This window comes from Echiichthys vipera (assembly GCF_963691815.1).
Source record: "Echiichthys vipera genome assembly, chromosome: 13".
Taxonomy (NCBI): domain Eukaryota; kingdom Metazoa; phylum Chordata; class Actinopteri; order Perciformes; family Trachinidae; genus Echiichthys; species Echiichthys vipera.
In genome coordinates, this window is record NC_139838.1 from 24,052,249 (window position 1) to 24,122,213 (window position 69,965).

The window sequence follows — 69,965 nt, forward strand, 5'->3', positions numbered from 1 at the left end:
ATTATGCACACAATACGTGGCAGTGTTTAGAGGGCTCCACTCTTGCCTCCATTATTTTTCCATAAATATTGAGACGACAGCCGACGTGTGTTTGGCAAAGTCAAGCCGTTGCCATGGCAGCGTCTCAGCTAAACACCAACGGCTGTGGTCTGTGGCCACCACATGCATTGGATTGGACTCGGATCATTGTGGCCTATGAGTCATATGCACCGAGGTCTTTCCCGTCTCTATTTCATCCAGACTACATCCTTCTTCAAAAATAGCTCATTCCTGTTTAATTAGACTGCGTAAAGGAAACTGTAGTAGTTCAGTTTCCACTCGGCTCTTAAGTTACAGAGCTGATAGATGTCTGTCCCTATTCTGTTCACGGGTAAACCCTCTATCAATATGAAAAACACATCGCTGAAGATGTAACTTAAAGGGGGAGTTCTGGTTTTTCGAAGTGTGGTTGTGTGAGGTACTTATCCACAGTAGATGACGGCCAGTATGTCCTTAGTTTGGAAAAGCAGACAGGAGGACGGACACAGAAGACACGCAATGTTCATCTGAGGTCGGGGGGCAGCAGCTTAATGTATCTTAGCCACCTAAAAGATCAATATTAGTAAGAATGTACTCTTTATTTAAGTGTACACAGGGGGAGCTGAAGATGTTTTATGCTCTCTTCAAAGCCACCAGACTCCTTTGACAAAGACAGTAATTTAACCTCACAGGACGGGCGTTTAAGGTCTGCTGTTGCCTCCATCAGTTAGTTTGTCTGTTATTTTTGTCAGTTTCTCACCGTTTTAAAACACCAAAGTCACGCGACAACACAAACAGATTAACTGATGGGGCAGCAGTAGACCAGAAACTCCTGTGTTCTGGGAGGTAAAATGACTGACTCTGGAGGCTTTGAGGAGAGCATACAAAGGCTTCAGATCCTCAATGCCGTAAACTTAAACAGGACTCTCTGATGGCGAGGTAAAGCGGGGGAAATACCGTAATTTACTAATACACTGACTATAGATAACAACCTCATACAACCCCACCTCAAAAAACTCGAACTACTTCAAGTTACAAAGCAAAGTTGATGTCTATCCCTATTCTGTTCACTGGGATCCTTTATCAACGCAAAAACACATCCAGGAAGATGAAACTAAACACCTGAGACCCCTTTGTGTCCGTGCAGGAACACCAAAAAGGAGTCAGAGTTGGGTGCAGCGTTGCAGAGGCTCAAAGACCTGGAGGCTCTGCTGAACTCGAAGGACGCGTCCTTGACTACGGCTCTGGGAGAGAAGCGTAACCTCGAGGTGGAAAACAGGGACCTGAAGGCGCAGGTTGCCAAGGTAAACTCAAACCCACGCTCAATTTATAGCTCAGTGGAAACTGGAAACACATCTGGGGTCAATCTTGCTGTAATTCGCCTACAAGCTCACCAACTCTTAGTTTGTCTCTCACATCGTGTGTTTCCCACTTCGTGATCATAAATGTCCGCTTATCAACACTATATTTGTTTAACACTAGCTTTTTATTTCTGAGTGAAGTTTTGAAAGGGCCTCACGAGCCCAAGACTAAGAAAATAAAGTATAATATTCAGTAAATGTACGGCCTGTTTATCTGAATGTTTGTGCACTGCTTTGTACTAATATTCAGTATCTGTCGCACTTTCTCAGCTGGACACCAGTCTGGCAGATGCCAAGAAGCAGCTGCAGGATGAGATGCTGAGGAGGGTGGATGGAGAGAATCGCATCCAGACCCTCAAAGAGGAGCTGGAGTTTTCCAGGAACCTCCACTCTGAGGTCAGACCCCTTAGAAAAGTTCTTACACTGAATAAATCACTTCAAAAAGGAACTTTCTCCACAACATCACTTTAAAGTCCAGCATGTATTTGTAGTTGGGATTGGAAGTGATCTTGATTTTGTAATTCTCCAACAGGAACTGCGGGAGACAAAGCGGCGTCACGAGTCTCGTATGGTTGAGGTGGACAACGGCAACCAGCAGGACTTTGAAAGCAAGCTGGCCGAGGCGCTGATGGACATGCGCAACCAGCACGAGCTGCAGATCAAAATGTACAAAGATGAGATTGAGAAAACCTACAATGCCAAGGTAGACCATCAATGTAATGTTGATATAAGGTAGAAAAATGAACCCAAACTTGTGTTTTTCAGCGGAAAATATCAGAAACACAATAAATCCAAAACATCATAACAGAGGGCATCAAACTGTTTTGTGTTGGACTGAAGCAAAATGAGATTCAGACTGTAGGGTTTTTGTTTTTGGATTTAAGTCATTTTCTACCTTGTTTCTTTCTGCCAGCTGGACAACGCTCGTCAGTCAGCGGACAGGAACAGCCACCTGGTCGGAGCGGCGCACGAGGAGCTCCAGCAGACACGAATCCGCCTGGAGTCCATGTCCGCTCAGCTCAGCCAGCTGCAGAAACAGGTGAGCTGGAATAAGCAGCTCACACACATCACAGTCAGGGTTCTTATCGGGACTTACGCCTTACGCAAGACGCTTGTGTGCGTAATGCATCGATAAGATAAGATAAGATATACTTTATTCTCCACCTTTTTGCTTTGGCAATAGTGCAACACAAAGCTGCAAACAACTTAAATCAATATAGCGATTAAGACAACGCAACAACACACAACATGACACAAAAGATATATTGCACCTGTCACATGAGATAAAATTACAGCTATACAAAGACATTAAACAAACAGTGAATCATTATGAACTCATGCCTTTTAAGATTTACAGCAAAAGGGGCATTATGTTGAATGCTTCTCTAACTTTAAAGCAAAACCAAAACCAAAAGATCTGTTTACACATTTACAGAAATTAAGATTTAAAAAAATGTATATGAAGTATCATTTAAAGGTTCAGGTGTGCTCATGTTTATGGAAGTAAAACTATATAGTTGAAAATATATAAGTTGAATTTTTTACATCGTATTACACGTTTGAATTTAGGATGTTGAATTTTTAAACGTTGAATTTTTGATTCTGAATTTGTGAACTTTAGAAAATAAAAGTGAAAATGAGTCGTTGAAAATTTGAAGTTGAGTTAAATTCAGATACATAATTTCAATGCTTAAATATTCAGCGCTCAGACTTCAATGGCTTTTTAATTTTAAAACCCCTTTGACGCAGATTTACTTCCATACAAATTTAATGTTACATTTTCACATTATAATAACACTTTCCTGTTTGTTTTGCAGAGGCTTGTAGAGCAGCACAGGGACAACTTTATACAATAAAGAAACATTTTTTAAACAAAAAGAAAATATAAGATGTACAAGCTACGACACTGGATAAGATGTAAATGCAAAAACACATTATACACACACAAACACATTATAATTATATCAAAAATGAAATGTCAAGAAAATTAGTGCACTAAAAATAAGCTGTATGATAATTGGAACAGTATGATAATATTAGTGCAACGATTTCAACACACATTAAAATAATGACGTGAGGATGCACATGAAAATGAACACTTCTTACCTCTCTTGGCTGATCTTAACCAAACTTACACTCATTATGTGACCAAAATGTCACTCAGCCCTCATCTTCACCCCAAAATACATCAATTATAACATTAGTTAGTGGTTCCTTATTGTCTTGGAGTGACATCATCTGCCTTGTGAGAGGTTAAATACCTGGATCTCACACCAGTTAGTTGGTCCAGTTACAGCCTAGTCCTGGTACTGGTCCTGGTCCAGTCCCAGTCTGGTCAGATGTGTACATGAACTGATGAAGCCTCTTGGATGAGAGGTGAAACGTCTTCCTAGACAAACAACCAAGTCCAGTTGCTTTTGACTGAAATTGCTTTGAGGGTAACGATGACCTGGACAAATGAGAACATTCACAGGCTTCCTTATTGTCTGTTTTCATATAAACAATGTAAACAATAACGGTGTGGTCCCTGTGTTCTGTTTGATCCAGCTGGCGGCCCGAGAGGCGAAGTTAAGAGACCTGGAGGCCGCCCTGTCTCGGGAGCGCGACACCACCCGTCACCTGCTGGGGGAGAAAGACAGAGAAATGGCCGAGATGAGGCAGCGGATGCAACAGCAGCTGGATGAGTACCAGGAGCTCCTGGACGTCAAGCTCGCTCTGGATATGGAGATATGTGCTTACAGGAAGCTTCTGGAGGGCGAGGAGCAGAGGTGTGTTGGCTCCTCACAATGATTTTATTCAACAAAACAATCGTTTCCTTGCCTCTCGCACTTTTCTCCCCCCCTCCGGTTAATAAATATCATCTTGTCCCTGCAGGCTTCGTCTCTCCCCCAGCCCCCCGCCCGCCAAAATGACAGGAAGTCGTACCTCTACTTCAGGAGTTCACGCTCGATCAGCCCACTACAGCGCTGCTCAGACCTCTCCTGCCAAGAGGCGCCGCCCCAACGACACTGACAGCGAGGCTTCCAGCATCGCAGGTGGAGCTGTGGCCCGCACTCGCATCTCCCAGCAGGCCTCGGCCAGCGGACGGGTCACTGTGGACGAGGTGGACCTGGATGGGAAGTACGTCAGACTCAGCAACAAATCAGATGAGGTGAGTAGATGAGTAGCTTACTGTGTGGTTGGTCAATGCGAAAACATGCTGTCTGCAGTTATTGGAGGCTGAATTTAGGAGGATTTGACATTGTTTTATCCAAACATCAGGATCAGAATTTGGGGAACTGGCAGCTGAAGCGACAGGTGGGATCCGGTGCGCCCATCATCTTCAAGTTCCCGGTCAAATTCACCCTGAAGGCCGGCCAGAGGGTCACGGTAAGAGAGAGCTTTCCTCAGCAGAATCAGCACACAGAGATGAACACAGCGCAGATATCTCAACTGACTTTACCTGCATGTTGACAGATCTGGGCCTCTTCTGCCGGGGGAACCCACAACCCTCCCTCCGACCTGGTGTGGAAGACTCAGGCCTCTTGGGGCACCGGAGACCTGTTCCAGACCACCCTGATCAGTGCCAACGGAGAGGTATTTTAAACCTGCCAGTCAAACATATGACACCTTATTCAAATCTGTACTATGATAACATTAAGTTGTATTATGGCAACAGTGTTAGTGTCAAGTCCTGAGCTTTAAAGTGTCAAAATCGTGCAAAAATAACCACTATAACACTTCTTCCTCCAGGAAATGGCAATGAGGAAAGTCACCCGCACACATCTTGAAGAAGATGATGATGACATGGTGAGAGACTTTGAATTCTGCATCCCTGAAAGATGTTCCTGTTGTCCTTTCAAAATAAAACAACATTCAGAAACTTGTCTCCCAGTGTTGGCCCCTTTAAAGTTATCACCAGAGAATTACAAAAACCAAACACTCAACTAGGGCTGTTACCACAATTATTAGTATTGTTTATTAACCTGCGGATTATTTTCTCAATTAATCAATTAATTGTTTGATCTATAAAATGATAAATGGTGGAAAATGTCGACCAGTGCTTTACAAAGCTCAAGATGACGTCCTCAAATGTCTTGTTGTGTCCACAATTTAAAGAGATTTACAGAGACAGTTTATTGTCACAGAAGAGGAAAGAAACCAGAAAATATTCACATTCAAGAAACTTGAATCAGAGAAATGTTGAATACTTTTCTTAAGAAAATACTCAAATTAATCGATTATGAAAATAGTTGGTGAATAATTTAATTGATTAATCTTTGCAGACATCCAAGTATTTGACATTAACACTGTGTTTGTGTGTGTGTGTGTGTGTGTGTGTCTGTGTCTCAGCAGGTGGCTCACAGCACATGTGGGGACAGTGAGTACAACCTGCGGAGCCGGACGGTGGTCTGCGGCTCCTGCGGACTTCCCTCAGACAAATCAGGCAACTGCTCCATGACCTCCACCTCCCGCTCCTTCCGCAGCGGAGGAATCTCTGAGGGTCTGCTGCCGCACTCCTACGTGTTCAGCGCCAGCACTCCTCGCAAGGTGAGCGATGCAACACATTCTTTTAAACCTTTAAAAGGTAGACACGTAATTCAGCTCCTCTTGGAGTGTTTGGACGTCTTTATTTTGAATCGTGTGGTGTGTTGATGATAACTTTGTCTCTTATCTCTCCTCTCAGACTGGAGCCAGAATGGAGAACTGTCCCATCATGTGAACCCCTGGATCCACGCTGAAACACTTCAACTTTATTGGTTTTCAGTTATTCATCCTTTAGTTATTAGCTTTAGTTATTGGAGTGTAATTCCAGCGCAAAATCATGGTCTTTTTCAGCACTTGCCTACATCAAATAAGCCATCGAGGCAGTTTTTTTCGTGTACCAACTATGAACAGAGAAATCCCAGAGAGTCGCTAACAGCCGGACGTGGCTAACACTGATTAGCTCGGGGCAGTGCGGTGAAGGCATTCAAACATCTTTTTTAACCACTAATACAGCTGAAAATAACAGCAAACCTCTGCAGCAGCATGAGAAAAGTCCCTACACAGAAAACAAAGCACCAACAACGTAGTTAGAGAACCCAGAGTTTATTAAAAGAGTGCTCTTAAGACTTACCTACTGGCCCCTGTACCAGCTCCTCTCATAGTAAAGTCCATTCAAGTGGATTACCAAAGTCAGTCCCAAAGGAAGGAGCCCATGGGTGCTTTGTTATCTGTGTAGGGACTCTTCTCATGCTGCTGCAGAGGTTTGCTGTTATTTTGAGCAGCATTAGTGGTTAAAAAAGACGTTTGAATGCCTTCACCGTACTGCCCCGAGCTAATCACTGTTAGCCACGTCCGTTAATAATTGTTACACGAAATAAAACTGTCTTTATGGCTTATTTGCTGAGTGTAAGTGCCGAAAAAGCCCATGGGATGATTTTGCGCCAGAATTACACTTTAAATTCAGTTACTGTACTTTGGAATAATCTTTTTTTTGTATGCAATAAAACTTTATACGGCTTTTTTTATAATGTACATAGGCATGCTTATGAAATACTTTCTTGAAGTTTAAATCGTGATAAAAGCTTCACTTTTGTTTGTATTGGTGAAATTAAGGGTCGGAAATATCTCCCAGCCTTTAATATGATCAAATCAGATGTTTTAACAACTTGAAACAATTGTTGGGACGAGAAAAAAGGTGTTTCTTGTTGTTAAATACTTTCTCGTGCTGCTCACATCACAGTTAAATCTGATTCTCATTAAACTGAAGCAGCAGGGTTGCAGTAGTTTAATCTGTGTTCACTTCACAAACATACATTTATTTTGAAAAGCATTTGCCTCTGAAGTGAAAGTAAATGGACCCAAACTTTGCTACAGATCTGCAGAATTTTGTGTATTTTTCTTTATAATAAACGATTTTTCAGAATTTGTCTCTTTCAACAATAATGATGTGATTGTGTCGAAGTACTTTTAGTATTTGTCTCTTTGAACTGTGGCGTTAAATCTATTTGACAGACTGTGGCTGAGACAACACAAAGAAAACATTTGAACTCATTTGAAGTGTATATTTAAAACCATTTAATTTCACATTACTGCATCCAAACGTTACCTTCATTCAAAACAAATCAGAGTTGAACATTTTCCATTAAGATAATAGTTTATTTATAACAATACGGTATTTTTATTCATCATTTAACAGTGGTGCAGACTAAAGCACATTACTTCTGTACTCAAGGAACATTTCAGGCACTGGTGCTTTACTTTTATTTCTATTTTACGCAGCTTTTTAGTTTTACTCCACTAACTTGATTTATAAAATCTATTTACAGAATAAGATTTTAGCTCCAACATTAAAATGCTGCTTACATGTTAATTCAACAACAATGATATACAATTATATAATACAATAATAATATAATATAATATATATAATGATATATTATAATATAATATTATAATATAATCAAATAAATTAAAAATATAAAATAAAATTATGGTTGGATGGATGGATTGTTGGATTTATGAATGGATGGATGGATGGTTGGATGGATGGATCGTTGGATGGATGGATGGATGGATAGATCGTTGGATGGATGGATAAATAGATCGTTTGATGGATGATGGATGGATGGATGATAGATGGATTGATTGATGGATGGATAGATAGTTGGATAGATAGATGAATGGATGAAAGGATGGATGAAAGGATGGATGGATGGATGGATGGATGGATAGATACTTGGATGGATAGATGGATGGATGGATGGATAGATGGATGGATGGATGGATGGATGGATGGATAGATACTTGGATGGATGGATAGATACTTGGATGGATGGATGGATGGATAGATAGTTGGATAGATAGATAGATGGATGAAAGGATGGATGGATGGATAGATAGTTGGATGGATGGATGGATGGAAGGATGGATGGTTAATTGATAATGATAAATATCAACATAAGAAGCCCTTTTTAAAGTCGGCTGATCATCAGTGTCTGTGTCAGAAACATAATCTGCGTTGTCGGGGAGACCAGAGATAGAATATAGATTTAGAAATATATTATTATATTTAAATTTGTTCCACAATTTAAATAATTTCTTTTTAGATGTGAATCTAAATTGTGAATACTGTGATCTGCACCCATGGATGTACAACACCGATTCCTATTTTTATAATAAAAGCAAAACTCAATCAATACTCCATGGTACAACAGAACTGTTCAGACTTTTATTTTGAAATTGGAGCAGTGTTTCCTTTTTTAGAAAACAAACCGGAAGTGAGGAAACTACTGAAGCAGGTTTGTTTGTTTCTCGTCTTTCACCTTTTTATCGGTTTATTTTTACCTGTAAGTCGCGTCACTGCCTTTTTAAAACAGTAAAATGTGAAGTTATTTTAAAGAAAAGTTCGCTAACAGTTGCTCAGTGTCGTTAATTAGCAAATGCTAACGCGTTAGCTCGTTTCTGCTAACGTTGCTAGGTGCAGGTGAAGTTCGCGACAGACAAAATAAACATTATTACATTAAATAACATCCGCATGTGTTTTATAGATATGGACTGATATCTGCATCATTTACTGTGTGAAAAGTAAAATAAAGTAAAAATAATTTTCTAACAGTGTTGATTAAGTTTTATCATCGTTGCAGATTTTAATTTGTACTTATTATTATATTAAATTAGACAAAAGTGCTATTTTTTATTTCATTTTCATCTTTATATAAATAATGAAGCTATAAGTACACGAAAAGCTCAGTTAATTGACGAAAATGTTGATAAATTTATATTTAAATATGTAAAAATGCCAAATATTTGCTTCTCCAGCTTCTCAAAAGTGTATTAATGTGCTTTTTTTGGTTTAATATAATTTTAAATGTAATAATTTGGGTTTTGAAATGTCACCTATTATTTTAAAAATGTCAGAAAAAAAGTTTAAAATATTAAACTGTTTCCCAGACCTCAGGTTGATTTTTTTAAAATGTCTTTTTATAGCTGACAAAAAATTTTAATAATATAAAATAAATAAAAGCACCATCTCCTGGGAGTTGGATCCAGTAAATGTTTGGTATTTGTGTTTAATAAAGACACTAATCAACTGATCTTTTCAGCGTTAGTTTCAACTATTTCACTTTATGAATTCAACGATTAATCAATTAATGAAAATGACATCAACAAATGAATAGTTAAGGAGTGTTAAATGTCATGGTATGATAATTTCGGGTCAGTATGATTCTCTTTGAGTGCAGTCTGGTATATTAAAATCCAATTTAGCATTGTTGTGGTAATTTTGGACATTTGTAATTCATAATCACAGTTTTGTCAGGTCAGACGCAGTTCAGTGTCTCCTCTGTTTAACCTCCTTAATGGATAACGCAAATAACTGCCTCATGATGGTATAACGGCATATTTGTGCATCTGCACCCTGTGTCAGAGACCTTGTGATGAGAGAAGTTCAGAGCGTTCAGAATTGGAAAGTCTGAGGCATGTTTTGTTTGGTCTAAAGACGTCACCCAACCGAGGCTTAGCGCGTTCTGTCTCCTCTAAAAGACAGAGCGCCGGGTGGATCGGGGTTGTTCCTGCTAGACTCTGGGCTTCGTGAGGAGGCAGGGGTGAACGTATTTTTGTCTGCAGAGGAAAACACTTTGTCAAAATAAACCACGGAGAAAAAGCTGATCCTGTTTGTTGATCTGTATTGAAGAAACCCATTTCCACAACAGCATCAAAACTCTTCCTGTAAATCGTGTTGAGCAGGACCAGAGCACAGGGACGACTCACGCAAACACCTCCTCAGGGACTGGGAGTTCGCAGCCAGCAGGGGGATGGAGGATGCAGCGTTAGCAGAGCAACAACAACAACAACAACATCAACAACACTCGAGTTGTCTGCAGGCTTCACTGTATATAACAGTTTCTTGTTTTCCTGGCTCTGCAGTGACACTTCTATCAGTTCACTAAGTCCTGGGGTCGATGTGGGGACTGACTTCGGTTCAGTGTTCATCGCTTTGGTTTCTTCTGTTCCAGCAGTTCGGATCCATCTGGATGTTGAGCGTGCGGGCTCTGTTTGGGATCGGCTTCCTGGTGACGTCAAGGGCGACGGCGGTCCTCGCTCAGACCGGGACATGTCCTCTGAACGCTGCAGCTGGTAACCACAGGAAAGACTGTTTGAGCAGCAGAGCAGCGTCCACCATGGCCCACAACATCAAATATCTCGGGTAAGATACTTTTTTTAATACCACCCAAAAAAATCAACTGTGTGTAAGTTTGTGTTCAGTCTTAATAAAATTAGGAAACACTTCTAATTTGTCCAGTATTTAATTCACACGGCAGAACGTGTGCTTGCGTGCTAAGCTAACATGCTAACACGCTAATCGACGCTCCACAGGCAGGAGGAGGCGCAGCACATTGATGAGGAGCTCTTCAGTGAGTACGGCTTCAGCGTGGACCAGCTGATGGAGCTGGCCGGACTCAGCTGCGCCACAGCCATCGCCAGGGTGAGAGGCCAACCCGGGCTTTTATTTTGAAATAAAAATGACTGTTTAATACAGAAGAGAGGAATAATCTGATTACTCGACATCATGAGAAGCGTTTCTCTTGAGTAGCTGCTGTGAAGAACACCCTTGTTTTTTCTGTCTGTTTTGTTCATGCAGGCGTATCCAGTTACTTCCCTGGTCAAAGCCACGCCGTCTCTGTTGGTGATCTGTGGACCAGGTAACAACGGAGGCGATGGCCTGGTCTGTGCCCGACATCTCAAACTCTTTGTGAGTCCCCTCTCGTTGTGTGAACGTTAGGGCGCACTCATACTGTCCGTCCGTACCGTGCCCCGTGCTTTAGGATACTTGTCCCCACCTCGCTCTCCCCCCGCGCCCCAGGCCCATTTGTACTCACACTACCTGGGCCTCGGCGAATGCTTCTTGCTGCCTATACGTCATCACGCCGTAACACGTCACACGTCACGCGTCACGTGTCACGGGTCACACGTCACACGCATTAATCGACGCCATTGCGTCGCTTTGTTTCCAAATCTTTCCGTAGACCTCAGAGTTTTTGTGCGTCTTGTCGACTGTTTTTAAATATTTTCATCGACCAAATCTGCAGTAAACACTCCACCTCCGCATCACACCAATGTGAACCTTTCACCGCCATTGTTTAAAATGTCTGTGCATGGTCCGTCTTTTTTTTTTCTATGTCCCAACAGGCGCACATAAAATGACGTCAGAACTGCCATAGGCCTCGTGCTCGTGCTCGTACACGTGCTCACGCTCGTGCTCGTACATGTGCAAACGTGCTTTACAAAAGTCCACCTTTCCCAAGCGTACCGTTACTAGGCGCTGTACGGTTGCACTCACACTGGTCAAACAAACTACACTTTAGCCGTGAAACGTGCTTGGGCACAGTAAGGATGGACAGTGTGAGTGCGCCCTCTGTGTCAGTTAGTTAAATAGCTTCAACAGAAGACCATGTAAGGGCAGTCTTTGCTAAACAAGTCTCTCAGTTGCAGCTTTGGGCCAGTCCGAATGCATTCTTTACCCATTTTATCAAACCTGTTCTGTGCGGAGTGGAGATTAAAGATTAAATAATGTTTCCCGTGTCCTCTTGCAGGGTTATGAGCCCACCATCTTGTACCCGAAGAGGCCAAACAAACCTCTGTTCCAGGGCCTGACCACACAGTGCCAGAAAATGGAGATCCCCTTCCTGACTGAGATGCCTGAGGTTTGGCGTTAATCAATAATGCAGCAGCCTAGTGGTAAAGATGCGTATTGGTATCATGTGTGTGCATTTGATTACTAGTATTGCATTACACATTGTTGGGCCTTGCTAAATGTGGCTGCAGTTTAGAGTAGATGAAGCCGGAGCTATCCCTGTGGGGGGATTAGGGTCAGGTTTTATTGCACACACAGTCAGTAAAGTACTTTGATTAATGATGGAGTCATTTACTGACACTTCCAAGGTACAGATCAACATTTTCAGGCGTTTTACGTGTGAAATTTATGATCATATGTTGATGCTTGCGAGGCAAAAAGAAAAACCTTTCGTTTCATCTGAAAAAAGCTGTTTTTTTCTCAGGCTAAAGTAATCGACGAGGCGTACAACTTGGTGATAGACGCCATCTTCGGCTTCAGCTTTAAGGGCGCCGTGCGAGAGCCTTTTGGTTCCATCCTGGACGTGCTCAAGAAGACGACGGCGCCTGTGGCCAGCATCGACATCCCCTCAGGTCAGTCCTCAGAGACGAGTACAGAGTTTTACCAAAGAAAAATATACGTCCACGCTGTCGTTGACATTTAATCTTGTTAAAAGTGATGCCTGACAGATTGCTGCACAAAACTGCTGTTCCACTGCGTTGCTTTCTTTAGATACAAGATTATTACTGACCACTAGTTTCGCCTGGGACTTTGGTTGTTGTGGAAACATGAAGTCAGCCTCATAACGATCGGTCGGCTGACAAAAATGAGTGTCATGAGAATTTAAACCTTTCCAATTACCAATGACTTATATTTAAATTAGGCAAAAATGCATAAATTCAAGCTTAAGCCTCGATTAAACTTTCTGCATCTGCTATTGATCGAATCTGCATTAGAATAAGAGTTGTTATAAATGTAATTATTGCACTAGAAAAGGTTTAAACATGTCAAATAATAATAATACAAACTAAATAAAGCGAATTAGCCGTAAAAAGAAAGCGAAAAAAGAAAATCTAGCAAATGGGATCCTCAGAGTCTTAAGTAATACATACATGACTCAAATAATAAAGTTCATGTTCAAAAAGGATAGGAAGATGTTGAAAACTATATATATTAATACTATATCTATAAATATTTATAATTATCAATCATAAAGAAAGTAAACATTCAGTTTGAATCAGTCTGTGTCACAGCAAAACTATAACAAAGAGAAAAACGAGAGATAAGTAAATAAGAAGAGGAAGCCGTGGAGTGTGACATGTTTTGTGTGTTTGCTTTTTTAAAGGTTGGGATGTGGAGCATGGCAGTGCAGATGGACTGCAGCCCGACACGCTCATCTCTCTCACTGCTCCCAAGAAGTCTGCGTCCCTGTTCAGAGGGCGATACCACTTCCTGGGAGGGCGGTTTGTGCCGCCGGGCCTCGAGAGGAAGTACCAGCTCAACCTGCCTCCGTACCCCGGCCTGGACTGTGTGTTGCAACTGTAGGGGAAGCACTGAAGGTTTGATGATCGGATGTTGTTTTTAAAGGAATTGTTCAACATATTTGGAAACAATTCTCATCCTTCCACTCACGGCTGTGCCTTTATTACGGATCCGGGGGTAAAAGTGTAGTTAAGCGTAAAGACCGGGAACAAGGGTAAACAGCCTGGCTCTGTCCGAAAATGGAAAAGATGCGTACCTGCTCTTCACAAAATGACACGCACCCTGTTTGTTTCAACCAAACACAAACACAATTGTAAAAATGATCATTTGTAGTCGTACATGGAGTTACGTGAAGTGATCTCCACATCTCCACATCCTAACTCTTGCTCCGTAGCCTGGGAACAAACCGAAACGGTCAAGCTCATGCTTCATTTGCAGCTCTGTACTTGCAGGGAAACTTGGAAACTTAAAAAGAGAACCAAGACCAGCAGGGCCGAGAGGGCAGATGACCATGGAGTGAGTATTTTCTTGTCACTAAACGTCACTGTAAGCTTTTTTGTGAAGTTGCCTCTTAGCGAATGAATTCAAGCTGGGCTTTTATTGTGAAAGGTAAACGGAAAGTGAAGGTGTAAAGTGCTGCCGTTGATCATGTGGGAAACAATAAAGCGTTGTTGCTGTTATGGTTCAGACTGAAGAGCCTCCATGTTTTTATTTACAAGGGAACTCATTCTGTCAATACAACACACACTGAGGAGTTTACTGCTTCAACTGGCTTCAAATACCATCAACACTGACTGGACCTTCATATTAAAGGTGGTGAATTGTCTCTTTAACACGCAGATATAAGACTGGTATCAATCTTCACAGCTAACCTTTAGAGAAAATCAAATAAATGCATTCCCCTAAATGTTGAACTATTCCTTTAAATTGATACAGAGGCTGTAAAGTGTTATAATAGAGCTTTATTCTCTTTTCTTCATGTGAAAGCACGAAGCTTTAACAAGGTTGTTGCTTCAGAAACATGAAAATAAAAAAGAAACACAAAAAAAGAAGTCTGCGTTGTTTTTAAAGGGTTTCCTACGCAGTGTGGAAAAGTACGGGATTTAATTTGAGTAATTTCCAGGTTTGGATAATTATGGAAAAGGAAAAAGAGTTTGGAAAAATGTTTGTGTTGTTTCCAAACTATAATCTCACTTTCTAAAAAAAAAAAAAAGTTAATATATACAAATATTAAAACTTACTCATTTTAAAACTTACTAACGTAACACAGCCGACCTGTAGATGATATGAAACTAATCAAGCTGGCTGTAGAAGGTTCAAATCCGATCAAATCTGCAGTAAACACTCCACCTCCGCATCAAACCAACGTGAACCTTTCGCTGCCGTTGTTTTAAATGTCTGCGCATGGTCCCTCCTTCTTTTTTCTATGTCCCAACAGGTGCACATAAAATGACGTCAGAACCGCCGTAGGCCTCGTGCTCGTACACGTGCGCACACTCGTGCTCGTACATGTGCAAACGTGCTTGGGCAGGGTACGGATGGACAGTGTGAGTGCGCCCTTACACTCAGAAAAACCCACTGTAGAAAATTGATTTCTCGCAGCTACAATACGTGGGTAAAACGTCTTGTAATTACTTGGCAACATAAAAGAATATAAGTCAGACTTTAACACGTTAAAAGTTGGATTTTAAAACCATTTATTTACATAATAAGCATCGTACAATTGGTGTTCTGATGTTTAATGTTGAATGGAGTCTGGAAAAGTCTAATTTTAAAATGTAAAACGTGTAGGAACCCTGTTTTCTAACAACCGTCCGTATCAGCGCTGAAATAATTATCAGACAAGTCACATTTTTCACTTTTTATTCGTACATCTCAAGATTTCATTGAATTTACAACAAGCAACTGGAAATGAAGTCTATCATAGTCCATCACACTCTATTTTTTATAAATTAACATACGTGTGTATTGCGTTTTTTATACATTAGGTGGTGACGATTGTAGTAAAAAGCTTTCTATCACAATCCGCCCTGTGGAGACCCGTCAGACGCCCAGAGCGCCACTTACATTTCATATAAACGTGTGACTACATATATACTTAAAGGAATACTGTATGTGCAGCTTATGCTTTCAACAATGTGGCTCATCAATGCATAATGGTTTCTCCAATAAGTGCAGGACATGCTGTTGCAGCGCAGAATACTATATACAGTGCTGGTACCATGCTCTCTTTGTTTGTCGTGTCAGTGTGTGACCGAGGGAAAGGTACAATAGAGGCTTCACGTGTCTACATGCAGGTCAGAGGGTGGAAGGATGTTTTCAGTCCACGGAAGAAGCCTGAAGGTAAAAACAACACGTATTAATGGATTTAATGGGTTTCTGATTCAAACCACTGTGTTTTATAGAAAATACAGTTCATTAATAAACACGAGAGCCTCTTAAATAAACTCTAAGTTTCCTTTTTTAGAACTAAAACTGACGCAATAAGTCTAATAAACCGCTTTTTTATTTGAAACTTTTAGAAACTTTCACCCTCATTAATGTTTGTCTGTCTCTGTTCGTCTCTATGTGCCCTGTGATAGACTGGCGTCCTGTCTAGGGTGTACCCCGCCTCACGCCCGATGTCAGCTGGGATCGGCTCCAGCGACCCCATGTGCCCGGGATAAGCGGTTGAAGATGAATGAATGAATGAATGATAATAGTTGAAAACAGTAATAGAAATACTTTAGTGATCCCAAGCTGGGAAACTGCAGTTTTGTTTTGTAGAATAGATAAATTTAAAAAAGACTGAACGCTAAAACTAAGGATCGACCAATATGGATTTTTTAAGGGTTGATGCCAAAACCGATTTATTTATTTATTTATTTCATCAGCTTAAATGACTGACTGAGTTTTCTTGAGACGATATTTGGAGCCGATATATTCTACTTTTTCTTCCTCAATTGACATCATAACAATTACACGATAACAAATGTTACAATTCTCAATTTAAAACAAAAAAAAAGAACATTTATTGTACTAAAAAAGGCGTCTGAAGCAACACGGAGCTGCCTGTGGACGCCTGTCTGAACATAATGTAATGTAAAAAACTATCTGTGAACGCAGCAGCACGCATCGGACGCTATTTACGTTTTTTAGGTGTATTAGCATCGGCCTCTGGGAGACCCAGGGTTTTGGTGGAGGGGTGGATTCAGTTTGTCTGCAGAGACTGGTAGCATGGATGCTCATGTTTGTTAACAGAAAAGTAGACGTGTGTGTGCTTTATACTCGTGGACCAGCTCTCAGAGAACCTTGATATGATCTTACAGGCCAAATATAATTACACTGTGGGCCAGATTTGGCCCACGGGCCTGAGTTTGACACCCCTGATTTAGAGGAATACTGTGATATTTTGGGAGATTCTCATGTCTGGGGCCTGTTAGCTTCACTTAGCATACAGATTAAAAACACAGAAACAGTTTCCCCGGCTCTGTCCAAAAAGTAAAATCCACCTAGCATCACCCCTAAAGCTCAGCTATTAACACATGATAGCTTGTTGTTTAATCTGTACACAACGAAACTTTTATTTGTATCTAACTCTCTGCAACAAAGCCCCCAAAAACTTCTAATAGTTGGCAAAATTATCATTGAAATCAGAAAAGCATGTTGAATCTGAGTGCGTGTAACGTACCTGTGCTATTCTCCGACCTGCACGCCTGCACAGTTATCTTTACTTTCTGAGGCGATCGCTAAATATTCAGCATTTCTAGGAGAGAAAAAGGAGAAAATACAATGTTTTAAAACAATATCAACTGTTTCATTTGAGCAAAGTGAAATGGGTGAAATTTGCAAACTGTTATGGTTGTATGTTGTTTTTGTTTTTTGTTCCTTTTTTGACTTACAGGAGGGAGGTTTTGGTTTTTACTAGGGAGGAGGATGACAGGATGAGACGGACAAGACGCAAACATGAGAAGTAGACGGAGGGAACGTTGAGACAAAGAGACACAAGTGAAAACACACAAACACGATGGAAACATTGATAATCTTAAAATTAAGTAGGCAAGAAGACGGATAAAGTGGAGGAGAGGAAAAGGAACCAAAGAGAGGATGTGACAAACTTTTAAATCATAGGTGTGACTTCAGCAGCAGGACATGAATAAAATCCAATATTCATGGTGAAATACACACTTTTCTAAGCATAATTACTCATATTTTGAGCAAGCACATCAGTCGGTTTAGGAGTTTTTCTTGAGTAAAGGCCCAGTCACACCAGAAGCAGCTGTGCTAAAGAAGCTTGGTGACGTACGACGAGCTAACTGCTAACGAGCTAGCTAGCTGAAAAAGTCTACTGCTTGTCACTCACAGTCGCTCAATCATTCGGTTTTCTATTTATAATTATTGTTCTTTTGTATTTAATTCACTGAAGAGTTATTGTGGTGAAAAAAGCGATCCACGTCAATGAGCACCCTAACTGTCAGTTAAGCTAGCTGTCAGTTAAGCTAACTGTCAGTTTAGATAGCTGTCAGTTAAGATAGCTGTTGGTTAAGCTAACTTTCAGTTTGGCTAATTGTCAGTTAAGCTAGCTTTCAGTTAGGTTAATTATTAGTTAAGCTAACTGTCAGTTAAGCTAGCTATCGGTTAAGCTAACTGTTGGTTAAGATAACTTTCAGTTAAACTAGCTGTTGGTTAAGCTAACTGTCAGTTTAGATAGCTGTCAGTTAAGATAGCTGTTGGTTAAGCTAGCTGTCGGTTAAGCTAACCGTCAGTTAAGCTAATTGTCAGTTAAGCTAGCTGTCAGTTAAACTAGCTTTCGGTTAAGCTAATGGTCAGTTCATCTAGCGGTCAGTTAACCTAGCTGTTAGTCAGCTTAACTCACTCGCTAATGGGACATAAATTCCTGAGTTTTCAAACAAAGTTTTTTCTCTTGTCTGTGAACGCATTTTTGTGGAGCAGACATAAATAGGAGAGTCAAAGAAAAGAGGAGATATTAAGCTAATAAGCTACTATAGCTTCCTTTGGTTTAACCTCTCCTGGCTGGCTCTCCGTTGATGCTGTCACCAAAGTTGAAGAAGGCTCAGCTTTGATTTATAAAGCTTCAAGCCACAAGTGCCTGGCGTCAGTTTAGCTTCATGTCGCTTGCTTCCATTCATTCAGCCTGTTGCCTTAACACTCGTGGTGTGACACAACATTAGCTCGAATGTTAGCACTGTCAAGACAGCTTGCTGTTGGTCAACAGAGCAAATTTACATGTCAAAGTCATGAAAAATGAGTTCACCTACAGACCACAGGTGCTTTTTCATTGGAATAAACAGATTTTGCTGACAAAGGTTCACCTTTAAAATGTTTGTGTAACCAGGTCTTACTCCAGTGGTGTATTGTTTCAAGCTTTACACGCTTTACAGCCAGACCGATGTATATCAGTATCAGTGAAATGATTGCAGTGCGAAAGTGTAAAGATATGTTTGAGGTAATTTAGAAACGATGCTTTGATGACTTTGTCTCTTTCAGAAGTCATCTGACCGCTCAGGACATATCTTAGCAACAATCTTGCCGGCAAAATTGTTGCTTGTGAAATGTGTTTATGTTCAAATCTATCTATCTAAATCTCTAAATATCTATGCATGCATGTGTTATAATACACACACTTGTTTATGGTTTTCATGTTATTGCATAAAAACCTTGTATCTCCAAAGTGTCTGCTTTTCAGGAACTGAGAAATGCAGCAAAGCTTTTTAATTTTATTTCAATATTTCAAACTCAAACTGGAGTTACAAGTTTTTCACATGTTGTGAGTATTTGTGCGTATACAAGTATAATAAGATGTACTTACGCTGCTTCTCGTAACGCTTCTTCCCCAGCCGCTGCTATTTTCCTGTAGCAGTAAATCATCTCTATGAGGAGCCAGACCTGCAGGCCAATGATGGACACGTACATCATGACCTCCGACATGATGGAAGCGGTTCCTCTGGTCGCTGCACACATGAAAGCCAGGAAATCAAAGCATCAGACAAACACCAACCCGACAAAAAGGAAAAACTCTGGAAAATCTGGGGTTCAGGAAAAGTCCAATCTTCAAATGATGGGATTTCTTTCAGTAAGAGTGAGTCTGAAGGGGACATCTTATCCATTTATACACTGATCAAAAATGTGATCGACTGCGTTATATTCTTCTGGATTTCTTGTTGTTGTCTTGTCATAGTTCTCTGAAACTGCTGGGTTTTAATCCTGAATGCTCAACATACAATTTCTATCTCAAACTCCAAAAATCAGTGTGTAAAATAAGGCTAAATGAGGCTGTATCTTCACTTGTTGTCAGTCAACAAGTGGACAATAAAACCCTCTGGCAGCGAGTCTGTGTTGCTGCTGATGTGGATTTGTCCAACACTCCACGTCAGAAGTGCAGGAAACATACATTTAAGCTCTGTCTTGAGACTTCTAAAGCATTATTTTAATCATGCATGATCTAAACTGGGCGACATGGTGGTGTCGTCGTTAGCACTGTCGCCTCATAGTGAGAGGATTTCTGGTTCGAATCCCGGCGGGGGTGATCTTAAATCCTGCTCCTCGTGATTTAACCCGTGCTCGTGTCACAGACAACAATAGTTGAAGAGCTCTGCAGCTGAGTTCCTCGTACCTTTACCCACCACATTGAGGTGGACCACCTTGGTGATGATGTCGTTGCACTCATAGTTCTCGTAGAAGAGGATGCGATTTAAGTGGCATTGGTAGGTGCCGGTGTCATTGAAGGTGACATTGAGCACGTATATGGACCCATCTTGGATGTCGTTACTCCTCTTACTTCCGTTCCAATCCAGGCGGTCCAAAAAGTTGTCGTGTTCGATGGTGGAGCCACCACCGCTGTAGGTGAAGATCTGGTGCCACAGAGACATCAAGGTTAGTGGAAATGCTGCTGTGACAACGATTTACGCATTTTAATGCACTAAAGACTATGAATATAGTACAACAAAGTATGTATTTGAGCTTTCTTGCAAATGGCATTCAGATAGAAAAAAAGTCACTGTCCAGGGAAAGTTGTTTTTAACTCTTCATATACCTCCTACCTCCTCAGACGCTTTATTTTTCTGGGCAGTTTTCAAGCCTTTTTTATAAAGGACAGACAGGAAATGGAGTGAGAGAGGGGGAGACTTGCAGCAAAGGGCCGCAGGTCGGAGTCGAATCCGCGGCCGCTGCCTCGAGGACCTTCTGCCTCTTTACATGGGGCGACTGCTCGAACTACTCAGCCACCGGCCGCCACGCTTAGACGGTATCTTATACTGCTGTAAAATATGAACGTCCACTAAAAGCCGTTTTTGTTTTTTCTCCGTAAACTTTGGATTATTTTGTGTCATGGGTGCAGATAAGGCAGGAGGAGCAGGACGACTGATGGTCCCATGAGTCTCCACATCATCACGAGCTTAAAGGTAGAATTTACGGTCATCCTCTCCGTGTACAACACTCAGTATACAGAGGGATGAAACGTTTCCTTCAGGGCTGTATGGTGTACAAAACTAGAGAGTGAAGAGAACTTGAATCTGTGTCCTTTAAATTTAAGACATTGTTCGGTTCTAACAATTTAGATCGGCAAATTTAAGCCATTTCCAGCCTGAACTCTTTTAAAGAGACGATCCAGGCCTGGTCACTAAAAAGGGTCGCTGAATAGAGAGCATGGGGCCTCTGTGAGTGTCTGGTCCGTCTCGTCCTGATGTTTTGTGTTGAAGACAACGATGGAAATAAGTCATGTCGTGGACATTATTGTGTTTTTATCCTCAATTGCATTGGATGTCTTTTCATGTGTGTGAGACACTTGTGGTACAATTTAATCAAACCACAGCTACATTATTACAGCACCAGTGGCAAACAGAGGCTCCAGCTGGAGGTCAACACTCCTGTGTGTCATCCCTGGAGCTGTAATGATTTGTGCGGTGTTAAAGAACACAATCGATTGCATGTGAACCTCACAATGACCTCAGCACTGATGCATCTGAGGGTGTGTGCGTGTGCAAGAGAGAGAGAGGGGGTGGAGGGGGGGGGAGAAAGAGAGCTCGAGTCTGCACTATACATGCATGCATATATAAATAGCTTGTGTCTTGCGGACTAGTGTGATATGAAGGATGCTTTTACAGTAGAAGCACAAATACTTCCTGTACTCCACAATGTGCTGTGTCGGCTATATTTTGTGCTGGCATCAGACTAAGGACTCTTCAGCAATGTTTTTGCACTCACATGATCAAAGTCGGCCTCTCCCTTCGGCCTGAAGTACCATTCGACGGTGGCAGAACCAGGCACTTCACTCCTCCTCTTGCAGGAGATGCAGCCCAGTTTGAAGCCCCGGCCCGCCACAGCCTCTGTGTCAGAGTCCACCTCTGCACACGCCCCATGACACTGGTATACTGAAAAACAAAAGACAATCAGTGCTTTGGGTCAACAGGGTGCAGGAGCACATCATGAAGGGTAGAGATGGACAGTTTGACTCACCGAACATGCTGCAGAGAAGAAGGAGGGGTAGCTTTAACACTGCCATGTCACCGGATGTTTTCTTTGACGAGGAGCTACAAAAAGTACTAACTTTAACAGCGTCACTCCTCCTGTGGAGCTCCAGAACACTGCTGTTGATCTTTAAATGAGCGGCATGACACTTAGAAACTGACCTCCGAGCTTGAAATCACTGAGCATAAATTTGCAACGCTTTTCTTTTAGTAGTTTTTTTCAGAAGACTTGAGCTTGCATCAGTAAAACTGCAGGCCTTTGTATGTGTCAGGCAGCTACTGCAGAAGCTAAAAATGCATTTTGAAGTGCAAAATGTCTCCTTTTACACCTCAGTGTGTTTACGATGTCCTAACAGTCCTGGATTTATTGCCACAAACTATCATCTATCTCAACACATGCATTTAAGTGCTGTGCTTTGTCTGTTATGATCAAGTAGCATATGAAACAATCCAGATATCCGGTGAGTCACAGTGTTCCCCTGATCAACACCCTGAGATTAGATTATCTTCTTCCCTGAGGTGCTATTGTGAGATGCACAGAGCAATCACCAGAGCTGCCTGGGGCCGCATGATGTGCTCTCTTACGTTGGCAAACTACAGGATTCATAAAGATGATAATCAACGCGTGTTTATATAATGTGCAACATGCAAGCTACAGACATCTACGCTTACATTCCAGTGCATAAATAATTGAATTGCATGCTTTATAATAAGAAATGGCTACCTTTTACATATACACGCTTCTGATAGTGAATACAGACCAATCTAACGGTCTAATGAGGATCCTTAACACCGGATCACGGGAAGAGAGGCCTCCCCTCCTCGTGTCGCCTCCTCGGAGAAGAAAAAAAATAAACACTGTCCTCTCCTGCGATGACACCTGAATATGGAAAGACTAGTAATTTCTATCTAATGACCCATCCGCGCTCGTGGAAGAGATGGATCTCTCGTGCAGATAAAATTGCGTGATCCATGCAGGTGCATACAAAAAAAGACAAGCACCCTCCTGCAAAAATAAATAAATAAACGTGTATAATAACCTACGTCCTGTCTCCTATACGCCGCAGCGGCACCTCTGTCGCTCGGAGCAGAGGATGCTGCAGATGCACTGCGGTAAAAAAAAAAAGGAAACACACACACTGCGGGCGTGCGTTAATGGCTGAACAGGTCCCGCATGTGACGCATGTTAAAGCGCTGTTTTTAAAAATGATGCGAGCTTTGACTTTGTCGGGCGACCCACTGCGGAGGGCCTCACCTCGCGTTTATAGCACATTTATTGCGCAACAAAGAGTTTAACTGTGTGAGAGCTGATATTAGGATGAACCGTGGGCGGGCGATGCCACGGTGAATGGAAGGAGGCTGGGACACTTAAAAAAGGGGAAATGTCCGGGTGGGTATGACACATGCGCAGTATTATCTGGTCTGCAATTGCGAGGCTATTATATAACAATTAATTAGTATTATGTTTAAAGGTTGTGACCTTGTTCTAGAGCACTGATTCTGTCACGTTACTTAAAGGTTGAACACCGCCATCTGGTGTCTCAAGATTATAAAATAAATATAGATTTGAATTAAGATTCCACATATGCAACCTTTAACTGTGTTTATTTTATTAATAATGATGTAAAAAATTAAAGAAAAAAAAGCAACCAAAGAGCATCTAAGTGGAAACCGTGACTTTATTTCTAGCGCCATAAACTGGATCCCTCTAACTGAGCAGCTCCAGTTCCATTGCGCATGCGTCATACCCATTCTCCCAGCCTCCTTCCATTCGCCTTGGGTGATGATGCTGATACTGTCAACCCAAGATGTCACCGCATCAGTCAATAAAACAATCAATAACAGCTCATTACTGTTGTGGGTTTTATATTAATATTAATATCATAATTAAAAAAAACAATTGCAGCTAAAGCGGCTGGTTAATGTGGTCAGTGTGATAATAATTAAACTTTTACACCAAACACCCATTCACGTTGTACGCCTACGGACAAGCTGCTGTTAGCATTTACAAGCCTGCTTCTTTCATTTTCATTTTATTTTTTTTACACAAACACGCGATGACACGTTGTATCTGGAATGAACGAAATATAATGTTGTGCTGCAAATAGCCAGCGACGTTACTTATAAAAGTAAAAAAAGCTCGACATAACCGACATATCAAAGGTAAAGTAACTAAGCTAACACTGACTGCTTAGTTAGCTAGCTACCTAGCTAGCGTTTGCTACAGGCTAACACGAGAATAACGTTCCATGAGCAAATGCAGATTTTCACCAGACTCCGCGTGAATAACGCTGTTTTTAACGTCAACCGTTAATGTGACGGTTAATCAACGTTAAGTTTGAATAACACTGTTTTAACGTCAACCCTAAATGTGACGGTTAACCAACGTTAAATTTGAATAGTATTGTTTTTAACGTCAACCGTTAATGTGACGGTTAATCAACGTTAAGTTTGAATTACACTGTTTTTAAAGATGACGGTTAATGTGACGGTTAACCAACGTTAAGTTTGAATAACACTGTTTTTAACGTCAACCGTTAATCTGACGGTTAACCAACGTTAAATTTGAATAACACCGTTTTTAAATCCAACCATTAATTTGACGGTTAACCAACGTTAAGTTTGAATAACATTGTTTTAACGTCAACCGTTAATGTGACGGTTAACCAACTTTAAGTTTGAATAACACTGTTTTTAATCGACGAACAATGTAACAGTTAACGTCAACTGTTAATGTGATGGTTAACCAACGTTAAGTTTGAATAATACTGTTTTTTAACGTTGACGTTAATGTGACGGTTATTTAACGTTAGGTTTGTGTAGTTGGTACTCTCAGTAGCTAACATGAGCTAACTGTGGTGGTGTGTTCATCAGGTGTACTCTTCCTTAATGCTACTTTATATTCACTATTGCACTATTGCTTTTTATTATCATTTAATATGTCATATATCAACTAATCTATTGTTAATAAGTTCCATCTCGCCTCAGTTTATCCTAATTTAAATGTAATTGTCACTGTTATGTTCCCCTTTGTTTAGTTTGGTCTCCTTAAAACAATCTGACCAACAAAACAAAAACATTTATAAGTGTTACAGCAGCAAAAGGAAGTAAAACAGATGCATATTATAGATACGTAACCATAGGAATTATAATACTTTATATCATGCACATCTACTGTTTACACCGCAAAAGAGAAACTATGTGTCTATATGTACTAAATACTGTATTCACCATCAGAAAAATACAATAACAAAGTGTATGGAGACACAAAAGATAAGATAAACGCAATGTTATGTTTCTTCTTATAGTTTTGTGTGACCATGGATTCAACGTGCAGTGTTTCTGTGGCTCCAGCTGGTTTGACGGTCCAGGTGTGTTTCCCCGGCGCCCGTGCCGCTGTTTTGGATAATCTGAACCGGCAGCGGGAAGAGGGCCGGCTGTGTGACCTCTCCATCCAGGTGCAAGGGCAGGTGTTCAGGGCCCACCGCTGTGTGCTTGCTGCATCCTCGCCTTACTTTCACGACCAGGTATGCGGGGGTACATTGTGTGGACAGATTCATTCTTTTATTATAAGGTATTGTTGTTTTCACTCACACCGTATTTCTGCTCAGACGCCCAAACCTCAGAATGGATTTGTTGCTTTTGTCTCGACAGGTGTTGCTGAAGAACGTTACGACGGTTTCCCTACCTTCAGTGATGGACCCGGTGGCCTTCGAGAGTGTCCTGAGTTCTGCCTACACGGGCCAGCTGAGCATCGTGCACGATGACATCGTCAACTACGTCACCGTCGCCAGTTTCCTCCAGATGTGGCACATCGTGGACAAATGCACGGAGATCCTGAAGAGGCCCCGGCCTGCGGCAGACGTCACCCATGGAGAGGCCGCTGGTGCTGGTGCTGGTGCTCACCCTGGCACCGCATCTCGCCAGCAGTCCCCGAGCAGCACGGACTGCTTATACCTGGAAAGAGAGGGAAGAAGGAAGGAGAGAAAGCCCGATGCCTTGCCTCCATTAGCTACCTGGAGACGCCCGCAGCAGTTTCCTAGATGGGGGCGACCACGGCCCTCGTCAGCTCAACACTTAGCGGACTCTCAACTGGACACCCTGCCCGGCTATGCCGAGAGCGATTACACCAACTGTGATGAGGCATGGGTATCAAGCCACGCCAAAACTAGCCACTTTGCTCATGATGGACCTGGCCACAATAGCCGGTACCACGGGGGGTTCCCTAGTGGTGAAGCGTTAAAGCAGAAAGTCCGGTTTCAACAGCGGGGAGCAACGGCGAGCGCTGATAAACTGCTTGATAGGAACAAGGAGAGCGGCGACAGTGATGAGATACAAGAGATGGGGAAGAAGGGGAAGAGAGAGATTGAGGCGGATGAGGGAGTCGGAGAAGCAACGGTGGACAAGAAGGGAGGCTTCGCACAAATGGGACACTGCGGTAAGATAACAATACGTCTCTGTCTAAGAGAATTACTGACATGCATATAATTCTTTACTTCACTGTGGCACAGAGGGTCATTTGTTAAAACTAAGTCACTTGTGTATTGAAAATTAATCATTTAGAAATTGGTGACTCATGTCCAAAAGGAAACTGAGCCCATACGGAAAATCCTACAACAACCAGAATGTCGTGTGCGTGGTGCTTTCCAGACCGCTCTCCTTTTATGGGTAGTTTCCAAGCTGACTAAGGGCGCACTCACACTGTCCGTCCGTACCGTGCCCCGTGCTTTAGGGTACTTGTCCGCCCCTCCCTCTCCCCCGCGGGCCAGGCCCGTTTGTACTCACACTACCTGGGCCTTGCGCGAATACTTCTTGCAGCCTATACGTCATCACGCCACAAGGCATCACTCGCATTGATTGACGCCATCGCAATGCGTCGCTTTGTTTACAAATCTTTCCATTGACCTGAGAGTTTTTGTGCGTCTTGTCGACTGTTTTTGAATATTTTCATCGACCAAATCTGCAGTAAACACTCCACCTCCGCACCACACCAACGTGAACCTTTCGCCGGCATTGTTTTAAATATCCGCGCATGGTCTGTCCTTCTTTTTTCTATGTCCCAACAGGTGCACATAAAATGACGTCAGAACCGCCGTAGGCCTCGTGCTCGTACACGTGTTGACACGTGTTGCAAACGTGCTTTACAAAAGCCCACCTCTCCCAAACGGGCCATGGCCAGCAAGCGCCTAGGAGCGGTACGGTTGCACTCACACTGGTCAAACGAACTAAACTTTAGCCGTGAAACGTGCTTGGACACGGTACGGATGGACAGTGTGAGTGCGCCCTAAGCCTTTAATCTTTGGGACTTTCTTTCGCTGAACCTCAAAGGTTTTTGCAGCTAGAAATAGAAGCAAAGAAAAGAAAGAGTCAAGGTTAACGTCATTCATTTACATTTATGCCCCAAACTTAAACTGTAGACATCAAGGTGAAAAGCTTCCCTTTAATCTACTGTAGTTATGAATGTGAAGATCAACAGAAAACAGCTCGTGCAGTGTGCTAGAGATGGGTATTGTTTGAGAAATTTTGACAAAAACTGATGCTCATTGAATAAAATAAGTGCCCAAATGTTAAACAGATACTTAAAATAGGTAAAGTATTCCTTTAAATGTATTTTTCACAGACAAAATAAGACCAGCATTGAGTCCCTGTGAGGCACATTTAGGTCAGTGCCACCAAAGAACGTATAGAAACCAGATACACAGCCTTATAGTTTGGCTGGGTTATGCGTTTCTTGTTCTGTGCGTAGATTTGATTTTGTTTTACATTTCTCCATCAGTCTTCCACCCAATTTCCAATGAGAGTGTAGGACAAGCCACGGGGAAGGCGTGTGTGGAGGAGACCAAGGAAAAAGTGCAGAGAACTCTGACAGGGAGAGATTCCTCCTCGGACCTGGCCGGCGTTCACGCTTGCCAAACAGGCGAAGGAGCTCCAGGTCCTTCCTGTCCGGTTTCAGCCCGGCTGCAGTGGCAGACGGGTCCCTGGTCTCAACAAGAGCAGAGGCCGCAGGCGGGAGAGGGCGGCAGCTGCAGTAAAGACGAGGATGAAGATGATGAGGAGGAAGATGTGGACTTTGAATGTTTCACAGAAGGGACGTTCAGCAGAGACACATATGATGAGATTGAAGAAGGCACGGGACAGGTTTCCCAGAGGCCTTTAGTGCCCGTGTCTCCTGACTTCACCATAGCGGGCTCGGAGGTGAACTGGCCCTCCACCAGCGTGGGGCAGGGTAGCTCGTTGACGCCCACCTCAAGCCGCCATTTGTCTCCATCCTCTGCTGCGTTTCCGCCACCCTCCTCACCCCCGACCCCGTCTTCGTCCTCCTCGGTGTCCCTCGCTAGTGCCCCCTACACGGGCAAAGTCCACTTCTGCCACTGTGGGAAAGCCTACACCCTGAAGAGTATGCGTGACAGGCACGTGAAGATGCAGCACCTGAATCTACGGCCCTTCGGCTGTCCCGTTTGCACAAAGTCCTTCAAGATGAAGCACCACCTAACCAAGCACCTTAAGACTCACGGAGGGCTGCGGCCTTACGAGTGTGGCCTGTGTGGGAAAAAAGTCATTTGGAGAGACAGCTTCCTCAGGCATCAGGCCCGATGTGAGAGACTTGCGTCCAGCTCCTCAGCCAACAGCAACAATGCAAGCACAGCTGCTGCGGATATGGATGACGGCTACACTTACGGATTTGAAGACGGGGAGGCTTTTCTCGCAGCGGGAGGACAAGTGAAAGTGGAGGAGGTGGATTTTCACGGGGAGATGGAGGACGGGATGCGCGGCCTGTTGGGCAGCGTGTCCGGGATCGTGGATGAGCTGAGAACTCAGTCTCAAAACTTGGACACTGATCATGTTTTTAAAGAAGAGGCGAGTGAGAGCTTTAGCAGAAATTAAACGATAATGTGACACCTTACACACGTACATCATGCAAGGACAACGAATTACCTACGACGACTTAAAAAGTCTACGGACACAAATCATGAAAGGCTTCTTTGAGCAGCCGCTTTCGTTTCATCCTTTTTACGTGCATTTTTTTTGATGCCATGGATATTATGAAGAAAAAACAATCATACGCTTCATTAAAGTGATCCTTTTTCATTTGTGCAGTGCCGCATAAGCCTCATAGTTGTTGTTTAGTGATGCTGTGAACTGTGCATCTGTGTTGTGAATGTACTTCTCGAGCCTAAATAAAGGTAATTTGCATTTTGCACATAAATTATATGCCGTTGATCTGCATTAGAAAATAAATACAAGGGTATGGAACATTTCTTTGGTGCCATATTGATATCTCTTCATACTTATATATGATAATAAAAACAGTTTTCCAGAACTTTGTGGGTCATTCAATAAACACTGAGGTTTATTTCTAAACATTGTGCGTCATTATAAAACATGGGACACAGGTAGTAACACTGAAACAAACCCTGAAACACTGGTTTAATCAAGAACAGTTCCTTTGCAACACACAGGCGAAGCACCAGAGGTCTCTCTTGCTCAACTCTCTCCTGTGATCGAATTGTGCAAAAGCTCTTTCTTCACTGTCTTTGAAGAAAGCATCCTCCGTTAACTGTTACCCAGAGACCCTGAAGGATGAGGAGCCAATGAATGGGGCGGTCTTTTAATGTATTTGTGTGCATTCAGGGAGGGGCATCTCCTCGTGAATCTGAATTTGAATTTGAATGGAGAACATGAGGTTGTGATGATCAAAGGAATCTGGACAAAGAGGAACAGACGTATTACAAACTGCATGGCACTTTGTGTAGCAAACTGAATTAGGACACAGTATAGGGTATTTGGGCTTGTATGTAAACAAATTACATACCAGGACCTAATTTGACCTGGTGATTTTGTGCTTGGCGGATACACATATATAACCTGTCGCCTTTCTTCCCTCGTCCATCGGGGATCGCTCGACTGGGAAGTGATTTCAGGAGGCTGGGCCTGATCAAAAATCCTTGCGTATGATTGGATAAACCACTTGTCCGTCATCTTTATTGACGTGCTGCTTCAACAGCTCACATCGAAACCAATCTGTGACGCAGGGAAAACCAAAACACAGCCGACATGGTTTCCACCAACAAAAGCTTTTTAAAGAAGAAAGATTCACTAGATTGGAAACACCGATGTAAAAGCAGCATCGATGTTGACGCCTGCTTCCTCAATGCAAGCAGCCACAGTCGTTTCTCTGCTACGTCACATCTGTAAAACCCCGCCCGGCGGTCCTGATTGGCCTGACCATTTTTTGCGGACCCTTTGCGGTTGAGTGGAACGAAAGTCATCTGGCGAGAGTCAGGTTAACAAATATACACATAGAAACACAGAAAGAATACAAATAATTTAATAATAACTAAATAAAAAGAAGACATACATAGAATATAAAATATAAAATAAAATGTGCATATGTGCAGGTGATGGTGTTAATGTAACGCACCATGAGTGTGTGCTCATACGTTAATATAACATGTAATGGTCGGGGCAGGAAGAGGTAGAGTGCTTGCCAGTGGGGGGACCTGGGCTTTGATGTTGAAGAGGCCACTTGCGGAGGGGAAGAAGCTGTTCTTGTGGCGTGAGTCTCTTACCAGAGGGGAGTGCTTCAAAGAGTCTATGTCCGGGGTGGGAGGGGTCTGCCGTGATCCTCTCTGCTCGCCTCAGTGTCCTGGAGGTGTGCAGGTTGATGCCGATCACCTTTTCAGCACAGCGGATTAAACGCAGCAGTCTGTTCTTACATCAGAAGATTCATTTTGAACTAGGATACATTTGTAAGATTATTATTTGGCAGTTTTTCAAGCCTTTATTAGATAGGAGAGACAGGAAATGGGGTGAGAGAGAGGGGGGAGACATGCAGCAAAGAGACACAGGTTGGAGATGACCCCCCAGCCGCTGCCTCGAGGACCTTCAGCCTCTTTACACGGGTGACTGCTCTAACCACTGTGCCACCAGCCGCCCCTGATACATTTGCAGGGATATTTTCTCATACTAATCATCTGGGTGGCCAGAGTCGGTGTAAAGGCAAACCACAGTGAAAGGCTCAGGGTATATTTAGCTGTTTATGTGAACAGGGAAATTGCCTTTTGAGATACAGATCTGGGGCCACTGAGCCAATTATCCCAGGAACATTGCATGCAGGAGAGAAAGAGCTCTTCTAATTGTGGCGTTAGGGGCAGTTGTCCTTGGAAAGTTCTATCTCAGCATTGTTTTTAATGAGGTGAAAGATTGTTTTCCCACCTCGGAGTATCATCCGTCTTTGGCGTTCAATTAACTGAAGGACATAACGTACGCCTTGATGACGTAACACAGGTTTTCTGTAGTCTGGAGAACACTTTGATATTGGGATTACTGTCCGAGGAAGATGATTGGCCTCCAGAGGCCGTTAGAAGAGTGTGTGGGAGTCTTCAGTTATGGATTATGGGTTGAGTTAGGGGCTAACACTTTTAATTTTTTTCCCTTTTCACTTATTTTTCTGCTCAGTAAACCTTGAAGATGTTGCAGGCTTTGCTATCGTCATGGTTACAACCATCATTTGTTGGTTACAACAAAACGACAGAGAGTTGCACTTTTTTATTATTTCTAGTGATGTTAAAGGAATAGCTGGACATTTTGGTAAATATGCTGGATCTCTTTCTTGCCAAGAGAAGCTTTATGCCTCTCAAGTCTTTGGGTAGGGCCAGTAGTTGGTTGTTTAGGTAGTAGTTGGTTAGCCTAGCTTAGCATAAAGACTTGACGCAGAGGAAACAGCTAGCCTGGCTCTACTTCGGCAAATATATAACAAATCTTTGTTTTTACGCTTTAATTTTTGTCAGCGTAGACAAACCAGATATAATTTGTTGATTAGTGAGTTTTGGAGAAGCTGGCATGCACATTTTTCCAGCATTCATTGCTTTTAGCTAAGCTAAGCTAAGCTAAGCTAACTGGCTTCAGCTAGCATTCACCAAACAGACATGAGAGTAGTGTTTTCTCCTTAACTCTCTGCAAAAAAAAGCAACTAAGCTCATTTCCCAAAATGCTAAACTAATTAAAACATATGAAAACATTTATGCAATAAAGACAACTAACGTGTTGTTTTAAAAACATTTAATAACTGAGAGACATGACATGTTTATTTCCCGTTAGGCTGAACATTAAAAGATAGTTTTACATTAAGGAAACAAAACACTCCTGTATTCCTGTAGCACCAACACATCAGCAAAAAACACCTTTACATTCAGTTCTGTTAAAGTGAACATACAAACAGAGCGTGTACAAACGAGAGTGCAATGTCATTTATTATGAACAAAACGAAATCGGCAAATTATGCGTCAGAACATTTGAAATCCACACACTGTCCTTCAGTGTTTCTCAAACCATCTCGGTGCCTCTGCCTTATACCTTTGAACCACTTACTGTCTGACCATCAGATCGAACGAATCATCTTCGAAATCAAACACAAATAACATTAAAACTTCAAACTTAATCTAAGATGCAAACAAATAACTCACAATAAATGAGATTGATGCTAAAGCTGCTGCATAGAAAAGGGAACGAAGGGAGCTCTGGACATTATGTAGCAACAGTGCATTCGAAAAGGGCCTTCTGTTTTTTGATAGATTTTAAACTGTACATGTTAATTAATTACACTGAGACTTAATGAAACAAAAACTGTTACATTAAAACAATATTAGAGTCCGTACTCCTCATTAACTGTAGGTTACCAGCTGTGTTTTCAAATGCTTTGCGACGTACGTTTCACCTCGAGCGCAAACAGGACCGCCAACTCTCCGTCTAGATTTCACATATGACGCAAAAACAACCGTTTGTTCGGCGCGTGAGTCGTGTTTCTATAGAAAGCAGCGAGATACATAAAGCATCACTCGTGTCAAAATGCAGCTGACGGGAGACAAATAGAAAAACAAACATCTGCCATGAACAAACCTCAGACAGCAGACACTAGCACCATCAGAAGATACTCAAATAGGTGATTTTTACAGTAACATTTTACCAAAAGCGTGACCAAACCTCTTATGAACAGCTAGACAAGATATCCGTAGAGGTAAGATTAAAACAAAAACAGGCACAGTGACCACCCGACCGGCCCGGAGAGTGGATTTCACGCCGTGTCAAGGTCGCAGTCTAAACATACAGGAGGCTTGTGTTAGTGGGTTAACATTTCTTGAGGTTGTGAGTCCGCCGCTCGCAGATCTGTTTCCCCTCCTTCGTCTTGTCCCATCGGCGTTGGATTTGTGGTTTGGTCCTTGGCGGAGAGCTTAGAAGATGGTGCTCCAGCGTTTAGGGGGGGGGCGGGACTTGGTTTCTCCCTGGAGAGAAGAAGAAATAAGCGTAGGATGAGGTGGCGGAGAAGTGAAACCCTCTATCCCCAGAGAGGGCATCTAAGAACAATCTGGGGTGATGTGCTGTAGGGTTCAGTTAAAAGGTTGCGGAAAGATTTGATTGTCGAATAATTCACATTCATTGGGATTCAAGAAGATCCTCCACGCTGAAAATAAACCCTTGGAAGGGTCGAGGTAGATGGCGTTTGCAGAAAAATTATCAATGAATATGAGTGTGGAGGAATTAAAGATCCCATATTCTGCTCATTTACAGGTTCATACAACATGTTTACATGATTTAATGTTGAAGAAACAATATTTTTCTCATCCTTTCTGTCTGAATTTACCTATTTTCACGTGTGGAGTTTGCATGTTCTCCCCGTGTCTGCGTGGGTTTTCTCCGGGTTCTCCGGTTTCCTCCCACAGTCCAAAGACGTGCAGGTGTTCGGTTCATTGATGACTCTAAATCACCCGTAGGTGTGAATGGTTGTCTGTCTCTGTTCGTCTCTATGTGCCCTGTGAGAATGTCTGAAACGCTCCGTTTTAGCGCCTGTCTCCTGAAAACGCACAGTCTGCTCTGATTGGTCAGTGTTTACAGGTCTTCCACATCTACGCTCTTGGCTTAGGAACGACTGTAGCAGCACTTTCTACCTTTATATAATATATTATTGACATCACAACTGTAGTTGTCGTCCCGACGGCTCGTTTAAAGACACGTTTCTGCACATGGACTGTGTGCATTTCTCTGTGGATTGAGAGTTGTGATACTTTCATAAATGGAAATCTAACTATTACAATATGGGACCTATAATATTTGGGTTAACATGTTGTGTCACTGTTTAAAAATGAAAATGTCTTTCTTAAGCCCATTAGTTGGTTATGATGAAAGGCTGCTGTGAAAGCGTGGTGATGAAAGATGATGAATGAAACTGAAATGGTGATCGTTATACTGTATTGATTTATTTACTCACTGATCTCTGCTGAGAGCATCACTGTTGCGTTCGGGCAAACAAAGACAGGAAACAGTGTTTATGAAGCCCAGGTTTACAGGCAGAAAGAGGGAAATGTGGACTAAATCAAGGAGGTGAACGTGCGGTAAGCTCACCAGGTTGAAGATCCTGGACAGTGTGCTTTGGTCTCTGCGTCTTCTGACGGGCGACTTTGCGCTCTCGGCACGCGGCGACGAGGCCTAGAAAAAGACGCTCTATAAGCACAGATGGAGACCTGAAAAACCCGGGCTCTAAAGCACGTTTGATGCTTCTTCTTTAACCTTTAACCTGCCTGTAATTCATGTCACATTAATGGCCTTTTTCTCTTTACGAGATGAGACACATTTTCCCTCAGAGCGTCAGAGATGTCCCACGAATAAACGCCAAAAACAACTGTTCAAAAAATGTTATAGGATGCATAATAATTGCTGTTGGACAAAAAAAACACACAGCCACAAATAATTAGTCTTTCAGAGATGAAGAAAAGAGTGCGTACTTGCTTATTAGTTCACAGTTTGCGCTTTGTGCACATGTCTGTGCTTACCATCAATCCTCTAATTGCATTGGGATCGAACTTTCGGTGCTTGGCTCTAACCTTTCATTGAGCTTTTAATGCTCTTTGCTGCAAGCTGAATGTCCCTTATGTACAATAAAGTGGAATGATGTGTGCTTTTTTCTAAATGATATAACTCAAAAAGTCACAAAATAGTTTCAGTATAACCCTGATTTCACCTGTAAGCTGAGGGAAAGCAACAAAACTGCAGGTATGTGTTTTTCTCTTGCAACAGCAGCGGTGCGATGTGAAAGAAACAGTTTCTGTTCTTGGATCTGTTATTGTGAGAGAATAATATGCCTGACGTGACAGGAGAAGACTCAGATGACAGCAACCTTCAGGGGAAGAAAATGGACGACAAGGGGTTCGTGTTGAACTGACTGACACAGAGGACACGAGTCGGCAATCAGCGTCTAATGACACACACACATATGACATGGCTGTCCAGGGGTCGCCTGACAGATGAGAACACACGAAGACGGTGGGAAGCCAAAACAGATGGATCGGTGAGTCATCTCTGGCACAGAGGGGATGGAGTTGGGTTAGAAATAACTAGAGGTGAGGAGGAGGAAGAGAAGGAGGAGGAGGAGGAGGAGGAGGGGGAGGAGGGGGATGCAGGCCAAGAGGTCCTAAGAGAAAATGTTTACCGGTTGTGGTTCATAAATAGTTGAGCAGTTTCAAAGTCATCCAGAAGCAGCGAGTCGCTCTGAATTAAAGCAAAGAAGAATTTATTGAAATGTCATGGATGTTACCAATTAACCAATACGTGTTGGTGCGTCAGAAATGAATAAATCAATCTTTTCGACTGATCGACCAGTGAATGAAAGAGATTTGCTGCTCTAAATGCAGGTGAATCAGCTCTTTTAAATACGCCTTGATTCCACATGTTCAGGTATAGAAGATATTTCTCTTTCAGGAGGAAAGCAGTGAAGCACAGAGTGAGAAAGAGACGGGACGAGCGTGGATGTTAGGTGCAGACAGAGGACACGTTGCGTAAGGGCTCTCCAAAGACAGATCTAAATGGGATCGGTGCACACAAAGAGCGGCGCAGTCAGCAGTGGGGCTTTTGTTTTATATGATAAAGGGAAGTTTGTGTGACGTACCAAGCCCAAGACGTCTCTCCACTGGACATGAAAAAGAAACAGACAGTGACATGATGAGACGAGGAGGCACAGGGAGCATGACACCTGCATCCGCCTCAACACATCTGAGAATCTTACAGTTAAAGATATTATATGGCAAGATTAGCGGTGACGTGGTGGTAAATGGTAGTAAATGATGTCAGTTCCACTGGTGAGCACTAATATAGGTATATACTTCATCTAGCCAGCTCACAATGAAGTCTGTGTCCTATTAAAATGAAGCATCAATGACTGCACAAGAGTTTCCCCTTTCAGTGGACAGGGAAGGTAAAAAAGGAGAAATCATTGGAGAGAAAATGTATATAAAACAATGTTTCTCTCTTTCTCTCAGATTTGCCCCACAGTAAGGACGTGGTGCAGAGAGGCTGGGCTAAGGTTGCCTGAGCAAAGGCTTAATTATCCTTTGCTGCCCCTCTGGAGGAAAAAACTGTTTTGTTGTCGTGGTTGCATACGTATGAGTAGCCAATGCTTGCTAAAGTAAGTCCAAATACAAACTTTTACTTGTTGATAGGCATGTCTCTGCGGGGCACAGATGCGGTAACCCAAAGCTGGAAAAAATGTGTGTGCCAGTGCCTGAAAAGATGCATTTATGTTCATGTCTTTTAGCCCCTAATAGTATGAAATATCTCAACAACTTAAGGATGGATTGCAATGAAATTTTGTAGAGATGTTCATGGTCCCCAGAGGATGAAGCCAATTCACTTTCATGATCTCCTGACTTTTTATCTTGTTTTAAAAACAGAGTGAAAATGTTCATTTACCCATTGAAATATCACCAATCTATGAGATGGATTATCATTATAAAGCTCATGTTTCTACAGGATGAAGCGTAATGACTTTGGTTTATGACAATAAATAACCTGTTAAACTAATGACATTCTGTACTTGTGCTAATGGTGTCCTAGTGACAGTCCTAGCTAAAATGATTTAGTGTTACTTTACTAAACATTAGCTTAAACGGTTTGGTGTGAATTAGTTAAACTAGTGTTTAATGCAAAATAATTAAACAGGTAAAAAACAGTTTAGTGCTAAATAGCTAACTATTGTTAAATGCTAAATAGCTAAAGATGAGCTAAAACTGTATAGTGCTAATTGGTTAAACTAGTCTTTAATGCTTAATAGCTAAACATTAGTTTAAATGATTAAGTGCTAAATAACCAAACATTAGCTAAAAAACAATATTTACTGCTAATAACCTAACAACTGTTAGCATGCTAAAACACAAAAGATGGACAGCATTGCTAAACACCAGTAGGCCTATGTTAGCATTTTATTTTGAACATTTTAGCATGCTGACATGTGTTTAGTGTGGCTGTCAAATCTTAGTCTTGCCATTTAAATATAGCATTGGTTTAATCATCATACATATTTGTTTGTAAAAAAAAAAAAAAGACAATGTAGGTGAGTATTATGGTAATTGTGCAGTTTATCAGTTGTCTGAAGTGTTTGGGTTTAGATACACTGGGAGACGGGGCTAGCGACACGGTAGATGTCTGACACAGCATCTTATGTGACACTACCGCTGGGTGGTGCCATTTTAAAATCCCACACATCATGACTTAAAGGTATCCAATGAACCCCAAACAAAAAATCTGTTGAATTTGACATTGAGAAATATGATGGAGAACAAGAGTAGGCTTATAGAAAAGGAAGTCGTGTCTACACAGTGATCCGCAGTAAATGATCAGTGCAGGTCTGCATCTTCACCCTGCAGCTTCACGTCTGGGAATGATCAACAAAACAGATATTGTGGAAAAGTGAGACTCACCCTGGATTTAGGACGAGGAGAGGAAACCTGAGAGACACCAAGCAACAACAACACAATGACTGATTGCACAGGAAAACAGAACAACAAACACCATTTGGAAATAAACAGATCATTGAGCTGCCGACTGAAACTTTCCTTTTTTTATCTGTATGTTAATGAAGGAGTCATGCAGCTTTGTAATCACCGAGGGAGCTCGGAGACGCTGCCGCACTTTAATGCCAAGAATTAGAGACAAATTAAATCAATAGAAAACGTACAGTTCAGTTCGGCTGTAAATTAGAGGACATTGTTTTGCTTTACGTTCCGGCTAATGCGACTCATAGTCTCATGATACATCAAGCTCAGTTGAGCTCACAATTTAAATAAAACTCAGCATGTTTGCATGACGCAACGAAAAATGACTTCATGTACATGTTGAAGAGGTGAATTATGGGACAATGGACGCTTGGGCACAGACATGCAACAGGCCCCATCATCCTTCCTACACAGGAGTAAGACACGGACTCTGAGGTGCGTTTCTGTCACTTTGTGTCTCTTTATGGTCACGTTTGTTATGGAGTTTGTAAATTTGAGTGTGTTTCATGTGCCGTTAAAGCTCCCTGTCAGAGGGAGGTGCTGTTGTGTATCAAGTTTGTGTCTCTTGTCTAGATTTGGTCATGTTGTGTCTTTGTGGTTATTTTGTCTCAGGGCACTTTACAGAGTAGGTAAAGACCACACTCTATGGGGCGGCAGTAGCTCAGTCCATAGGTGACTTGGCTGGGAACCGTAGGGTCACTGGTTCAAGTCCCTGTGTGGACCATGTATGGAGCGTGGACTGGTGGCTGGAGAGGTGCCAGTTCATCTCCTGGGCTCTGCCGAGGTGCTGTTGAGCAAGGCACCGAATCCCCAACTGCTCGGGGCGCTGGTCACTGGCAGCCCCCTCGCTGTAACATCTCTCCTTAATTGCATGTGTGTGTGTGTGTGTGTGTGTGTGTGTGTGTGTGTGTGTGTGTGTGTGTGTGTGTGTGTGTGTGTGTGTGTGTGTGTGTGTGTGTGTTGATTAATAATAAGAGTGAAAAAATTCAATTTCCCCGTTGTGGGATAAATAAAGTAATTCTTCTTCTTATTTATGATTTACAGAGACCCAACAATTCCCCCACGGCAACCAAAACCTTCCCTAAGTAGGTAGTTGTTTCTTCTTTCCTGTTGTGACCCTTTTTGTGGTTATATTGTTGTCTCTTTGCATCTTTTTGTAGCCGCAGGGTCGGGCGCCTGGGCCCGTACCTGGCAGGCTTGTTCAGTAATCCATGTATGTAATGTACGCCGTGATGTATACGACATGACACCGTTTAATCCAAGAAACTTACAATGCTCCTGAAGAAATGCACCACAGCATTTTCATTGGTCCGGCGGCGAGCAGAGGACTGCTGGGGTGAGGTGGACAGGTGACCCCTGAACGACCCCTGTGAGGATCAACAGAGGCCAGGTAAAGCAACTGCATGTGTTTACGACAGCACCAAGTAACTCAACAGTTTTACAGTTAGTACAAAAATGACAAGACCCTACTGAGCATCAAGTCTCACAGTAGCATTTTTGGGATATGCAGTCAATTTGAGGCAATTAGGATCCTAAAAAGAAAGAGCGTGAACGAGTTTACAGTAAGTGTGCTATCGTGTTTAAGAGATTTATCAGGTGTAGCTGGAAGACACACTGTCGATAAAACAACCTTCAGAACAATCTCACACATCTGAGCGTCTCTGCTGTGTCACACAACGAATGTCAAATGTGCATTTTCTGCTTCTGTTTCATCAAAGTAAATAAAGTAACATAAACGTAAAGATACCTTTCACGTATACAGATACCTGACACTAATATATTACAAACTAAACGCACCTGCACTGTGGTGGTAGTGCATTTACAGTATTGTAGATTATTAATTTGATTTAATGCCCTGTGTAAGTTTACCACCAAGTCGTGAGAGACAAAATACTTTAACAGCAGAGGCCAGACTGACAGATGGAGTGAGACTGATCCGATCTACTCAGATAAAAGATCTGAACTGAAGAATAGCTGCAGTCAAGAAAATGCATGTGTTAAAGCTTTGAAAAACGTCTTTTTTTTTAAGTTTTGTGGTAATTTTTACATACATTTTTACGCTTACATCTGCTATATATATATATGTTAAAGTAACAAGTCTGTCCCCTTAAATTCATGGTCTTACCAACTGCTGTGATCCCAGTCAACAGTTTAAATAATGACATTTTTATTAATTTAAGAAATAGTTTTCAGATCAACTTAAATAGAAATATAAAAGTTAAACTTGATTGGAAGTTTTCTCAGCATGTTTTTTTCTTTTTAAGTGACATTATAATTATGTAGCATTGTATTTTGTTTTATATAAAATATAAAGTGCAGGCCTAAATATTAAAATGCAGCCACAACATGAAAGAATCGCTAATCCAAATCTCAGTTAAGGAGTTTCTTAGTCGGGAAAATGAGCCATCGGTGCTGTTCTTTCCGTTTTAAGGGGGAAACTACGCCCATTTTCAAAATTCATGACCTATAATGACCCTATGGTCCAAGACAAACATATTATTTAACATGCACAACTCTCTTCCAAATCCAAAAACAAGGGTATAAAGAGAGGTAAAAATAGACCAAGAATTAGGAAAGATGTTATAAATGACACTGAGTTCATTTTCTATTTCAGAACTGAACAATAAAACACAGCTGCTTTGTGTGTAAACAAACAAAAACCATAAAGAATATTATGTGGATCCACAAACTCAGAGTCTATGAAGCAGCTCCACACTTTATACTTTAAAGTTCTGTGTTCTGGCTTTGAGCTCATTTCCCCAAAGATTACCACAACTTTCCTCGGCCATGGAAATAACATACTTTAATTCTTAATTTTCCCCTTTAATGTTGCAGCTGCCGTCAAAAAGCCCAAACTTAGAAATGTTTAAAAGAAGCAGCTAACTGCTCTTGCTTCTGCTCACTGTGAGTGCATTATAAGTTGTATTTATTATTTTCTGTAAAAGCTGTGGAAGAAGAAGTTGAAGAGGTTCAGACATATCTTACGGTTTCTTTGTATGTGTGTGTGTGTGTGTGTGTGTGTGTGTGTGTGTGTGTGTGTGTGTGTGTGTGTGTGTGTGTGTGTGTGTGTGTGTGTGTGTGTGTGTGTGTGTGTGTGTGTGTGTGTGTGTGTTACTTAATGGGTCGCAAACACTCCTAAATCTTAAATCTAACTCACAGAAAAGCGAATAATCGTTTCAATTAATAAATCAAATGATCTGTAAACTGAAATTAACTATAGAATCACTAACAAACGTTTCCTATTTAACCAAAACACTAAAAAACAAGTAGCACAGGTCTAATTTTAGAGTTTTCTAGCAGTGGGTAAAAGTTTTAAGAGAAGTTCAAGCAGATAAGACCTTGAACTGTCCCTTTAGATGCAGATGCACGGACGCTCACCTTGCTCCTTTTCTTTTTGTCTCCCCCAAAGAACTTGGTAATCTGATCCATGAGACCCGGGTTCTTCTTTTTCCTTCCGAGCCCGAAGGTGCTCTGCCCTGAGGTGCTTGCTGTAGCCATGCTTTTATGTGCTGAGGTTGGGTGGGGTTGACCTCTCTGTCCGCTCAGTAGTCCTCTTCCAAGCCAGTCCACAGTACTAACACTCGATGCTCCTTCGGGACTGTTTGCTGCTCCTGTGACGTGCCGGGGCCGTCTTTGAAGGTGTCATCCCCTCGGCCGCAGGGCACCATGGGACATGAGGAGGGTCAGGTTGGGGTGGGGTTGGGGTTGGGGGGGTGCGATGTGGCTTCAGCAGCAGTGAGGTCCATGGCTCTGGCTCGGCTCCAGACATTCTTCGTAGCTTCAGTGGCTGTGTCAGTCACTGCCGCCCTCCGCATGGGCCCGGCCATTGTTCCTCTCCCCATCTGGTTCACCCCGGTCGCAGGGACAACAAGGGTTATCTCTGAGTCTGCACTCGCACCCTGATGCAAAGCCGCCCCGCTGCACTGTGAGACCATTGTTGAATCGGCCTCATATATCTTCTCAATGGATTGTGTTTAAATTGGACGTACAGTCACCCACATTAACATACGGAGAGGCCCAGAAGGCAAGATGACCTGTGGACAGGAGCCAAGTGTCTGCGTCTGCACAGGCATTAAATAAACCTGCGGTGACTTTGCATGTTGGGATTTTCATGTTTTCATTTCGAAACAAGCTGTTTCTGTATGTTTGTGACAAATGGAGCTTCGAACTTAACATGCTTCATGTTTTTGACTTGAAAAATAAAAGATTTAAACAAACTTTTAGGTTGTATTGAAGCTATCCAGCAGAGTTTCAGGAGCAGGACCGCACCTAAACCGCACCTCTGGCATTCCTATAAATACCCACCTTACCCTCTCCTCCTTGTTTGCTCTTGCATTCTGCCCTTTCCTCCCACCCCGTTTCACTTCCTGTTTCTTCCTCTCCGTAAGGTCCTAAGGGGGAATCTGCCATAGCACCCACACATCGTGCGTGGGTGCTATGGCAGATTCCCTGAAGTTCCCCCACAACGCAGACAGCAAGCAGAAGAACTTCAAGGGAGTCCAAGCCTAGAACACCAATCAGTTTTTATTAATGAATTGTTTAAATGCAAATTGTTGATGTTGCGGCCCTTTAAATGGCCATTAAAGGTCAACATAAGAAGAAGAAGAACTACTTTTATTTGTCCTGCAAGGGGAAATTCAATTTTTTCACTCTGTTATTATTCATGTTACACACACACACATGCACAAACAGGACCTATATACATGCAGTTAATGGAGAGATGTCAGAGCGAGGGTGCTGCCAATGGAGTAGTTGGGGGTTTAGTGCCTTGCTCAACAGCACCTTTGCAGTGCCCAGGAGATGAACTGGCAGCTCTCCAGCCACCAGCCCACGCTCAATTAATGGTTCACACAGTGACCCAGCCGAGTCACCTATGGACTGAGCTACTGCCGCCCCTAATAATGGACCATCCAAACCCTAAAATGGGCAAAATGAGTGAAGAATCAGTTGTTCCCAAGACCAAAGCGACTGAACTGTCATGCTCAACATTTAAGGGAAAAGTGTTCAGACTAATGAAAACTCACCACACTTTATATGTATATAATATTATATTCACTAACAAGAGTAGCCATTTTAAGATATTGGAGAAGTTTAATAGGAATAGCCGGGGAACGCAAGAAGGTGGGGTGAGGGTGCGTTTAGGTGGGATGAAAAGAGGGGTCGAGGGAATGATGAGAGGGTCAATTGTCGGGGATGAATGGTGCGAAGCGGGTTGAGGTGTGTCTGGATGTCACACCTGCCCAGGGAGCGTGGCTCAGAGTGGGGTTACGCCTTGATGTGTGCTGCTTCATCAACCCCCCCCCCCCCCCCCCCCGGGTTCATGTCCAGAAGCCTCTTTTGTGGTGTGGACGACTGAGCTGCTGTCTTATTAAAAGAAAAAGGAGAAGAGAGGAGGAGAACAGGGTTTCCCGGGAAAGGGTTGTGAAAACTGAGACGAACGAGAGAGAGAGAGTAAGACACGGATATATATAAGGTCGCACAGGTAGTTGAGTTAATGAGACACAGATGCTGCGTTAATGGGACACAGGTTGTTTAATTGTGAGGCGTGAGCGGTGGAATTAGTGAAGGGAGTGGGGTAGGGTCTTGTTCCTGAACCTCAGTTAAATTAACTACATCATGTGTTGATGAAGACTGTGTGATGCAGTTTAAAGGTGCAGAACAGGTGATGAAGAGCCCTTTGAGCGGAGATTGTTTCGTATGTTTCAAAGGTGAAGTAGGTTTCTGTTGTTGTCGGTCTTTGAGATGCATGATGTCAAATGTTCTTGAATGTTTTGCTGTGTAACTTCAGATTTAATTTGCCACGTTTCAACTCTACAGGCTGTCGTGGATGTGTTGTTTCACCCGCAGTGGCTGCAGCAGTCAGCGAACAAAGCGTGACTTGTTGCAGGGTAAGTTGTGTTAGAAAACACCCACGCAGCATCAGAATATTAATATTTTAGAACAGATGACTTTTTGTTAGGGTTGCTTCCAATTTCAAGTCAGAAAGTGACTTTGAGAGACCAAAAACAAAACTTATGTGGCAACAGATTCGTCTGTTTTCATATCGCAGAAAGCCAAGAACATCTCAGAGGTGGAAGTACGGCTGCATTTCAGAAATCTCTTTGTATCCTGCTGCTTTTGTGATGCAGCACAAAATCATTTTAACAACAGAAAATGAAACTGGAATAAACTGGGGATTAAAGTTCTGACTCATGCAAGTGTCAGTAAAACAGTCAGGGGTCAATTGGACTAAAACGACAATCAGGAAACAAATAATCTAAATAAATGGAAGGAGTCTGTCTGTCTGTCCTTCAATTTTCACAACAACCATTTATCCCAAAGACTTCACACTTGGCGAGTGTGTTGCTGAGGACCAAAGGAAGCGCTGAACACAAACTTTTGCGATCTATGGTAAATCAGTTTTAGGAGTGCGTTGTGTACTGTTACATAGCCATGAGCTAAACCTGCTTATCATTCTGGGATAGGAAGAAAACACTGTGGGTTGTTTGCATTTTTGTTTATTTATTTAAACCAATATTGAAGAAAACAGACGGGGAGGAAAAGGCCTGACACATCGCTGTCCTTCGCTCGCTAAAGTACAACAAAAAGAGCCTGGAGATGTTACATTATAGCAAACTCGAACGTTTCAAGCATCAGCGATGATACTTTCCCAATGCTTTTGTTTCTGAAAATGGCCTTGTCCCAAATAGTTAGCTGTTAGCAAATGACACGTAAACGCAATGCATCTTTGTCATGGCAGGTATGTTGCACAAGAGTCATCTGTGTTATTCTGTCCTATGGCCGCCTTTCGCTGAATGGAGGCCATAAGGTCTGTGACCCTATAAAGTTCCATGTTATTATTAATATTATAGGAGTAGCCTAAAAATAATCTAAATTTGATATTGGAAAAATGTCCACAAATGACCACATTTGGACTATAAATAGCCCCTACAAGGAGGTCCTATGGACGTCAACACTGGACGATTGGTTAATGTCGAAAAAAAAGACGTGGCCTGGCGTTACAAAACAAAACCTTCAGTGGAGTGAAATTTGACGTCCAAAAATGACGTCACTGATATGTCACAATGCGCAGTGGGTCAGCTCACTCCAGGTAAGGACTATAGTGATACGACTTTAACTTTAACCAAACTAGTTCGTAACACCAAGCACTGGTCGAGTGGGATGTTGTTTGGATGAGCTCTAAGCTTTGAGCTGTAATACTGGAGGTTAAGCAACTGGTCCGCTCCCAACAGGCAGGTTTTGAACTACTTTAAATACATGCACGTGTTCTGTATTAAACAGGGTAGGAGAAGACTGTGAGGAGTCCAGCACACCAAACATTTCTACTTTATATCACAAAGAGAGCAGACGAGATGAGACGGTAGAAGAGAGACAGGAGATTTGATTCGTGGCCGACAGACTCCATGTTTCTACAGATGCATGTGAACAGCCGTATAATAGGAGACATGCAATGAAGAATACTTGACCTGCTTTCCATTAATGGACTCACATAGGTATTGTGTACTAATCCTTGAAGTGAGATAGAAAATGGAAAACATCATGCTCTGGGTAGTTGCTCCGCTGTCATGCTGTGGTATCGCTAAGCTGCATTACAGGATAAAGCTGGAAGGGTCTCATCACGTGTCTCTCTTCTCTGCAGCTGGACAAGTCAAGATTTATTCCTCAGACGAAACCCTTGCTTTTGGTTTTCTTATTAGCATCACTTTATTATGCTCGAGCTGACTCTTTTCATATCATTATGTTACATTATGTGACACACGCAGAGGGCAATGAAAACCCCCAAAGTCCCTAAGAGCAAAAACCAGACATGTAACATAACCCACAAGCACTTTTGTTACGTAGGAAACTTACCTGCAAAACTAATTCATATCAGCCTCAACAGCACTTTGTGTTCAGGAGCTAATGTTAGCATGCTAACATGCTAACATCAGATATTGAACAATTCAATTCAGTTTTATTTACAGTGCCAAATCATAACAAAAGTTATCTCAGGACACTTTACAGAGTAGGTAAAGACCACACTCTATGACTTATTTATGATTTACATAGACCCAACAATTCCCCCGTAGAGTACGGTGGCGTTGAAAACCTTCCCTATAACAGACAGGAACGTCAGACAGACCCAGCTCTGTGGAGGACGGACATCTGTCTGCACCGGAGAGAGGAAGAGAAGGAGAGAGAGAGAGAGAAAAGACGGACAGATGGACAGAGGGACACTTCCAGGGATGCAAGCAACCACAAAAGTAACTATATTAATACATATAGTAATGTCATAATTCTGAAAATATATATAATATAACAGTATATTCAGAGCAAGTTGAAGTAAAACAATACTCAGTTACACATGAACTACATTAATTGGAGAAGTTTTGGTGAAACTATCGAACCAGATCTTCGGAGCACCAAGTTAAGCAGCTGTTGGTCCTTATAATACAGACCTTAAAACACCAGTTAGGGAACTTGAGGTCTTTATTTGAACTCAGCCGCGGAGGAATCTCGAATATGCAAGTGGGTGAAGCTTTCATCTAAACATGAGTGCCCATATCATATCAGTCTTTGGAGGCAACATAGTTGCATAGTTTCCTGTATAAACACAGTAAAATGGAAGAGACATGTTTGTCCACTCTGCCGCGTACACAGTGCTCCGTCTGTTTGTCCTGCAGGGCCGAGCCTCGGCGCAGCACCCACGGGCCTGACAGAGGTAGGGTACAGGAATGCACAGGGTGGGCTGACCACGCTGCTTGTGCCCTTGTGTCCAGAAGAGTCTTGGATTTGTTCCTGGGACTGGAAGGTCGAGGCTGAGTGAAGGGGAGACAATAGTGGCCATTGCAAGAGAGCTGTGGGACACAAACACGGGAGATATCCTTGAACCCCGGCAGGAATGTCGATCTAGACCGAAGACGCCCACGCAGAGAGGCAGCTGAATATCCATCTGCTGCTGGAGAGAGGGAAAGAGAAAGCCTTCCTCTGTCCCGTTACATGTGTAGAAAGTCAACATGGAAGACCGTTTTACAGTAATTATTAAAACATTTGAATAACTTCTGAAACCTCAGAGTATAAATGCAACCATCAGCCTGGAGGAAGTTCCCAGAATGAGTTTGAAAATGCTGTCACATTTTTATTTACAGAGTACTGAAGGTCATCTGAGTCAAGAGGAGCCCCTAGATTTAGTTTTTCTACAATATGAAGTCTATGTGTCTTTTGTAGACTTGGAGAAGGCTGATGACCATGGATGGATTACTGAACGGGCCTACTGGAAACAGGCCAAGGGGCCCTGACTCATTAAATGTTACTAGAAAAATAACACCTAATTATCACAAAGAGATGCTAAATGACCGCAATTATACAAAAAATGACCAAAAATGACCAAAAATGACCACAAAGAGACAAAACTTTACTTTAGGGATGCAAAACGACCATAAAGACATGATAAATGACTGAAAATAGACACAAAAATACGACAATGACACACAAAATGATTAAAAATAACCACGAGAAGATTCAAAATAATTAAAAATATATGTCAATCGACCACAGAAAGATGCAAAATGATTAAAAATTGATGTAAATCGACAACAAAAAGATGCAAAATAATTAAAAATAGATGTAAAACGACCACAAAAGATTCATAATGATGAAAAATATGTGTGAATCGACAACAAAAAGGTGCAAAATGATTAAAAGTATATGTCAATCGACAACAAAAGATGCAGTGATTAAAAATATGTGTGAATCGACAACAAAAAGGTGCAAAATGATTAAAAACAGATGTAAAACAACCACAAAAAGACTCAAAATGATTCAAAATAGATGTAAAACAACCACAAAAAGACTCAAAATTATTCAAAATGGTGGGAAATCAAACTTGTTCTTCAGTCAGAAACGATAAATTAGCCTGAAGATGGACCCTGCTGTTGCACCACAGCAGAGACGTGTTATTTTCACTCACTGACAGATTTCTGAAAGCTTTAAAGCCTCGAAGCCTGCAGATTATATAAGATCGTTTTACATAAGTTGATTGTTGAAGTGTCAAATCACTTTGTAAGAGTTGTTTTTCTAAAAAAATCAGGCAGTGACTCAAGGTAAAATGGGAATCGTGGATCTCAGATCTTGTCCCAATAATTGTCCTTGAGAGAGAAAAGCCTTTGTGCTGTTGTGCGTCTCCGTCACCCCAGATGACCTCTTCGTGTCGCATCCAGTCCCTGCAGCCTCCAGATGACAACAGGGCTACGACACTCAGCAGCTGATGTCACCATCCAGTGAAGTCTCTGCACTTCCTCCCGTCCATGAAACATCTAATTGTGTCTCATTTCGCAGAGAACCGGTACCTTTTAAAGCTGATTATCTGACGCATGTTGTGTCTTCATTGTCTCTGAAAATTCCCCATTGTTTGAACTAATAGGATCAGCTGTAAGACGTGAATGGTTGCTTTTCCCACAGCGCGTCCTCACAGCGAGCCTTTTGGCCCGTAAACAACTCCATGCAAATGTCCATGCCAGCGATTCCATCAACATTTGGCAGGAGCCGCCGCACAGGGCTCGGGCATAATGCTATCGTTTGTTTAGCATCGCAACAATATCTCGCTCTCTTGTTTCAAAAGGAGGCTCAGAGGATGTTTTTGAGACTTTTTCTGATTTTAAATGTCAAAAGAAGAGTAGTCGATTATCTCTAAGCATTCATCAGTTGTTGTTTTTCTATTTCTGTCGCTGCATTCTCCTTTTGAGGTTCACCACAGCATCAGATGTGTGAAAGAAAAGCCCGACACACTACAAATGGATGTCATTTCAGATATTTGGGGGTGAAATGGACGATCCATCATCTGTGGCAGCCATCTGAAAATGATTTCTATACATTATGTGTCATTTTGACATAGATGGTCATAATGTACTTCTGTCACTTTAATATTTGTCCATAACACACATTCATCTTCAACGGCTTGTCCCTGCCGGGGTCGCGGGTCGCTGGAGCCGATCCCAGCTGACATCGGGCGTGAGGCGGGGTCCACCCTGGACAGGACGCCAGTCTATCGCAGGGCACATAGAGACAAACAGAGACAACCATTCACACCTACGGGTGATTTTAGAGTCATCAATGAACCGAACACCTGCACGTCTTTGGATTGTGGGAGGAAACCGGAGAACCTGGAGAAAACTCACGCAGACACGGGGACAACATGCAAACTCCACACAGAAGGGCCTCAACCAGGAACCTTCTCGCTATGAGGCGACAGTGCTAGCCACTACACCACCGTGTAGCCTGTCCGTAACATGTTTACTGTAAACTAGATAATCATGATTGGATGGCAGTTAGAGTCTCAGGTGCAGGAGGTGTTGATCTTATCTCCAACTTCAAAAGACAACTATAAAATCACCACCTATCAAGCTCTATCTAATATAGAACTGTTTCCTCATGGACAACTGGGATGTATGCGTATGATTGTATGTGCATGTTATGTATTAATTATGCATGTTCTGGTGCTTTTGCGTGCATTTACTCTATTATTACTATTACTATCTATTTATCATTACTCATTATTGTTGCTTACAGGTGGAAACTGTGTATATTTTTGACTGTACCACGACCTTTTCAGGAACCACGGGGTCCCCGTCTATAAGCTTTTCTAGCTTCCTTTGGGAGACCCGTTCACTCGACCCAGTTAACTTTGTAATACCAACTGTATCATACTATATTATCTTTGAAGTGGTATCTGTGAATTAACTAAACTACAACTAAACTAAGCTATTCATATAAAAATGTGTGAATCGACTCCTGAAATATTGAATTTCTAACTTCACAGTAATCCGTCCTTCTCGTTCTGTGTCTTAGCTATTTTTCTTCCTCGCACACCTGTGAAATAAGGTGCAAATGACACATCACAGCATCCTTTGCTCATAACAAAACATCATCACCCCTGCTGCTTCATATTAATTAGATTCACAGATGTGTTCTCACAAATCTCCTGCTCTGGATATAGAAATGTCTGCCATGCACCTGATGCACACACAGCCTGTTTAGTATGGGGGCTGCAAATCAGGCTGCTCTCATTCACTGTTCGAACATAATGTACTGTTATTCATATGCAGTCCATGTTTAGATCGATTGTATCCCTAATGTCTTCTTTATCCATTTTGAAAGTCAGCTGTTTTCATAAAACGCGTCATACCTGGAAGTAAACAGGCCGGAGTACAGACGAAACTGTCAGCTAGGAAAAGGTAAGAGGACGTCTTTACCATACAACTAACTTGTCTGACAAGAAGAAACTTAAACTTTTACATAATCCATGTTTGATGTATTGCTGGAGCACTAAACTCTGGGGTTGGGCTGGTGGCTGGGTCCCAAATACAGGACTTTGAACCAGGAAGTACCAGGAAGTGTCCCTGAAGTACTAAGACAAACCACCTGCTATTTTCTAATCCTGACCAAATTGTTTTGATTCTTAACCGCCAACTTTTGTTGCCTTAATGTAACCATGTAACCAACCACTTCTAGTTTTCCATCCATCCATCCATCGTCCACCGCTTGTCTCTATAGGGGTCGCGGGGTGGCTGGAGCCGATCCCAGCTGATCGGGTGTGAGGCGGGGTACACCCTGGACAGGACGCCAGTCTATCGCAGGGCACATAGAGACGAACAGAGACAGACAACCATTCACACCTACGGGCAATTTAGAGTCATCAATGAACCGAACACCGGCACGTCTTTGGACTGTGGGAGGAAACCGGAGAACCCGGAGAAAACCGACGCAGACACGGGGAGAACATGCAAACTCCACACAGAAGGGCCAGCGACAGCGCTAACCACCACACCACTGTGCCTCCCCACTACCCGTTTTATTTCATATTTCTTAAGATATCATACAAATTGTTGTGCATAACTTTTCACAGGGTATCATATGAACCTGTTGATGAGAATGCGTTGTGCAAGAATGAGAAACATGTTCACGCTCTCATGCTGTGGTGCCCCAGGTCACAGCCGCATCAGTGGGTTTAGGCCCTGCTGATGTGTTGGACTGGTCCGGTCTATTGGAGCCTGACTACAACATGTTGGTAGGCAACCAAGGTCACTGAACAACAAGCTGCTTCACAGAAGTGGACTAACAGGAATTCATTTCTATAAAAGAAATGCTGCAGCAGCTGCATTTCTGAGGCAGAATGAGCCGGATTGATCCATCGATGTTCTGTACTGGTTTATTCGAACACATACGTGAGAGGCTCTGAAACACAGTGCAGCCTTATTGTTTTTCAAATAATAAAAACATTTCACAGGTTTCCCTCACTGTGCCTGTGATGCTTTTATAGAAACATGTGAAGTGTAGTTCTGGGCCAACCACCTGTTGTTTTCTTTATTTCCAGCACAACAAACATCTGCAGCGTCCTGGCATTTGTATATTTTTGTTTTCATGAAAAGGGGAAAACATATTCATGTGTTTGTCCAAAGAATGGATTTGGGAAAAAGTAGCCAGCACACCTCAGAGTTTACAGTAAAAGACAAAAAGACTGTAGATGAAAAATTCAGTGAAATCTCATCTCATCTCATCTTCAGCCTCTTATCCGGGGTCTGGTCTCGGGGGCAGCTGCTCTGGCAGGTGACCCCAAACTTCCCTTTCCCGGGCCACATTAACCAGCTCTAACTGGAGGATCCTGAGGCGTTCCCAGGCCAGTGTGGAGATATAATCTCTCCACCTGGTCCTGGGTCTTCCCCGAGGCCTCCTCCCAGCTGGACGTGCCTGGAACACCTCCCTAGGGAGGCGCCCAGGGTTCATCCTTACTAGATGATCCTGAACCACCTCAACTGGCTCCTTTCAACGCAAAGGAGCAGCGGCTCTACTCCGAGTAACACGTAATTATCACTACGAGATGCTAAATGACCGCAGATTACTATAGGGATGCAAAACGACGATAAAGACATGAAAAGTTACTAAAAATAGACACAAAAAGATGACAATGACACGCTAAAGGATTAAAAATAGACGTCAATCAACAACAAAAAGATACAAATGATTAAAAATAGACGTCAAACGACCACAATAAAAATAGTGCAAATGCTTCTTTTCCTAAATATACTTTTTTTTAAACCAGTGGAAATCTGGACCTTTTTTCCCACCTGATGAAATTCACAAAGACTGTCATTTATTTCCTATTAAAGAGCGAAGCTGCATGTTATGTATTTATCCGCAGTCACAGCCGAGAACATGTTGTTGCCTTCGCAGCCGTATGAACTATCTCGAAGATGACATTTAGAACAAGCGACTTCAGATGCCGTGTTTGAAAATAGCATGTCCTCAGCCCAGATTAACATTTCACTTTCATACTTTATGAACCGCCATGTTGCTTCCTGCAGGATGTTGCATCACACAACATGTGAGCGAGTGTGTGCGACTGAGTAAACAACTTTAATCTGCGTTTGCTTCAGTGACAGAGCTCAGACGCCGGCACCCTGTGTGTGTGATACATGCTCGACACGTGTATCCGCAGCAAATGAGAAAGAAATGTCCTCTGGCTCCAGACACCGGCTGATAACAGACCTGTGTGTCTTTGCACTGGACACGGTGTCACTTCAGGGAGATGGATCACATTGTGAAGACGTGCGAGGCAAACCTCCCTCACTCCCTCTACTGCTGGTGTGAGGAACTGCGACGTGCAGGGACATACAGCAGGTGGACAAAATATAACAAACACCCGATTATTTACAGCTTTTCTCTCATTCTTAAACACGCTGGGATCAACTTCATCATCACTTTCTGAGCACGGTAGAAGTTTTCTCCTGCAAATGTGTTTTTCATTAGTTTCACGCGACACAGATCTCATCTTAGACAAACAACTCTACTGGAATAACTGTGTTAGACTAAAGATCTATTAAGAGATTATATATATATTACTTAATACTTATGAATCTCTAATGCACCTTTGTGAAACTCAAACAGTCAAGAACTAAGGGACTAAATGTAAAGTTCTGAGTATTTCAATGCTTTTATTTGTTTTTATCTTGTATTTCTAACCACACATTATCCTTGGTGGCTTGTATGTTTATCTTTTATTTACAGATTTCAGCATTTTTAACTTCTAAAAGGATGGAAACGAGATTCTAGGTCCAGCCAAAAGTGAATGACATGGAAAAATCGGCTGCAGCACAATTAAAAAAAGAAAGAAGTTTGGCGTGAAACTGTTTCATCTGAGACATGTCTGCTATTATGAGAATATATTTGAGAAACAAAAGAAATGTATTCATTACAAACTGTAGTCGACCACTTGAAAATGATCCAGGTTGTTAAAAGAAAAGAGTTTTTACTCGTCTAAACTCCAGTATCAGACTCTCTCCTCCTCATAAACAAAATCATTATCTGCAGACGACTGTTTGTAAGTCCGAACACAACCAAACAGAACAAACACTGTGGTCTAAATCAACCAAATGGCAATCTGTGTGGCTCCCAGCTATTTAGCAACAGGTGAGCCCATTTCAAATGATTGGGATAAATGGATGTGCTGTTGCTGTGGTCTCCTCTGGCTCAGTGTCATGGTAACCACAGGTCTGAGCTAAAGGGCCAACCACCTGAGAGGACGAGCATCAAGGTCCAGAGCGGCTTATTTTCTTAAGTCTCCGACGAGCTTGGTAAGAACGATCGCAGCCTTGGGAGGGAGAGGAGGTACTGTGAGATGATATCAATGTACAAAGCTGAAACAAAAAACGAGGGAGTTGTTATTCCGCCCTTTAAGATTTCTTTAGTCCACTTAAAAGCTTCTCTGTGACTCCTTCTCTTCATCACACCCTGCTGTCGATTGAAACAAAAGCAGGTGTCTCCGTTGAGTCATAACGGCACAAAAGCACTCTCTGTCCTTGGACTCTTGATTAGCCTGAAGAAAAGAAAAGTTGGTGGGTGTTGAACGTGCAGAGGAAGTAGTCGTACAATTACAACAGAGTGCTGCAGGAGTGAGCCCTGAAACCAAGAAGTGAGTTAGTGTTTTTGCACCTCAGGTTCACCCGACTCAAAGTCATTGTGTTTTTGGTTAGAAGCCTCAAAAGTAGCAAAATGAGACAACGGACGTCATCGGCGTACAAGTGAAATCACTTAGAAGCTAATGGGTGTAGTGTGTTTATAGTTCAACATTTGCTTCTTACTTCTGGCCGTGACATTTAAGCTTCAAAAATGATAAAAGTGTTGTTCATTTGTGAATCAGTTGCTTTTTTTGCACTAATCCAAAATGCTGTTGGCTTTTTGTCCAACCAGGGTGATGCTAACCTCCAAAATACGTCATTCCAGCTCTCTATCGGAGAAACGAATGACAGTATTGAGGCTGTTTTTCGTTCATACATCAATGAATAGTAACTCAAAGTAGTTTGTGCATTCTCCACATATTTATTTTGTGTGGACTTGCACCCGGTGGTTTGTTTCCCGCTTAACTAAGTGGTTTTCATGCCTAACTCTAACTGTCACCTTCTGTTGGCTAAACCCAGTCACATAACGGTAGTTTTGGTGTCAAACCAACACCAAAAGCAACGGCCCTGAGCCTTTTCTGGTCCGACGTCTTCTAACAGTCGACCTTTCATGCAAATTTTTGTGCAGAACTTTTCGTACAATATTGTATGAACCTTGTTGTGAGAATACACTGCAATACTAACAAAACTAGCGACCACCTTGCGTTGGAATCACATCGGCCTCAACACCAAACCGGTCCAGAGGTGAGAGTGATTGCTCGGACCACACCCAGCTTTGAACTCAGCCTTCATTTTGATCTCAACTGTAGTTATAATGCTATTTGTGGTGATAGAATATGTCCACAGACGGACAGACATGAACACCCGGCAAAATACTCAAAACTGCTTCTGTGTAAGGTTGCACTCACACTGTCCGTCCGTACCGTGCCCCAGCATGTTTCACGGCTAAAGTCTAGTTCCTTTGACCAGTGTGAGTGCAACCGTACCGCGCCTAGGCTCGTTTGGGAGAGGTGGGCTTTTTTAAAGCACGTTTGCACATGTACAAGCAAGAGCATGTGCAAGTGTACAAGCGCGAGGCCTACGGAGGTTCTGACGTCATTTTATGTGCGCCTGTTCGGACATAGAAGAAAGATGGAGGGACCATGCACGGACATTATAACAATTGCGGTGAAAGGTTCACGTTGGTGTGATGCGGAGGTGGAGTGTTTACTGCAGATTTGGTCGATGAAAATATTTAAAAACAGTCGACAAGACGCACAAAAACCTCCGAGGTCTATGGAAAGATTTGTAAACAAAGCGACGCATCGCAATGACATCGATCAACGTGTGTGACGTATTACGGTGTGATGACGTATAGGCAGCAAGAAGCATTCGCGCGAGACCCAGGTAGTGTGAGTACAAACAGGCCTGGGCTGTGGGGGGAGAGGGAGGGGGGGACAAGTACCCTAAATCCCGGGGCACGGTACGGATAGAAAGTGTGAGTGCGCCCTTAGTTGCCGCTAAAGAAGGCGTCTCCACACACAAAGAAATAAGAGCGTTGTTGTCGTGGTTGATAAAAAGCTGAGTTTATTAGGAGACAACTCGCATATTTCCATACAAGAATTCGGACTGGCATTGGCTTTACTGGTGGGGGATGGTTACATGATGATATTTCAGGGATGGTTCTTGGGCTGATTTTGGAAGTGGATGCAATTTGTAATCAACAAGACTGTTCCCAGATTAGTGTTTTTGTCTTGAAGAGAACTTTCAGTGCACAAATCTGCACATAAGAGGGATGTTGTTCTCATTGGAACAGATGAGCTGTCACTGGTTTAGTGATATGAGCTGGTGACAGATGAGATGTCCGTGGTGCTTTATATTTCTTCACAATTCTGCTGGAATAATTGATATTTTTCTTGGAAAATTGTCTCAAGGCTTCTGTGTGCCTTTCATCTCCCCAGCGGAGAGATGGATAACATCTCGGTCGATGGAGTAAAGAGTCGCCATGGAAACTTCAGGCTGCTTCAGGACATAAACCAATTACAAAACAACTGCTCCCCAAAGTATAATGAGCCTGTGATATAATGACTGCTATTAATGTTTATAAAGAGCTGAGTATCACCACCTTCATCATCATCAGAACCATCACCATCATCATCATACAGCGCTGTGTTGGACTTACCTGATTATCACCAGCAAATTAATCAGGCGTAAAAACAATAACAGCCAAAACTGTTTACAATCGTGTGAGGACAACTGGACCACGAGATAACATCAGCCTCTGCTCTCAGGTTACATAGCCTGTGCATCACTTCTGCCGTCATTTCCAGATGGTTATCCCCCGTGCAGATCTCTCAGCATTGTTCCGCCTGAGATCCACATGCTTGCATAATGAGAATACAGCTGTTCCCAGACCTGGTCAGAGCAGGTAACAGGCTGAAGGCTGAGGACCATCGATGGGAATGAGAAACATGATGAAGTATTTACTCTCTGAGAGCGTGCACTTTGAGTATTTGACCCTTAAGAAAAGGACATTTAAGAAGGATTAAATCAAAATGTTCCCTACAGGACAACTCTTCAATATTTAAGGAACATTAAGGGGACAGATATACTCATTTAATTTTGCACTTGCATACATTTGTGTGACTTCTGAGAGACGCTGAGAGGCTATGGACGGCAAGCAGGCCGCAGCTAAGCGGCGGTACGGTTGCACTCACACTGGTCAAACGAACTCGACTTTACCCGTAAAACCTGTTTGGGCACGGTACGGTTGGACAGTGTGAGTGCGCCCTAAGTGTTGGTACGTGAGAAGGACATTTTACTGCAGCTGATATAAATATTATAATGCATCTGAATGAGTTTGTCCCCTTTAATGTTCATGCTTCACAGAATCATTATCAGAAAATGCTCAAATCCATTAATACAGATTGAAGCGACTCTGCGGGAAAAGTAAACAGCTTCTGTTTGTTGTTGAGGGACAGATTCATTAGTTTATTAAAATAAATCCTACAATACAACACTTTTGAATTCTTACATTTTTGTCGTGTAAAATAATTACAGGACTTCAGTTGGTGAATTTTCTTAATTACAACACATTTCCACTTTTCTCATTCTGTGAAAATAAGTGAGACATGTGTATTATATCTGAATATATGTTATTTGGTCATGTGGTTATGTGTTTGTTTAATAGACTGCATGCTTGTTTATGATTTTAACAGTGGATAAGAGGACTTCTGCATCCCCCTGGCTGCAGGTCGCTGGAGACAGTGGACAGGTATTGGTGGGATGCGTTGCGCGCCACATGGTGACGTTGCTCGTGAAGGCAGGGGAGCAGCCCGCAGATGCACGAGCTCCATCCAACCTTTATTCAAAAGAAACCAGCAACATGAGCTTCTTGCTGAGGATTTCCATCTTTTACACCAGCATGTAACTTTTCTTCATTAGTGGATAAAAAAACAAAAGATGGAGCAACAGATGGAAAACCAAAGTCAGCCTTTCGACACCAACACTGTCAGGCTTCCGGCTAAACCCGTTCTGGGGATGGGTGTAGACAACTTTATCTCTCTGCTGATATTTGGACTTATTTTCATCCTCGGGGTCCTTGGGAACACCATGGTGATCACGGTGCTGGCGCGCAGTAAGCCGGGACAACCGAGGAGCACGACCAACATCTTCATCCTCAACCTGAGCGTGGCGGACCTGTCCTACCTCCTCTTCTGCGTCCCCTTCCAGTCCACCATCTACATGCTGCCCACATGGGTGCTGGGGGCTTTCATCTGCAAGTTCATCCACTATTTCTTCACCGTGTCCATGCTGGTCAGTATTTTCACTCTGTCGGCGATGTCCGTGGACCGTTACGTGGCCATTGTGCACGCCAGGAAGTCCTCGCGGATCCGGGTGTGGAGGCATGCCATGCTCGGAGTGGTGCTGATCTGGATCCTGTCCCTGGCCATGGCGGCTCCCGTTGCGCACTACCAGAGCATCGTGGAGAGGGAGGACAACAACACCTTCTGTTGGGAGGTTTGGCCGGATCAGCAGAGGAAAGTCTACGTGATGTGCACTTTTGTTTTCGGATACCTTCTGCCTCTCGCTTTGATATCCGTCTGCTACGCGAAGGTGAGTGCGCACGGACCAGACTGAATGTGCGCATGCATCTCCAGTGCTGATGGCAGATTTCCACAGTTTGGAATAAACACACAGCGCATTTACACACAAACACGATGCACAATTGAGACTTTCATTCTCATAAAAGACCATTCTTGACTTTTCAGCAGCAGTGGTTTGAAAGGTGACAAATGTCCACTGAGACATTACCTGTGTGCGTGCATATGAGTCTATAATGTCTAAAAATAAAGTCCATTAACAGCCATTAATCATCCACTCTTGCAGGTTTTGAAGCATCTGCACAAAAAGCTGAAGAATGTCTCCAAAAAATCAGAGCTCTCCAAAAGGAAGGTGAGTGGGAGTTTATTTCTGTTTATGTGTTAAACGTGTAATAATGATGTAAGTGGAAGAGTGTGACCCCTGATTTCTACTTTATCCATTGATGGTTTAATGATGGAGAACATCTGTACCCTGTGCCTCATCCTGTACCCTGTGCCCTGCACTGTGCAGTATGCCTGTACTATGGGCACTTCTATTTTTTGCACTATTTGGACATATTTACTCATATTTATTCATATTTAATCATATTTATTCACTCCATATTACATTATTACAAACAAACAAAACAAGAACAACTGCACTATATGAATATGTGAATATGTATATATGTCTATTTCCATTTCTTCCCTTTTTAAATTTAACTTTATTGCTTATTTTTGCCATTTTTTATCTTATTTTCTCATATTCTGTTGCTGCTGTGACAAAATAATTTCCCCGTCTGCGGGACATTAAAGGTTTCCTGATTCTGTGCTGCAGTGCTGCTGCTTGATGCTCACAAAAACATGGCTGCACTCTGCAGAACGGAGATGAAAAATATGCTTGATGGAAAAAAACCCAGCTCTTTTTTCAAGCAAAAATGCCCCAAAATTATAAAATGTGAGGATTTGCTTCTTTTCTCTCTTGTATATGACAGCACATTAAATACCTTTAGGTTCAGGACTGTTGCTCGGACAAAGCATGACATTTAAAGGTGTCACCTTTGATTTTGAGAAACTGGAATGGGGCATTTTTTTTTACTACTTTTGGATATTTTGACGATAATCGAGTAAATAATTGGCAGATTATTAATAAAAGACATTGTAAATTGCAGCCTACTTGTATATATTCTTCTGTACATCACTGGACAAGTAAGTGGAGAGACCTTGGGAGAAGTGACCTTGTGTAAATAGTCTGGTTGGGAATAAAAAGCAGAATGTATAGAGTCCATTTAAGTCAAAATTAAATAAACATAAAAGCTATTACTCTGGTTTCCTCTCACAGTCCAAAGACGTGCAGGTGTTCGGTTCATTGATGACTCTAAATCACCCGTAGGTGTGAATGGTTGTCTGTCTCTGTTCGTCTCTATGTGCCCTGTGATAGACTGGCGTCCTGTCCAGGGTGGACCCCGCCTCACACCCGATGTCAGCTGGGATCGGCTCCAGGCCCCCCGCGACCCCGACCCCGGGATAAGCGGTGGAAGATGAATGAATGAATGAATGATATTAAATAAATCCTAAATGAGGCACTGATTCATTCAAAGAGAGTGAAATAAATGTGGCATTAGAAAATAAAAGTCCCTTTAAATAAACAAAAGCACATTTGAAAAACGTATTTTTAAAAAAATGAGTAAAAACACATTCATTTATTTAATTTTGTTGACTTGTTTATATATTTATTGCCTAATTTATTTATTTATTATTGACTTAAATGTTGTTCCATAGAAACCAGGATTAATCTCCTTATTCACACACACGTGTCTGTTAATATTTTACTTCACGTATCGTCATCTCGTGTTGCTCCTCGTCCACGGGCGGCGCCGTTACAGTGACTTGATGACACTAACGACCATTATCTCCACAGACGGCCCAGACCGTGCTGGTGGTGGTGGTGGTCTTCTGTCTGTCTTGGCTGCCTCACCACATCGTCCACCTGTGGGTGGAGTTTGGCTCTTTCCCCCTGAACCAGGCCTCCTTCGTGTTCAGGATGGTGGCCCACTGCTTGGCCTACAGCAACTCCTCCGTCAACCCCATCATCTACGCTTTCCTGTCCGAGAACTTCAGGAATTCCTACAAGCAGGTCTTCTGGTGCCGGGTGCCCAGCAAGTGTCCCGTGCACAGCCACCGGGAGCTCCGCAGCAGGATGGAGACGGCACCGTCCACTAACGTCAGTGTGACCTACAAAGGTCACGACTCTCAGATCAGTAAAATGCTTTAATGTCACAGCTGGTGTTGAGAGCATCTTTTGCTGGATTCTTGGGTGTATATAGTGATATGTGGGATTTAAAAGAGACGTTACCGACATATTAAAGCAACCCGTTCTCTCCGCAGCTCCTCACATAAACAGGACTCTCAGATACGTCACTGAAAACACTTTATGCAAGAATTAATCAATACAGTTACAGAAGCTCGATTCATGTTTGATCAGCGCTGCCTTGTTCATGACATTGACAGTGTCAGAGGCTCCTGGCTGTTAAGTCTGACATAACACCCTTTCAAAATAAGACTTCCTGGTCCAAACCTGTGAACAATTCCACTTCTTTCTTCAGTGAGACACATTTCCATCGATAGAAAAGTGGTAAAATGACGATTGTGTTGTTTTTTTTTCTATTCAGATCTGTTCAAACCACGAGGAACACAGCACTGCTGAGTTGTAGAAACACAAGGCATGGAGCGGTCTGGACCCTGGAAACCAAATTTGGAAAGGGCGTTACATTGCGACTTAACAGGCGGATAGGTCGGGGGGGTGGTGGAATCTAGCAGATGCCATTAGGAGCAGACGTGAAGCAGACAGAGAGAAGAAGCTCGAGGCAGAGGTACATGACTTTTACACACACCGTCTGTCTCATTGTGCTGTCAGGATATGGAGACAATTTCAGCAAATATGAAAAAACAACAACATATTTTTCATAGAAAGTTACCGGCTTAAGCTTCAAACATGGTAAAACCAGTGGGTGTGGCAACAGTTAATCTCCCCAAATCCTGAAAACCAAGCACAGAAAATGAGATTAAAAAGATTCACCTTCAGTTTCAAACCAAGTCATTCAATTACTTTCCCTTTCCTTCTTCATTACGTCGCTAACAAACACAAAAGCCGCCATTCTCTTCCCATATAGGGTTCATCAGGAGGTTCGACTGTTTGATGTATCTGTTGGTTGCTGTGTACATACTGTACGTCGGCTCTATACCAGAGAGCACCGGGTACATGTAAATAAGTCAATGGCGTCGCAGATAACCATTCTGTCCCCAAAGACAAAAGGTGAAGGGTAAATAAAGCCCCTCGCTGGGTCACACCTGAGCTACCAGAGGCCGTTCACAAAAGGGAAAAAAACAAGTTGACGTCATCTGATCTTCATCTGTGGTTTTCAGTCGATTCACTCGTGAATCCACGTCTGCGGGGAAAGGATTAGAACGTGGCAGTTTGCGATAATGTCGCCCTATTTCTCTCTAAAATAACTCCATGCACAGTCACGCGTGCAGATGCGTACGTCACACCTGCTGCACGCTTTGGATTCTCCCCCTTTTATGTCACTGTGGACCTCTGATGTAGTGTCTGTGCTCTTGAAGTTAAACATCACGTGAAACACTTTCACTTGTGCTGGTTTTGTCTTCTTAACCAAACAAATACAGCGTGTTTGTTTTGCACATGAATGAATTATACACAGAGATGAATAAATGATATTGCAATTCTTTACTCGTGTACTCAAACATGCGTGAAGCGCAGCTGTAATCCCTCATGTGATACGGCTCGTTCGGATGTAATCACTCGTTCCGTAGAGCTGCTTTACCTGGCTCTCTGATCTGCACAGACACTACTGCATGTACAGCTTCCTGTTTATCCCCAAGGCTGATTTTTAACTAAGATGACTTTTGCAAACAGGTAATGCTGCACGCTCCTCCGCACTCCCTGCAGACATTATATATATATGTTTAGCACTGTAGCCTTTCATACTGCCTCAGAAAAGAGATGATTTGCATATGAATAGTGGGATTTCATGCAAAAGCATTAGATGCTTTCACGTATGGAAATTAGTTCCACTGTAAAGAAACAGCGCACATAATGTCTCTTTAACGCAGATGCAGTCAGGTTGTGTCTCGTTTTAATATTCTGTGTTGCATATGACGCTCTGCTGTTGTTGAAACACATGAAATAACTTGTAAATACTGTTGTTCTCACTGCAGAGGAGCTGGCAGGTTTTTGACACATGGATGTGTTGTTTTCTTGGTTTTTGTGTGTGACATTAATTCAAATGTGTTTTCTCTTCAATCGTCTAAATAAAGATATTAAACATGCAACTGACACAACTTAAGTTTCAGCAATATACAGAGCAGAAATGACACTGATGTTTTCTATGTTGCGTGTGGTTTTTTCTGATCACTCTGATTAATTTGCGTTCATTTTGATCCAATTTAAAGTCTTGTTTAAAAAAGAATAAGTTAGTACATGCAGCTAATAACCTCATTATAATATGATGAGATGTGCTGCGTGTCTCTAGTAGTGTAATTACAATCAGCACTGTACATTACAGCACTTAATGAGGAACTTTATATGGAAAAATTAGTAAATGAGGCCATTATTATTATTATCAGGCCTCATTTAGCTGCTAATGAATGTGATTGACAAGGCAGATGCTGTAAATTAAAAGTGGAACCAGCTGAATGTCCTTGTGTTTTGCCATGTTGAGCATATTTCTTGAGATATACAAGAAATAAACATTATAAATACATAAAATGAACCTCCAGTGGGTTCACAGTAAATACAGGACGGTCCCGTGTTGAAATGGTCCCATAATTTTGACCTACAAAAGTGAAATTCCAACTGTAACAACTATTAACGGAGAAATCCAGGAGAGTCGCTAACAGCCGGACGTGACTAACAGTGATTAGCTCGGGGCAGCACGGTGAAGGCATTCAAACCTCTTTTTTAACCACTAATTCTGCTCAAAATAACAGCAAACCTCTGCAGCACTATGAGAAGAGTCCCTTCACACAAAACAAAGCACCAATGGGCTCCTTCCTTTGGGATTGACTTTGGTATTACACTTGAATGGACTTTACTATGAGAGGAGCTGGTACAGGGGCCAGTAGGTAAGTCTTTAAAACACTCTTTTAATAAACTTCAGGTTCACTAACTACGTTGTTGGTGCTTTGTTTTCTGTGTAGGGACTCTTCTCATGCTGCTGCAGAGGTTTGCTGTTATTTTGAGCAGCATTAATGGTTAAAAAAGACGTTTGAATGCCTTCATCGTACTGCCCCGAGCTAATCAGTGTTAGCCACGTCCGGCTGTTAGCGACTCTCCCGGATTTCTCTGTTAATTCATACACGTTAAACAATTGTCTCCATGGCTTATTTGATGTTTGTAAGTGCTGAAAAGACCATGGGATGATTTTGCGCTGGAATTACACTTTAAATAACCTCCCTCTCCTCCCTCTCAGTCATAAGAAGTGACTCTGACAGATTAATTATGCAAAAACCTGCTTTTTTGATCACTTTTAACTATAAAAATGTTGTATTGTTTTGACAAAATGCATGTCAAACTGTGTTTTTACAGTAATGGTACTCATTTATTAATGTAGTCAGTCAGTGAGTGTTAGTGAGTAAGTTATTTGTGTGTATTAAAATATGTGAGAACTGTATTTTATTTCCTTTGTGGAATATTTTTGCACAGAGAGACGACGCAGTAATCACAATCCCTTTGACAAATAATTATATATGGGTTTCCAACATCAGCCAATGATCCAGATCAGGTGTGAAGGTGTGTGCTGGTGTTTCCTCCTTCACTTTAATACACGGTCACGTTTAACAGATGTATTTTACCATTATAACATATTTATTTTATTTATTATTAAGTCTTTTGTGACACATTGGACGACTTTATGACAGAGTGATTGTTCTTCCCTATGATTTTCACACACGTTTGTGGTGGAGATGAGCTTACATTAGATTATGTTTCTGAATAAAAAGCAACAAGTCAGATGTCTGGTTTCATTCAGCGTCTTTTTTACATGAACGACTCGATTATGAGATGCACTCAAACGCTGCACCGTGTCATTTCCCATCAGCTGAATGGACGAACTGGCACGATGTCACACAGGTAGTTTTCCGGTCACTCAGAGATGATTTTATAATAATAATAATAAAAAAACATATTCATTAATGTGCTGCTTTGTGTGAAGGACATTATCTCCCTTTTGTCACATTTGTCCCTGAGACTATTATTCAGAGGTGGAAGTAACAAATTACATTTATCCGCGTCTCTTTGTGAGTAATTTCACCTCCTGCTGCCAGGCTGTAAAATCATAATGACCGGTGTGAGGATGGACTGAAATGAGACGAATCAGCCACTGCAGCAGAGAACAAGCTTCACCTGTCCGTCTGTCTGTCTGTCCACCTGTCTGTCTGTCTGTCTGTCTTTTTACACGTCTGCCTGTCTGTTTACATGTCCGTCCACATGTCTGTCTGCCTGTCTGTCTGTTCACATGTCTGTCTGTTCACATGTCTGTCTGTCTGTCTGTCTGTCCGCATGTCTGTCTGCCTGTCTGTCTGTCCACATGTCTGCCTGTTCACCTGTCTGTCTGTCTGTTCACCTGTCTGTCTGTCGCTGTCTGTCTGTTCACCTGTCTGTCTGTCTGTCTGTCTGTTCACATGTCTGTCCGTCTATTCACATGTCTGTCTGTCCCGCCGTTCTGTCTGTTCGCCTGTCTGTCTGTCTGTTCACCCGTCTGTATGTCTGTTCACATGTCTGTCTGCCTGTTCATACGTCTGTCTGTCCTACTGCCTGTCTGTCTGTCTGTTCACCTGTCTGTCTGTCTGTTTGTCTGCCTGCCTGTTCACACGTCTGTCTGTCTGTCTGTTCACCTGTCCGTCTGTCTGTTCACCTGTCTGTCTGTTTGTCTGTCTGTCTGTCTGTTCACATGTCTGTCTGTTTACCTTCCTTTCTATCTGTTCACCTGTCTCTCTGTCTGTCTACATGTCTGTCTGTCTGCTCACCTGTCTGTCTGTTTCATGGTTATCATAATTTTACCTCTGCATGGTTTTAAAAAGGTTGAATCTAATAATAAACCTCTGACGTAATAACTGATTCAATGCACCACCCGTGCAGCGCTGAGGTGACACGAATCAAACACACCCTGGATAAAGGTGACCCACAGGTGCTGCAGGTTATGCTAAATGCTAAATGCTAAATGCTAACATGGTGGATCCTTCACTGAGCATGAAGGAGCAGAGGGAGGACTTCCAGGGGCTCAAACCCTCACGATGACTTCCAGGTGAGTGCAACCTGTGCACTTTAATGTGCTCACAAGAACAAAGTCAGTCACATTAAAACATATTTGGATATAAGTTTAGCATGTGAGCAGGGATACTAAGCATTAACACACACACTGTTTCTGTTGCAGTGGCAAACAAAGTGTTTCTCCACTTTGATAAAAGCTGTTATGACCTCAGTTGAACAGCAGGTGTCAGGCTTGCACAAGTATTGACTTTCTTTCTTTTTCATGTCTTTATTTCCCGTCTTGGCACATTTGTTTTGGGGAATGCTTTCATGCATTCATTCATTCATTCATTCATTCATCTTCAACCGCTTATCCCGGGGTCGGGGTCGCGGGGGGCTGGAGCCGATCCCAGCTGACAGCGGGCGTGAGGCGGGGTCCACCCTGGACAGGACGCCAGTCTATCACAGGGCACATAGAGACGAACAGAGACAGACAACCATTCACACCTAAGGGCAATTTTTAGAGTCATCAATTATTTTCCATACAAAAATATAGTTTGTTTGTTAAAATTAACTCTTTATAATTCAGTTTCTGGGGCTCAAAGCTTTATTTTATGTTTGTTTTAAAGTCTTCTGGTGTGATTTTGGTGCATCTGTGGTTTCCTAAATCAGCCTTGATGTCTCCCCTCCCTCTGGTGGCAAATTAATTTCAACCTCATCTATGCAAATCAATAGCACCGCCTGATAACCTCTCCCATTTCTCATTTCCCTGTGTGGCAGCTGAGGTCTCTATCCCTCCCCTGGGACTCTCACCCCGCCTGTTCAAAGTGTCATAAATAATACGGGCTAATTAGATATGAATTGATTGTGTGTAGGTGGCGCCCGTTTCCATCCATCACTCTAAAAAGCTGTTTAACGATAGATTACCACCCAATAATTCCCCGTGGAGCCCCAGTGAATGGAGCAGTGGGCTACTTTGGTTTTGTTTGGTAGGTGGGGGCGTCGTAAATCTGCTAAATAATAAATATTACTGCAGTCCATTCTTTCAGTGCCGGAGGTGGTGTTATTAATACAGAGGGGGTTATGAATCATCACCGGAGAGTAACTCATGATTGTTTGTGTGGAGTAATTCGTGCACTACGCTCCTGACTGTTGTTTTTTTTGGTTTGAGGTTGAATATTACAACTAAGAGTGTTTTTAATCCATAGCTTTCTCAATTCGGTGACTATTGCAGGTGGACTTTTAGGTATCCCCATAAAAAATATATATAGATAAATAGACATACATACAGGCTGTGTGCATCTCTCTGTGGATTGAGCTTTTTTTATACTCTCACAGTATTAAAAAGCACCTTTACCTGCGTTTATAACAGAAAACAAACATGGAGATCTCACTTTTCACAACATGGAGCCTTTAAGGTTTAAAGCCAAGGGTTCAGGGCCTTTAATATCACAATTCTGCTACTTTATATCACATACCTATACATCCACTTATCTAGATTTCTTGCTTGTGTATTGTATCTGCAGAGATTGCACTGAAGAAGAAGAATTCCTTTAATTGTCCCGCAATGGGGAAATTCAATTTTCACTCTATTTTTTCACTTTACACACACACAGGCTCGAAATACACACACACGCGCTGACAGGACCTATATACATGCAACTAATGGAGAGATGTTAGAGCGAGGGGGCTGCCAGTGATCAGCGCCCTGAGCAGTTTGGGGGTTCGGTGCCTTGCTCAACAGCACCTCGGCAGTGCCCAGGAGATGAACTGGCACCTCTCCAGCCACCAGTCCACGCTCCATTCATGGTCCACACAGGGACTCGAGCCAGTGACCCTCCGGTTCCCAGCCAAGTCACCTATGGACTGAGCTACTGCCGCCCCATAAAGGTATTGTGTTATTAGTAGTAATATTAGTAATATTATTGAGTTTTCAACAGGTAGATAACCTTCTTTAATTATGATAAACATAGAAATATATATAAAGGAACTGATTTGTTGAAGCCGTTTATTTAAACCTGTGTGTGCTGTGCATGAAAAAGCAGAGTTGTGCTCTTATTATCATCATCTTTGAGAGCCCATAAGTCAAACACTTGTCCTGATGAAGTCCTGGTGACTGAATTGGACCTAAAGTTTCTACCCTCCACATATTTCTTTGAGTAGAAACTTCCAGTGCAAACAGAGGCTTTGAGATAGAAATATCTCGGCCCGCGCTGTGACAGAGGACCCGAGGTTTGATCTCTATCCACCTGCCCCGGACGCCTCAGTTTTCTGAGCGCGGCTCTCTGGGCCGACGACACCCACAGCAGGTCTGGCTGTCACCCTCTCTGATTAATGGCCCTGCTGAAACATGTCCAGCCACATTAGAGCCCCATGTATCTCCCAGAGTCCACACAGGCCTGGCTCTTTGTTCTGATGGGAAATGGTGTCAGCCGCTCACCGCTGCTCGCCCAGAAACAGATAAAGATTTACTGTCATCAGAGGCCAGATTAAAGCGCACAAACGCAGACATTGATTTCTGAGAGGGAGAGGGAGAGAGAGAGAGAGGGTGGAGGAGGAAAAAAACGACACATTTTGGGTAGGAAACTCATTCCAGGGCCGGCGGAGATATGATCAGCTTATTTGGGAGGTGGATAATATGGAGCCCTCTCCCAGAATGAACTTTGAAAGAAGTAAATTGTAAATATTGATTTCTGAAATGAACTGTCAATCTCACTTGGCGAGATTATTCCTATCGTCTTGTCGAGAGGGGGCCAATGAATTCAAAACGGTGGACAAAGGCCGGGGTGGGGTGGGGGGGTTTCTGTTAGGGAGAGCACTCAAAAGAGCCTTATTCGCTTAGTAATGGTTGTTCAATTTCATCAGATAACAGCTGAAGATCTCATGAAATGAAATGAAGTGCGACTTAACGTTCAAATCGCTGCGCTTGTCCACACTGAGATCATCAGAGAGGAGCTGCCGGAGAGACCCGGTCCACTTCATTACTGGTCCCACTGGTGGAGACAAAGACCTCCTTCCTGTCTCACCCCGGGGTCAAGTCTGAGGGCTGATGGTTTCGATGGTTGCTGATGGTTTCAAGTCAAATCAAACTTAACCTTACAGTGGTTTCCAGCCGTGCAGGTGTGGTTTTATTTCCCAGGGTTTTGATATTTTTTCCTGCAAACCGATAAAATGGAGGGTAATGGGCTTTTTGTGGTGTTTTAAAGCAGAAGAAACCAACAAAATTGTGAACTTGGAAGGAAAAAATGCTGCTTTCCCTGAGTTATGTTGTGAATAATCTTCTTTCTTTGATTTTTACCTGAAAAAATAACTCATATAACACATTATTCCTTCAGGTTGTCTGTCTCCTTCTTGTGGAGGTGATTTCTCAGGAACCCCCTGAAGGGATTTCCGTCAAATTGTGGCAAAGCGTCCAATTGGACTGATTAGATTTTGGAGGTCAAAGGTCACTGTGACCTCACGAAACACACAACTAAAGAATTTATACGCTAATTATGACATTCACACAAAAGTCCAATAGAAAAACACAATAAAGTGATTTTACTTTCTATCCAAAAGGTCAAAGGTCAAACTTCCCTGTGACATCATCTCGTTTCTGTCCATTAGTCAACGTCATAACTCAGGAAAAGGAGGACGGTGACACTAATCTGGTGCAGATTGTTCCGGTCTTCTGTGCTGAAAAAATACACGTAATACCTTTTTCATTATTAGTCCTCACTACATATATTATTAGTGTGAGAAGTTCAGCATCCGTGAGGAACTCGGAGTAGAGCCGCTGCTCCTTTGCGTTGAAAGGAGCCAGTTGAGGTGGTTCAGGATCATCTAGTAAGGATGAACCCTGGGCGCCTCCCTAGGGAGGTGTTCCAGGCACGTCCAGCTGGGAGGAGGCCTCGGGGAAGACCCAGGACCAGGTGGAGAGATTAGATCTCCACACTGGCCTGGGAACGCCTCAGGATCCCCCAGTTAGAGCTGGTTAATGTGGCCCGGGAAAGGGAAGTTTGGGGTCCCCTGCTAAAGCTGCTGCCCCCACGACCCGACCCCGCATAAGAGGCTGAAGATGAGATGAGGCTACATATATTATGTAAGTCTTGACAGTTTGGATGTAAACGGAAACTTGAGCGATCGGTTGAAGCAAACAACTGCTAGGTGGTAATTCTAGTTAACGTTTATTTATTTATTTAAGAGATTTGGGCTGAAAACTGACAGGACTACTGGTTTCTGTTGAATTATTCGAATCAGGGCTGCAACTAATAACTATACGGAGCCTCTAGAATATAATATTTTAATCATTTAAAGAAATAAGATATACTGTATTAAAAAAACAGCTAATAATGTGAACAATAAGCAACATAAATCAACATTTTATGTCTAAAAAAGGAGAAGGAAAAAGCAATCCGCTCATCTAGTCATGTCCCTATTCAGTTTATTATCATCATCCAACATTTCAGAAGTGAAATATAAACATTTCCCCATCGTTTCTATGGTTTTGCATATAAACTCTCACTAGGTGGCAGCGCGCTTCTATGCAAAGCATCTCCAATTTCCCTCTCCTGTCTGTGTTTGACTGAAGAGTGAGACTTCAGACGACCTCCTCTCTGCCTCCATCGCTGCTTGTTGTCTCCTCTTCTTCTTCTCCTTCTCCTCCTCATCCTCTCCCTCGTCATCTCCTGATTCACGCGGCTCCTCTTCGATTACACTTGCAGCCCTCGTGCGTTAAAGTAAAACTAATGATGCTCGTTCTCGGCAGCACACCGCAGCACTCTGCTGACCCTTCCCGTCGTTTATCAGTGTTTGGTCCAGGATGTGTGGAGTCAGTGGGCTCCAAAGTTCGGGGTCCTGGAGAAGCAAAGAAAGTAACGTCTGCTTATTTGTGTAGTTTCTTACACACACAGGTTAGATAGTTAGATACTGGGTCGTGGACTAATCACTCTGATCACTTTTCCTATTAAAGGTAATTGATTTAATGCGTAGCGCCA

General features: G+C 42.5%; 6 protein-coding genes across 10 annotated transcripts in view; 4 read left to right on the forward strand and 2 right to left on the reverse strand.

Annotated features, from left to right (window-relative positions):
- LOC310955309 (lamin-A-like) overlaps positions 1-7,278 on the forward strand; it is a 9,939-nt gene extending 2,661 nt beyond the window's left edge. Inside the window, exons 3-13 of one of the 2 annotated variants that reach the window (XM_083925119.1) lie at positions 1,166-1,322; positions 1,650-1,775; positions 1,912-2,082; positions 2,293-2,418; positions 3,927-4,147; positions 4,254-4,530; positions 4,641-4,748; positions 4,836-4,955; positions 5,112-5,168; positions 5,712-5,909; positions 6,046-7,278. In XM_083925119.1, the coding sequence (XP_083781245.1) occupies positions 1,166-1,322; positions 1,650-1,775; positions 1,912-2,082; positions 2,293-2,418; positions 3,927-4,147; positions 4,254-4,530; positions 4,641-4,748; positions 4,836-4,955; positions 5,112-5,168; positions 5,712-5,909; positions 6,046-6,081 (1,597 nt within the window). In that variant the 3' untranslated portion in view covers positions 6,082-7,278. The remainder of the gene's footprint in view (positions 1-1,165; positions 1,323-1,649; positions 1,776-1,911; positions 2,083-2,292; positions 2,419-3,926; positions 4,148-4,253; positions 4,531-4,640; positions 4,749-4,835; positions 4,956-5,111; positions 5,169-5,711; positions 5,910-6,045) is intronic. The other variant, XM_083925120.1, reaches the window with a different exon arrangement.
- A 1,321-nt stretch (positions 7,279-8,599) lies between these two features.
- Positions 8,600-14,134, forward strand: naxe (NAD(P)HX epimerase). 2 transcript variants are annotated; one of them, XM_083925192.1, is made up of 7 exons: positions 8,600-8,644; positions 10,361-10,551; positions 10,722-10,830; positions 10,987-11,097; positions 11,939-12,049; positions 12,404-12,551; positions 13,304-14,134. In XM_083925192.1, exons 2-7 carry the CDS (start codon positions 10,379-10,381, stop codon positions 13,501-13,503), a joined length of 852 nt encoding a protein of 283 aa, XP_083781318.1. In that variant the 5' UTR covers positions 8,600-8,644; positions 10,361-10,378; the 3' UTR covers positions 13,504-14,134. The 2 variants fall into 2 exon arrangements, with proteins under 2 accessions (XP_083781318.1, XP_083781319.1); XM_083925193.1 differs by having other exon boundaries at positions 8,615-8,644; positions 10,364-10,551.
- Positions 14,135-15,409: 1,275 nt separating this feature from the next.
- On the reverse strand, positions 15,410-23,093 carry LOC310956049 (sodium channel regulatory subunit beta-1-like). Of its 2 annotated transcripts, XM_083926165.1 has the most exons (7): positions 22,630-23,093; positions 21,895-22,033; positions 21,643-21,809; positions 20,054-20,291; positions 19,250-19,391; positions 17,111-17,185; positions 15,410-15,777 (listed from the first exon to the last, which is right to left on the reverse strand). In XM_083926165.1, exons 2-6 carry the CDS (start codon positions 21,938-21,940, stop codon positions 17,116-17,118), a joined length of 663 nt encoding a protein of 220 aa, XP_083782291.1. In that variant the 5' UTR covers positions 21,941-22,033; positions 22,630-23,093; the 3' UTR covers positions 15,410-15,777; positions 17,111-17,115. The 2 variants fall into 2 exon arrangements, with proteins under 2 accessions (XP_083782291.1, XP_083782290.1); XM_083926164.1 differs by having other exon boundaries at positions 21,895-23,093.
- A 1,933-nt stretch (positions 23,094-25,026) lies between these two features.
- Positions 25,027-29,139, forward strand: zbtb22a (zinc finger and BTB domain containing 22a). Its single transcript, XM_083925333.1, has 3 exons — positions 25,027-25,432; positions 25,560-26,343; positions 27,682-29,139. The coding sequence occupies exons 1-3, from the start codon at positions 25,226-25,228 to the stop codon at positions 28,788-28,790; spliced, it is 2,100 nt and encodes a 699-aa protein (XP_083781459.1). The 5' UTR covers positions 25,027-25,225; the 3' UTR covers positions 28,791-29,139.
- Positions 29,140-32,141: 3,002 nt separating this feature from the next.
- mbpa (myelin basic protein a) lies at positions 32,142-41,338 on the reverse strand. Of its 2 annotated transcripts, XM_083925838.1 has the most exons (7): positions 41,105-41,338; positions 38,998-39,093; positions 37,652-37,678; positions 35,845-35,865; positions 34,305-34,388; positions 34,171-34,191; positions 32,142-33,187 (listed from the first exon to the last, which is right to left on the reverse strand). In XM_083925838.1, the coding sequence occupies exons 1-6, from the start codon at positions 41,222-41,224 to the stop codon at positions 34,189-34,191; spliced, it is 351 nt and encodes a 116-aa protein (XP_083781964.1). In that variant the 5' UTR covers positions 41,225-41,338; the 3' UTR covers positions 32,142-33,187; positions 34,171-34,188. The 2 variants fall into 2 exon arrangements, with proteins under 2 accessions (XP_083781964.1, XP_083781963.1); XM_083925837.1 differs by lacking the exon at positions 34,171-34,191.
- Positions 41,339-57,099: 15,761 nt separating this feature from the next.
- Positions 57,100-59,994, forward strand: galr1a (galanin receptor 1a; the record flags this gene model as incomplete). The annotated part of the gene is made up of 3 exons (XM_083926286.1): positions 57,100-57,753; positions 58,027-58,092; positions 59,641-59,994. The coding sequence occupies 3 exons, from the start codon at positions 57,100-57,102 to the stop codon at positions 59,992-59,994; spliced, it is 1,074 nt and encodes a 357-aa protein (XP_083782412.1).
- Between the last annotated feature and the right edge of the window lie 9,971 nt (positions 59,995-69,965).

Coding starts and splice junctions, on each gene's coding strand:
- mbpa (XM_083925837.1), bottom strand. CDS start 41,224: ATGGCTACAGCAAGCACCTCAGGGCAGAGCACCTTCGGGCTCGGAAGG. Junction 39,094..41,104: donor ACAAAAAGAAAAGGAGCAAG/GTGAGCGTCCGT, acceptor TGATCCTCACAG/GGGTCGTTCAGGGGTCACCT. Junction 33,188..34,304: donor TGTCCAGGATCTTCAACCTG/GTGAGCTTACCG, acceptor TCTTCTCTCCAG/GGAGAAACCAAGTCCCGCCC.
- naxe (XM_083925192.1), top strand. CDS start 10,379: ATGTTGAGCGTGCGGGCTCTGTTTGGGATCGGCTTCCTGGTGACGTCA. Junction 10,552..10,721: donor CACAACATCAAATATCTCGG/GTAAGATACTTT, acceptor GACGCTCCACAG/GCAGGAGGAGGCGCAGCACA. Junction 12,050..12,403: donor TCCTGACTGAGATGCCTGAG/GTTTGGCGTTAA, acceptor TTTTTTTCTCAG/GCTAAAGTAATCGACGAGGC.
- zbtb22a (XM_083925333.1), top strand. CDS start 25,226: ATGGATTCAACGTGCAGTGTTTCTGTGGCTCCAGCTGGTTTGACGGTC. Junction 25,433..25,559: donor CGCCTTACTTTCACGACCAG/GTATGCGGGGGT, acceptor TTGTCTCGACAG/GTGTTGCTGAAGAACGTTAC. Junction 26,344..27,681: donor CGCACAAATGGGACACTGCG/GTAAGATAACAA, acceptor TTTCTCCATCAG/TCTTCCACCCAATTTCCAAT.
- LOC310956049 (XM_083926165.1), bottom strand. CDS start 21,940: ATGGCAGTGTTAAAGCTACCCCTCCTTCTTCTCTGCAGCATGTTCG. Junction 19,392..20,053: donor CCTCAATGTGGTGGGTAAAG/GTACGAGGAACT, acceptor TCATGTGTGCAG/CGACCAGAGGAACCGCTTCC. Junction 17,186..19,249: donor GAAGCGTTACGAGAAGCAGC/GTAAGTACATCT, acceptor TTTCTCTCCTAG/AAATGCTGAATATTTAGCGA.